The sequence below is a fragment of the Nannobrachium achirus genome, assembly GCF_963921795.1.
Source record: "Nannobrachium achirus genome assembly, chromosome: 3".
Taxonomy (NCBI): domain Eukaryota; kingdom Metazoa; phylum Chordata; class Actinopteri; order Myctophiformes; family Myctophidae; genus Nannobrachium; species Nannobrachium achirus.
The window spans coordinates 58,340,286-58,409,170 of record NC_137812.1 but is presented as its reverse complement, the minus strand read 5'-3'; the positions used below and the strand labels follow the sequence as shown (position 1 = coordinate 58,409,170).

Below are 68,885 nucleotides of genomic sequence, written 5' to 3'. Positions count from 1 at the left end.
CTCTATATTATGACAGTTCACATTGCTATATTTGTCTGACTGTTCAGTAACAGGAGTCTCCATGTCTCTCCAGCTTTTAATAAACATAAAATGCATTTTCAGGTAGAAAGTGATGACATAAAGAAATGGCCCTGGGCAGACACAATTGGAACTGAACACTATAAAAATGTAGCTGATAAATGGGTACTTTCTCCTGATTGGCTGAAAGTTTGTCACCTACCTGAAATTGTATTTTCTGTTTATTAAAGAGCTGGAGAGACAGAGAGACCCCTGTTACTGAACAAACACTCCAGAGCAATGATTACTACCAGAATATAGTGCTTTAACCTTTTAACAAAAAACAAAACAAAAAAAAACGTTTTGTTTTAACCAAAAAATATCCCATACCCTACCTTTAACAGTGTGGAATTACTCTTTTTTATGCCTTTTTGTCTTTAGGCTTTTGATTTGCCTTCATGCACAGTACGGAATATTCTTTAAAAGAGCTTCTGTCACTAAGTTTGCCTACCAAGTGTGTCAATGAGATACTTCTGTCCAACCAACTTCATATATTCGTCTATGGCTTTGGTTGCAAGTGTGTTCTCTCTGAAGATCAGAGCCTCTTTCTCTCCAAGACGCTGAACCTCTGCACTGCCCAAAGCAATGAGGAACTCCTGAAGCACAAAGAACAATAACAAATCTTGTGGGCTCAGTAAAATGATCGTACTACATTTAGGCCTACTATTTTTATTCTGCTAATAATGATAATTAATTGTGTGAGTGGTTCTTAATGAGTGACCAGCAAAAACAATATGTATGCTAGTGGTTCCCAAACCTTTTAGCTCAAGATCCAAAAAAGAAAGTATATGTTTGCCTGGGACCCAAACTAGTGAAAATAGCAGATCTACAAGCTCACAACCCGATGCAACGCATATTTCTTCATGAGATCGCTCAACTATTTATTTACTCACCTTGGCTTTCCCAATGCTTTGCAGCACATGGACCAGTGCCCCTGCCAGCTCTTCTTTCTCTTTAACGTTGAGCAGTGGCTCCAGGTTCTTGCACATTTCCTCATAGTCTACAGTCACATATTCTGCAAACTCTTTGTACTTCTCGATGGGCAGGACCTGCAGATTCTGGAAGCGAGCCTTGATGCGGAGCGAAGCCTGTGGCCCCATCAATTCCTTGGTCCCCCCACTGCCTAAGGCCTTGTATGGAACGATGGGATGCCATCTCTCCTGATAGGCTCTCCCACGGATGTCGGCTAACGGTATGGTCACGCTGCCCAGCGGGTGCAGACTGGATTCATCCCGGGAAATACGCTTCTTCTTCGGATCTTCGTCGCGAAAAAGGTGCAGGGTTATTTGGGAGACGGAGGGAAGGTTGTCTAGTTCAAAGAATTCACCCCAGAATAACTGGCAGCCTCCGACCACTCCACCGCTGCCTCCCTGGCCTCCTGTGGCCCCGGTAGAGCCTTCCCCTGCCAAGCTAGGATGGTTGGGAGGTTTGCCGACATCTCGACTGCTCGTTCGGGCGAACAGGGTCCCGTCCAGGTGGAGCTCAAAGTAGTAGCGTCGCTTGGGGAGCAGGTCCTTGGCTTCATTCACCCACAGACTGAGGGAGTTTTCTGTGCGCTCAATGTTATCCTATAGGAATAAGGGGACAGAGTGATTCCATTGCACTGAGATTTTAATTAAAAACCACACCTAGTGAGCGGTGCCTTTGATGAGTTAATTTCATTGAGCTATATGAATTAGAGGAACACTGTTAAATCCCTGTCCATTCACTTCAAGGCTACTCAACAGCGCCACTTGAAGGTTTAATACCTTGAATCCTTGAATACCTAGCGGTATTGCAGCTGTTGAGGCCATGCTCATGCTCATACTCATACGGACACATGGACATACAGACATACACACTCTGTCACTTTTTTGAGTGGCCATCTGGCCTTCCTCAGTCTTTATACTGTGTGAAAGGGTAAAGGTGTAGTGTTTTACAGTATGTGTTCATTATAATTTTGCGTTGTGTGTAGTGTAGTCTTTCCTTGTGGAAGTTTAACTCACTTTATTGGGCTGGGCAGCCCGCCTCAAGTCCTCAATCCACCGGTCACGCTCAGCGGCCGAAGTACAGCCAAAGCAATGGTTATTTTCAGAGTTTATCACCTATAGGGAAGTTGAATGGAGTCAAAGTACATTATTTTAAAGTTAGCGAGATTCCAAATTTGTTTCTGAGACTATGAAGGTACAGTATGCCAATATTAAAGATCAGGTCTACCTCAAAGCAGTATTTCTCCCCTAGAATAGAACTGTGGACCGGCCTGATGACAGTGCTGGTGTCTGCACTTAGATCCAGATTCCCTGCTGCGTTCACTGGAATGGACACTGACTCCCGGGAACCATAGATTCTAAGGTAGAATTATTCCATTAATAATGCTTGTGCACTGCTAATACTGTACGCCATATCAGTACACACTCTATCCATGCAGTATTGTACCTGCTGCCTTTGTTCAGTCCAATGGTGTTTAATTGGGTGGTGCTGTTCCTCTTTGTTCGACCTTCGAGTCGTCTCTTGATCAGAGCCTTTGGGTATAGAAGAGACATAGAAAAGAAGTTTGAGTAAAGATTGTGGAAGCAGAAAACAGTTTAATAATGTGTTTTTTGTGGCCCCCAGCTGTGGGCACTGGGGGGCGTGTTCCTCCACCCGCGTCATCAGCACCCACACCCTAGGTGGGGTTGGCGATAGGGCCTTTCTGTGGTGAGTTTGCATGTTCTCCCCGTGTCTCCTTGGGCATAGGCCCTCACACAAAAACATGCAGTAGTCCTGGTTTCTATACTACCTCCCCCTAGCCAGCCGGGTGCTCCCCAATGTCCCCTGGCGCGGCAGGGGGAGAGCGGTAACCAGGACTACAGGTTAGGTAGTCACCGGGTGATAAAAATGGGTTGCAAAAACCGTGGGATAAAAAATATATATAAAAGAAGAATAATGTGTTTTTTATTGTTGATAGATTGTCGTGGCATGACAGCATGCGAAGCTTAGTTCTGTACAAATCTTCACAAAGCATTTAAAAGATACTGTAACTAACAGCAGGATTGAAATTAAGCTGAATTAAAAGCTTCTTAAAATGAAGAGAGACTAGCCATCTAAAATGTGAATGTAACTGATAAAAGAAAATAACACTTACAGGAAGTGGCATGTAGTGTTTCATGTTTCTGCTGTGTACTGATAATACTCACTCTCACTCCTCCATCTTGATTTTTTAATCGAGGCCCACCTGCCGTTCCCACGTGGTCCGGGCTACATTCTAAAAGTCGGAAGAGAAATGACAAAGAAGCATGTGACATATATTGTAGGTATAACTATTCTGCTGGACTTAACATTCATTTAAGTTCTAAATGTGGAGGTAGACCAGAAATGTGTTCAGTTGGTGTTGTTATCAGTGTCATCTCTACTCCATCTAGTTCATATGTTTTCCTGTTTACATCACAACCACCGAGGGAGGTTACATGAAACATCAGAGGAAATGAAGTCACTCCTCCACCACCACCCTCCCTCCAGCCAACGGTTTATGTTGCTTTTTGTTTTCCCTCGATGAAAGACAGTTACTTCACAAATGAACATGGCTGTGATATTACTGATGGTAATAGTCCATTCTTTCTGGCAGGGATGGACAGTATTTATATACTTAAATTAGGAGACAACCCTGTTACTAAGAAGAGACTGTGTATAACTGTTGTTAAAAAAAGAATTAATAATATGTGAGGAAACATTTATGTGTTATATCTTCTTCTCTATGTTTACAATAGAGCAGGGGAGACTTAAAATATTAAAATATGTAGTTCTCGAACTTCTCATAAATTTCCTTGGGCTGTGGTATTTAATTATTTGTATACATTTATATTTTATTTTACATTTTATATCAGTAATTACATTTGATTTACTTTTAGACACCCATGCTCTCAATTTCCGGAGAATCATGCAGCGATATTTTTCACTGAGATTACTAGTGGAATGAGTCAATGAGTATGCCGCCTGAATATTTATCAAATCACAGGATGTGGGTTTTAGCTGGTAGCCTAATCTTTTGTAAACAAGTCTTCTTTGTACAGAAATGTTGCTTGTATGCCATACACTTCTGAGCAGAGCAGGTCAGTGAGATCTGGACCAAAAAGACCCACGTAAAAAATATTTTTAAAATAATTATTACTGCAATTTAATTTCAGTGGTGTATCACATGGGTGGATTGTATTGCACCAATGTCAATAAGTAGTTTTCCTATGCTGAAATTACTTTAAAATACACTATTATAGTGTGGAACAAATGCTCCTTTCAAGAAAGGTAAAACAATTGGCACGAATTATTAGTTGGATGACCCCCAGATGTTGACCTTGAAATAGTACTAACAATACAGTTGGTCTGATTGGATTCTTTGTTATATTCTTAGGTATAGTGGAAGATAACATAATATTCAGACTAAAAGTAACACACAAAATAAGTTTCCATAATTTATAAATGTATAATTATAAGTTTCCCTCTTACCCAGAGTGCCACCACATACAATCCAGCGCCTAAAGCCCATCATTTAGTGTAGAGGTCTGTAGAAACCGTCGTTCAAATCAAACTTTTTAGCATGGCCGTGTGTGTCTTGCTAATGAACTGGGGATGCCCCCCACCAACCAAAGCCAATGTAGAACCAACTCCAACTTCAGTGATTTGTCCTTCCAGTGCTGTAGCTACTATGACTGTGGTGCACACACGTCAGTCTCTTAACACCACCCGGACACGATGCTATCTCCCACAGAATTTAGAGGAAGCAATTTAACAGCCACCAGCACACATAAACAGTCCGGGGATGTCGACAATCATACTTACAGTACAAGTATTCCTTGACACTGTCAGTAGTAATAACACTGCTTATTCATCCTCAATATTTGGATCTCATTAAGATATGTCTCTCTCTCTCTCTCTCTCTCTCTCTCTCTCTCTCTCTCTCTTTCTCTCTCTCTCTCTCTGTGTGTGTGTGTGTGTGTGTGTGTGTGTGTGTGTGTGTGTGTGTGTGTGTGTGTGTGTGTGTGTGTGTGCGCGTGTGGTGCGTGCGTGCGTGCGTGCGTGCGTGCGTGCGTGCGTGCGTGCGTGCGTGCGTGCGACGTGCGTGTGTGTGTGTGTGTCTACTGACCCTCATGCAGGTTCTGCATGCTGAGGCTGGACAAGCAGCTGTTGCGTTTCCACATCACTGGCTGAAAGAGACACGTTCTGTAATTCTGTTCTTCTATCAAATCATTACAGCTGTCAGCATATTCAATCATGCATATTGTTTTCAGTTTTTGTATTCAATCATTATTGATAGGGAGAACTGGATTTGTACTGTTAAGGTGGTCAAAGGTGATATTTTTGTAAAAGAAGAAAAACAATCACACCCAATGTGAAGTGAGCGGTGGTCGCGCTAGATTTGAGTCTAGGATGTACAGGGTATGCTACACACACGTTTTGCTATGGCAAAAAGCTGAGGAAAAAGGCTACAGACATACGACATATGACATCACTAGACAAACATGATGCTACGTACACACATTTCTACTATGGCAAAACGCTGAGGAAAAAGGCTACAGACACACGCACAACCACTCTTAGGAGCGGTTTACCACCGCTCAAAAGGTTTTTAAGTGTTCCTGTTCCAATTTGAGCAAATGTTCTTGTTTCATCACTTTCACTTGTTTATCCTTTATCCTGTTAGTTCTCTCTCCTCCCAACAAGCACATCAGCGTCTAAAATTGGTCTAACACAGGTCTAGATTTACACGTTTTTTAGACGTCTAAACTTAAACTAGACGTTGATTAGACGTATAATAGAAGTTTAAACATCTATTAGATGTCTAATCAACGTCTAGTCTAAGTTTAGACGTCTAAAAAAACGTGCAAATCTAGACCTGTGTTAGACCAATTTTAGACGCTGTGCTCGTTAAAACCATCAAAAAATATCAATGCCTTGGAAGAGGAAGGTTTATATCTGTACCTCCTCCTCTGGGGCGATGATGATCTGTCCATCTTCCAGGATACAGTTACTGATGTCCCACAGGGGAACTTCTTGGGGCACCCAAGCCCATTGCAGCCTGGGTAGTTCAGTAGCTGCAGGTGTTGCATTTTCACCTGATGAGGAAAGTACAAATGCGCGCGAGTGTGTGTGCAGTGCACACATGCACACACACACACACACACACACACACACACACACACACACACACACACACACACACACACACACACATTGGTTTTGGAAACATTTGTGGACATTTACATTGACTTACTTTCATTAATAATGGAATAAATCTCTGACCTCACGATTCCTTCCTTCCAAATTATTTCGGGAATTATTCAGTAGATCATGAAATCTCTTATTTCACCATGATTCAATTCAGTTACTTTTTTTTCTCCAATTCCTCCATTTGAATACAGATTCTTCTCTTGACATGAGAAACTGATTTACTAGTCTGTATTGGACAATAGTCGTGGAATATAGAATATAGCACATTTATTTGTAAGTGCCATATTTCATTATATTTTATTCTGACCCATAAAAATTATCATTCAAAATCAATGCTGTTGAATTGCCACCTTGCAATATGGTTCATCAATGCATTTTCCACCCCTATTCCATACACATTTGATTCCATAACCCCTTACCCTAACCATACCTCCTTCCCTGTAAATACGTAGCTACATAAACTGTAACTATTCAAGGAATCAGACTCTTTTACTTAACTTAACCTTAACATAACCAGTCTAACCTGAACTGGAATAACAATCAAATCAATCTGGGGACACCAAAAACACATCTCATACACAATGCAATGTTATAACTTCCTCTTATCTCTACCCAATTTCCCAAGCTATGTTCCTCACACCATGACAAAGGATGTTAGAAGTATTTACTCTGCAAAACACACACCAAATAGATTTTAGTATATTTTTTTTGTATATTTTAGTAAATAAATGATGGGTTTACACAACTTTACAGGAAGGCAATTACAGTATGTGCGCATGCTGGCCCATGTTTGTTTTTCATTTCTCGTAATGATGGCACTTATCTTTGGCCACTCCCATTTTTAAGCTTTTCTGATGTTTATCTTCCTCTTTTCCCCTCATAACGTACCAGAATGAGCTGCACACGCTGCAGTGTCTCTATCGTTTTATAAGGATGCTATTATCAGTTGGTCTCTATGTCTGATTGTCAGCCCATCATTTTGGTCCCAAAAAAACATCATTCTAAGCCTATTCTGTAGCTGAATTATCATGGACTTATAGCTTTGTATCTTCATGGTGCCCTCAGGATGACCCCCTTTTTATTGGTGCCCCAATGTTTTTTCCTGGAGTGCTCAAGGTGTGCAGCAAGGATGAACCCTAATGATTTTGGTGACCCCATTGTAGGGTGGCCTTTCCTCTAGCTAGAGTCACACTTTGACTAAGCTTTCCATTTTATTATTTCATGATCTAATTGCCATCAGATTGATCAGATTGCCATGAAACCTGCTGGGAGCATTCATGTCCTGTGAAGGAAGAACAACAACTATTTGAGTGACACCATGGCCCATCCTCTAGATTAGAATGGCCTAGAGCTCCTCAGGGCAAAATGTAAAGTTTTCACACAAACTATCTCATAATCTAAAAGGCAGACGAACTGATGAACCCTACCGATTTTTGGTGATCCCATGATATAGACTTTCCTCTAGCATCAGTCAATATTAATTGCTATATATTAACACTGTTTTATTTCCCCCATACAGTATGTGTGCAATTTAGTTTTAACATGGCCCCTGGTGTGGCTATTCTGAAGGCAGATGCCAGTGTTTGTGCCAAGTTTGGAACGGATTGGACCCATCGAGCGCCTTGCAAGTCTGCATGTTACTTTTGTAACGTCCACCGCCGGCCTGCCCACCCACTAGGCAATTTTGATGAAGGATTATTCTTGTTTAGTTTTTTTTATTTACACTTTCATCAGCATTATATTGCATTTACACGTTTGACATTTTTGGTCTTTAAATGTCAGACACAATTTGGACTTTTTCTCTTCTACTGTATCCGCCCATTACACGTACTGCAATACTAATGGTCCCTCACAAAAACACCACATGAGGACACCATTTTACTGACTGAAAACATGTGGTAATGTGTACAACTAGTAACTACATGCTTTTCATAAATGGCTGTGCATTTCAGTCATCACTCAGTATTACTTTAGGTTTTTTATGTGTATTGTACTGATTAAATTTCACTTTCAATTAAATTAATGATGATTTTACAGTTAACATTTTGAACTAACTATTATATTACTGTACAAATAACAAACTATCAAATTATGCATCATCACACTTTCTGCTGCCATACATGAAGATAAACCACCATTAATTTTTCAGCAGGTAAATTACACTAAGTAAAGTTGAAGGTTAACGAATGTAGTCTGCTAGACTTGGCAGACAATGTGACATTCTGGCGCCTCACCTGACAGCAGCATGGAGCTACTGTTTTGACTCTGCAACTTGGGCCTCTTGAACTTCTGGGACACGGTCCTCAGATACTTCCTAAAGAGCGCCCCGCCACCAGCTCTATGTGGAACATCTGTAGGGGAGACTTCCAAAGCATCCGCTGAGGATTGAGTCGAGTTCACCAAGTTGGTAGAGGGGGACCGGGTGGTGAAAAATGATCCAGGAGGCTCAGAATGGGTTCTTCTGAATGGTTTTTTTCTTGTAGCTTGCTTTGCCGCATCTCCACCTTTTCCAATGGATGAAGACTTGTCTCCGTTATCCTCACTTAGGGCCTTGCGCCAGCTTTGCATCTTGCTCCATTTCATGGTGGAGCTCTTCTCTGCCTTCTCCATCGTTGATGTTGTTATTTCTTCCTCTCCATCTCCTTTCACTTCATCAGTGGTTCCCTTGGATCCAGTGTGCCACTTGTATGTGTTCAGGGGGTCCGTGTTTTCAGAAATTGGGCCCAGCTCTGCTGGCGGTACATTTTCCTTTTCTGTTGGCTCCATTTCCTTCGCTGGTTGTTGAGATGTGAGCTCTGAATCTTTCTCCTCGGTTCCCATTAAGAATGTCACTCAGAAGAATGTCAAAGATGTTCAGTATCAAACAATATTTGTATTTATTAATTTGTGGAAACACAGTACCTTCATAGAAGAACTCAGTTAGTATTCACCTCCTGTTTTTGTCTGTCAATAAAACCCTCGGTGTGTCAATTGGTGAAAATAATGTCTGTGTCCTTTGTGGGTTGTATCTTGATTCTCTCTTGCTTCCTGTCTTGCAAAATGCGGTGCAGCATAAGGCTGACTGCTCTGTATTTGGTTTGCTGCGTTGTTGTAGCACTCATGCAGCACTACCATCTCTCACTGTTTGAATGCTTCCTCAAACTGTAACCCATATACGTTGCACTTCATCCTCCTTTTGATCTCTCTTTCTGTTTTAACCTACAACTTCTCCTCACTTCTGTTTCCTCCTTTCTTTTTTAAATCACATTTCATTCCTCTCACTGTTCTGTGTCCTTGTCTTAGTGATAAAAGTATTATCCAGTAAACCCTGTTTCTTTGGCTATGGTGTTGTATACCTCTGTCAAGATATCAGCCACGTGGAGATTTTTTTCTCTGCTGTCTTTTAACAGGTGCAAACAGTCTTTGAAAATAGCAGATCTACTAACTCACAACGTGTCACAACCCATCTTGTTGTGACCATGCAGATCTGCTATTTTCGGGGAAGATACTTGATGTATAAGGAAGTCTTCAATGATTCATATAGGACAAACAGAAGATTAATATAAAAAGAGTTTATTGAGTATCTTCAACACTTTTCAGGAATTACTGAAGAAGATCCACGAATGTTATGAATATATTTGATGTAGTCATGTCGAGCGAAAACAGGAGGGAACCTAGTTTAGAGAGCCCTGGGGGACTCCGGTCAACCAAGTATGGTTTAAGTGGTTAACTTTGTCAGCCCTGTTCAAGTTGGAGCCTTAAACCTCTATCAGAGTCCAGGGTGAAGAGCTATTCACTCCACCGCGTTGTAGTTTCCTAGCTATCACCTCGGCTTTGTTATGTATTTTTAGGTGATAGCTAGAAAACTACACCGCGGTGAAGTGAATAGCTCTTCACCCTGGACTCTGATAGAGGCTTTACAACCTTATTAAACATGTCCACAACAGGACCCACTTCATTCATGTAAGGCTTGTAAGTAATATACTTCACTGAATATTTTGTTTCCACCTAACAGAACATAATTCCACTCATCTAATATGATCAACTATGGGTGTATGTACTTTGTAACGCTTCAGTTTCCTGTCAGATACAGTACACTTCCTGTTGGGCCAGGTTTTCTGAATTTATGAAACCGCTTCCTGTACTGATGTTGTTCACTGCTTCAACACACCTGCTGTGTAGGCTATAGACGTTTGTCTGCCTAGAAACGTAGAACTACTGCCGCAACTTGCATCCTCAATGGCAAATAGTTTCTTGGACAACATTCATATTTTAACAGACTAATCAATATTAGGTGACAATTTGGATGTAGGTTGTTGGATTCTTTTCAATTCTTTTGGTTCTTGGATCCTGACTAGATGACAGTTAGCCCCTTGTGTTACAACTTTTATTATTATAGGTGACCGAGCACAGCTAAGGGCTTTTCATTTTCATTTTTTCATTTCATTTGAAAGCTGGGAATCATAGCTACAAAATGATATATTGGTTGTGGAGATTGACCCAACGGTTTTGAAGATATGGCTTATACTATAGAATGATGCCATGCAGAAATTCTACTTCTGAGATGTTTAGCTTTTAAGATCATATTTGACATGGGATAATACTAATATTATTAGTAATATCCCATGTCAAAGATGATCTTAACCACTTGAACCCTATTTGATACTCTGTTGTACAATAGTGTTGTTACATGTAGTTTAAATTTCAAGCGACTTTAAGCGGTATATAAATCTGAGCTGTTATAATTAGGAATTAGTCACATGTGCTCAACAAATAAGTTAGAAGGCATTAGCTCAGATGGTATTAGAATTTAACCATTATGATCTCTCTCTATAGTCAAAATATTGTTCTTTATTTTGTCTCTGTGTAGACCTACAGGTGGGAAAGACACAATTCTGACAGTGGTTCACTACAGAAATTGGAACCAGGAAAAATACAGTTAAATTGACTCTCGCATGATGGTTTCAGTTGGCATCAAATCATTGTAAAATGCCTTGATTGATTGATTGAATATTTTATTAGACAAAAATGAAATACAGTCAAAACAAACAAACACAAAATGTACAGCACAAGTAGTCAATTACAGTCAAACACCCTGCCTAAAAGGGACCCCAAAAAAGCCATGTTACGGTTTCTGTTGGTTCTCCCTTTCAATTCATCGACATATAAAATAGCAACAAAACGCTATGGTAAATGCACCATTTACCATTTATTTTTGGATGTGCATACGTTAGCATAATTAGCACTATATAGGCCTATATTATAACACATTTCATTTTCTATACAGTGTTCTATTCGTCTGTCATTCAATGTTATGTAGGCTATACTTTAATGGTTTCCTGTGGAAATAAGCTTAGTCTTTTCTAGGATCTCCTTTTAGTAGACCTTGTACCAGTGAACTGTACCGTCATGAAACTGTACCTTTTCCTATGCAAACTTCTAATAAAGTCTTCAATCAATCAATCAATCAATTATGTCGTTTTGATTTGCTGCCTAGTAGGTTGTTGTAATGACAACTATTACCCAATAGAAGGCGCCATAGACATTTTAAATGTAAAGGGACCATTATAGCATTGTGCAAAACTATGATCTTGCAAAGTGGTATGAAATATCAGATCAATGTGCTTTTAAAATGTTTGTTAAAATAACTCAGAAAATGTAATATCCTTCAAGGTAATTGTGTGGATGATCCACTTGCTGTAATTTAAAATGTACCCTAACGTTCTTTTAGTAATAATATGAGTGCCTGGGCCTGGTGTACAAGATACACTACACCACTATGATACCCAAGTACCTTTCAAAATACTTTATAAACATTAAGGATGTCCATAATTACAACACCAGAGGCAGCGCCACAGATCACTTTCAACCCAGAGTCAAAACCAACAAAGGGTCAAACTCTTTTTTCTGCTATACCACCAACATGTGGAAAGCTTTACCGAAGGCCATAAAGGAGTGTGGATCACTAGCATCCTTTAAAATTGCCCTGAAAAACCACTTACAGGCAGCAGCCGTTCGCAACTGGTAAAAAATGAACCTAGCCCAACCCTACCCTCCCCTGCCCCTTCTCTGTACTGTTTGTTTTAGACTTACTGTCTTTTTTTGTTTTTCTTTACATATCTACTGCATAGTACTGTGTTCTATTTGTCTGTCATTCAATGTTATATGAGATACTTCAATGGTTTGCAGTGGAAATAAGCTTAGTCTTTTCATGGATCTCCTTTTAGTAGACCTTGTACCAGTGAACTGTACCGTCATGAAACTGTACCTTTTCCTATGCAAACTTCTAATAAAGTCTTCAATCAATCAATCAATCAGTGCCTTAAAGTAAGTAAGTGTGTGTCACAGTGTGTGTGTGTGTGTGTGTGTGTGTGTGTGTGTGTGTGTGTGTGTGTGTGTGTGTGTGTTGAGGGGGGAGCATTCAATAGCATGTTGATCTGTAATCATTTTGACTTGTGTTTTGTAATATAATAATCATAATCATAATAGTAATACTAACTAGAAATTGCAAGTGTGGTTGCCGACGTGACTGCAGCAGGCTAACTGTCATGAAGCTCGACCAATAATGATTCCCTCCCATTGATTCCCTATACCATTGATTCCCATTCCCATTGATTCCCTATTGATTCCCTATTCAAGGTAAAACCCCATTCAAGAAAGTTGCCAGGACCGCAGTGTGTTGCCCTGTCGGGCAACCACACTAATACAATAAAACAAATCTGTTTCTGAAATATGATATTATTGGTACTTTCAGTACATTTTTATATTTTGTACTTTTACTTGAGTAAAGAATGTGAGTACTTTTTCCACCACTGAAAAGGAATGGAATGGGGGCGGAGCAAAGTTATGATCATCATCGCGGCATGAGAGACCTGACTGAGCCTGCCTGAGTTATGATTCGGTACGAATCAATATCACATCCACACATCCAGACAGGCTCCAGCGTGTTTGAAAATTCAGCCGTGTGGAGCTTTAGGTGCTCTGAAGACATCTCGTCAGATGGCTTGTGATGGTGACACACTATAGTTTAGCATAACAAAGCTACACTCGGTCCCTCCCCTGGTGGCGGTGCATGGCTGCTCACCGCCCGGTGAACTAGAAAGCCTCGGCTGCGCTGCTGGGGGACTTGGTTTCGGGGAGCATTTTCACAAGAACCGAAGAAGACGAATCGGTGTAAACTAAAGATTTGGGGTTGCCGTCAAGTTGCTGGTGGTAAGTGTTTGTCCTTTAATGTGACTGAGTTTCATTTCATTCGTCACTGAATTTAGACAGCAGAGGGGCTCTGATACTAATATTACATTGGAAGATTGATGTTAATATGTCCCCATTCTTGGTGACAGATGACAAAAAGCACTATTTATGCAGTCAGTCAGTGTCAGTCAATGAAATCGAGGCATCGTTGTTCAACTTGATTGGATAGCTATGTTGTTTCTTGAACACAAGCTTTGCATGTTTCTCCTTTTGTTTGATCTGTTTGTGAAGTTGCTCACAGAACAAGAAACATGACGGTAAATATACATTTACGTTGCAGAGAGAAACACTACTGACTGTACTGAGAGATTCGTGTTTGTGTTCCTTTGGTGTTAGTTTGTTTATTATGGTCTAGTCCTCCTGCTTAGTGCTTACCCCATTCCCTAGTGAAATAATGCTGCTGTAGCGTTAAGTTAACACACCTACATTAGAGCATCATCCCTCCTGTAGCTGCTGGAGTTATATAAATCATAAAGTCAAGTCAGCAAACTGTAAAACAGCTTGTCCTGATCATCGTACCTTTTTATTTTAGCTTGGCTCACATTTTGGCGCTGTACATAAACCTGGGATGATAGCCATGCCCACTTTTAAGCAGCAGCATCCCATTCACACGTTGACAAACTACGGTAGAAAAACAACCCCCTATCCCAGGGGTGGGCAACTTTGATGATGGCGAGGGCCACTATATTTCCACCTTCACTCCAGAGGGCCACATTGCATATTGCTACGCCCAACTTTGTCATTCTAGTATCTCATACAAAAGAAGCAAAAATAGCCAATCTACAAGCTCAAAACGCATCGCGCTGTGAGGAATAATTTTTAGCAATTTCTTTAATTGGAATCCTGAAATGTAAAACTTTTATTTAATTTCAAACGCATTTAGTTATAATATACTCATGTTAACTTTATGAACCTAAATACAAATACATTGTACATAAAAGAAATACATTTTAATACTACTATACTAATTATTAAGCTACTATAGACAAAATTAAAGCAGGTCATGTTTGGAATTGTAACTGCTGAAATCAATAATATATCAGTATTCCGGTATTAACCTGTGGGCCGCATTAAGTGAAGGTGAGGTCCGCATGTGGCCCCCGGGCCGCCAGTTGCCCACGTATGCCCTATCCTATCAATTTAAAAAAGATCTAGAACGCTCTCACTGTTGTACACACACATGCCACACTGTTCACTCATTCAGAACCCGTCCTGTTTTCTAGCTTATGTTATGTCTGAGGCGAGCAAGTGGAATGCACTGCTACAATGAATTGAAACATGGTCATTCTGAAATCTGAATGACTCATTCAGTCATTAATTTAACATCTGTATTCCATTCATTCAATTTCAACACTGCAATTTATCTACTGACCAGTTATTATCACCATCGCATACAGTATATGTTTTTCCTAATTGCTTTGACTTCACAAATAGGCTACTGGACTTTGTACATTGATAGGGTCTCCCTTAATTGAGCTTGTCCCACATAATACGACTTCTCCATTAAGAACTGATAGTTTGCCTTCGACTAGTTCAACCCTGTTTTCTGGCAGTGAAATTCCATTGCAGTGGTCCCTGTGAGTTGTCTGTGATGAATGGGGCGCTGCATCCATTGATCAATGGGGCATGGATCCAAGGCCATGGCTCAGGACAGCTCCCGACAGTAGTATATTAGCACATAGACAGCTTCGTAGTGCTAGTGTTACAGGCTTCTGACACACAAACATGCACGCACGCACGCACGCACACACACACACACACACACACACACACACACACACACACACACACACACACACACACACACACACTTTCAAACAGACATCCCAATCACACCTTTACCTAATTACGTGTCAAGTACACAGAGGGAGACTATGCGTTCAGACCCAGTGATGTTGCTGTTATTTTAGCACTCAGGCACCCAGTCACATACATCCCTATACCTCCATCGACTGTCTCTTCCCCACCAACACCTATGATTAAAATTGCACGTTGCACAAGTCAAAAGCTGTTTGTTTTTCCTCTCTCTCACTGTTCTTTGTTTAACTCTAGGTTGTTGGTGCCAACGTAATCCCCACCATGGTGCAGAAGTACCAGTCACCTGTGCGGGTCTACAAGCATCCATTTGAGCTGGTGATGGTGGTAAGTGTGCGTGTGCGTGTGTGTGTGTGTGTGTGTGTGTGTAGGGCTGTCACAATTATTACATAATCGTGATTATTTGACATTATTGCAATTATTTTGTCATAATCGTGAATGTTGAAAAATGTCCAAAATAGTGGAAATAGCAGATCTACAAGCTCACAACGCGTCGCATCGCGACGCGTTGTGAGCTTGTAGATCGGCTATTTCCACTATCAAAGTTATTTTTTAAGTAGTAAGTTGTCAAATATGTCAGTAATTTCTTTTATATTTAGGTTATGTGTCATATCTACTACCAGGTACAACTTCAAAGCCTAAAAGCCAAACAGAAATGTAATTATCAACGACAAAAACACAATTAAATCGTTAATCGCCAATTATTTGAGTGACAATTAATCGTCATGTAAAATGTCATATCGTGACAGCCCTGTGTGTGTGTGTGTGTGTGTGTGTGTGTGTGTGTGTGTGTGTGTGTGTGTGTGTGTGTGTTTACCCGTCCTCCAGTATGAAATGAATATTACATGCACACATGGGAAGTTATGTAATCATGATGCGTGGGTGCTTCGGAGACCACCTTCAGAAAGAATTGATTGAGCATTGTGCGATTTTGTCTGACAGAGGAAAGTGCCACTGCTGTGGACAGGACAGACCCACGTCTACTGCAGGCATTTCTGTGTGGTAGTGTCGACTTAACATCCCCCTACAAATAGAACTAATTGGACCCTTCCATGTCCATTTGATTCCCCCTCTGAGAGTGTACAAATGTGGGACATTGCGTACTGGCTTGATCTGGCCAGCTTGCTGGTCGTGGAGCTCATTGGTGTTTTTGTCATCATAGCCAAGATGTATAGCATTGATGTTAGGCTACATCACTGACCTTTGACATATGGGAGGTGAAAGTTCAACAGTTAAAAGCCTCTTTCACATATGAACTCTGGAAAATGTCCGGGGAACTGGGTCGGGAAAACCTGGTGTGCTATTGTTCATTCATATGAATAAGAGGACGTCTGACAACCGGTTTTCCCGAGTTTTTTGCAATGTAAACATGGAAGCTGACGGTGTGCGTGCTTGGATGAGGGTTAAAGCCTAAAGGGTGGACTGAACTGGCTGTCCTCGGCTCCTTCCTCCTCTGTCGTGTCTAGGACACACAAATGAATTCTGCACCATCTAGCATGCGTCCAGCTGGATCTTAACCCGGCGTCATTATGACAGCCATGAACATTGTTCAGCGAGGTGTGCCCCCTGTGCGCTCAACTCCTGCCTGCATAGAGGCAACCAGGCTCTCATGTTGAACAGCGGCTCCACTGCGTTTGGGCGGCTGTAGTCCATTTGTGGCGTTAAAAAGATTCAGTGCTAGGTCAGGCTGTAGGCGAGCGTTGTTGGCTCAGCTGCTTCTGTTCTCTTTTATCACATCACATTACAGGGGTGACATGGGTGAAATCCTTGATTGTGCAGACCTGTCATTGCAGTTGAAAAATATTGAGAATAAGAGCATAAAGAGAAAGAGCAGAGGGGGGAGAGTAGACACATACTGTGGGACAAGTACCTCTACCTTTCTTTGTTTAAATAGGCTTGTCTTCTTTCTTTTCTTCCATTCTACACATCCTCCATTCACCCATCATTTTCATTCTTTCCTTTCCCTTAGCGTATTCCTTAAACTCTCACCATTTCCCATTGGCTATCTTATCAGTCCTATAGTGTTGGAGGACAGTAGATGGAAAGGATGTCATGGTGAGCTCTGGGCTCAAGCTCCTGGTAAATATTCTTAGAACCAGTTTGTGTGGAAAAACCCCTCTCACCTCGCTACAATGACTTCTTGGTGCTGCTGGTAGTTGGAGCTGAGTGGAGGATGAATGCTTAACACTGTACTTCAATGAGTCGCACTAACATATCAGTGGCATAGTTTGTCACACACGGCTACTAGAAGGCTTCTTTTACACAGTGGTATGAATACAGTTTTGGGCAGCTTAAGAGTTTAGGAGGTGTTACTTGTGTCCGTTTTTTATTAGTGGTAAAAAAAATGCCAATTCTCAAATGAAGTGGTCAGACTGGTCACAGGTTCTAGAATATGGAGACATTGCATGCCGTCATCATGCCCGACGAAGAAGGCCAGTTTGTGGCCAAAACATGTCTGTGTTTTTGATGTTGATGTTTTCTCTGCTGATATCTTTGATATGACAAGAACTCTGGAAAAGCAATAATTATGAATGTTTTGCTGGCCTATCAGTCAGGCCTACGGTGAGTGTGAAAGTTAGCCTGATGAGATGTGATTAAAACAACCTACAAACGACTGAAACATGCAGCTGAATCAATTACTAAGTGATGCGAAGCATTAATCCGATTGCATGATTTTGGTTTGTTTACTTCAGTGTACCTGTATTTGCACTTTCCCACATTTGGATAGAATGGCTCCTGGCTAGATTACTAATCTAATGTATGATGGGTTAGTTGGCAAACATTGAGTACTCAGCGTATTCTTTCCAAACCGCCCACATGAGTTAGTTGAACAAATATTAGATTCTAGACAGGTGCTGCTAACAAGGAAATCTGCTTTGTTCACCTGGACTGATGGAGGAAACGGTTAGGTTATATCCCCTTGCCGTAGGCTAGATTTAGCATATCTATAAATAGGGGGCTCTGGATCATTACACCTGGGGCTATCCTGAGGGTAGAGAACGGCAAGAATAGTATAGCCACCACCCTCACATGGGCTCTAAGCTCACTCACATATTTGTGGATGGAATCCATTTGGGTTGGATGGAATGGGCCCGTCGCTCTGATAAAATAGAACGGGAAATGCAGATGAGGGCACGATTCTCCACAGATATCTGTGGAGATAATGTGTGTTGTTGCACCTGGTCAAAAATAGCATGAAATAACGATTGACTCACAATCTGTTGAGAACCCATAGGCTAATTAGCGAGTGACTAAACGGGGGTGCCTGGTAGAGTTCTCAACGGGCCTGAAAATTAAGGCCCGGCCCTAATTGGGCCCTAACTGGGCAGGCCCGAGGCCCTACCCGGCCCTACTAGTTAGCATACATTTTAGGCCCTACCCGGCCCGAAAACCTTCGGGTCGGGTCGGGTATGGTCGGGTCTATAACAGAGTAATAGTAATAAAATAATAAAAAAATATATATTTTCTTTTTTCATTGAGCCCGAGGCCCTACCCGGCCCTACTAATTAGCATACATTTTAGGCCCTACCCTACCCTAAATGTCGGTCGGGTTCGGGTATGGTCGGGTTCGGGTATGGTCGGGTTCGGGCAGAATTTGAGAACTCTAGTGCCTGTAGCAGATGTTGACAGCCTCACTGGTTCTGTTCTGTCCTGTCTTGTGCTCTCTCTGCTGGGAAAAAAAACTATTTTTGCAGACGCTCCAGAGGAGACTTCATGGTGTGTCGCAACACCTTCTCGTTCTCATTATTGAAACACCAGTGAAATGGTGTGTCACAACACTTGCTCGTTCTCATTATTGAGACTGTAGTGAAATTTCTCCTTTTTACTTCCCCAATTGTGGTCTTACAGGAATAGGATCAATGATGACAACAGTCTGCGGTTTCATGGCGTAACCTTTGCATCCTGTCCGCGAGTTGTTGTTGAGCTGAAATTATTTTAGACCATGTACAGAAACGCATACATAAACTCTACAGTATATAAGATATAAGAGACAGTATATATAATTATTTGTGCAAGAAGGCCTGCAATTTAGTTTTACTTGTCACCTTTGTCTACATTTCCTGTTTAAAGGTTTCCCAGATATTTGCCAGTAATGGCTTCTCTCTTTCTTATGTCGGGGGATTATGTTTGACATTTCAATTTGAGGAATTTGGTGTTCTCCCTCTCTTTACTCTGCTGTTTGGAAAGCAGTCAGTTCTTTGCTCCTGCAGGGGAAAGAACCCATGGACAAGGTGTTACATACCTATTATAGCCTCTGTCTAAACACATTCCTCTTGTCTAGATGAAATACACTCTCCCTTTGAACAGGGCCTCAAGGAGCTGCTCTGTTCACTAACAGACACTAGGGAATTATTTAAATGTATATCTAACATTACTGTCACTGGAATAGAAGAATGTGCAGTTGGATTTTCTGTTCTTTTATGAGCTAGTGTACTCGAGGCTAATATTAGAATTAATCCAATAATTCATGTTCCAGTTTGACTGCTTCTCAGTAGCCGGAAGGCAAATTGCCAGTTGAATTTCTAACCTTATTTGTAGTTATGTAATTTGATTTGGACTGGAGCCACAGCATTTGTTCCCCTGTTAACCAATCTTGCTTCTAAGTTCATCAGTACACATTTTAAGTTGTAGACTTAAGCCTAGTTAGTATGTGGGATCTATTGCACAACCCAAATGAAGGTGCACATGAAAGAAAGATGACCAAAACTAAAGCTAAGCATATGAAATTGAACTTGGCATTTGATGGAAGCATGTGGACACATCGGACAGCATCTCTTTCAAACCAACCTATTGTTGACTGTTGAGGATGAGCCAACCAACACTTGCAAAATTAAACCATAATATTTAGAAATTACTAAAGGTATTGCATAGGCTCTGATGGCGGTGGAGAGAAATGCAACTTCCTCTGTTGACAATGTAAACTGAGTTGACAACACTGCTGTCCTTTAGTGTTTGGATCAAAACAGCAACCAGTGGATTGTTTGAGTTCCAGTAAAATAAATGCATGCATACATGCATGCAAATTACTGTGGTCCTCTTTGATAATCATTTAATCTGTCTAGGAAGTTGACCTTTTTATATATACAGTATATATATTCTTTTTTAAAGAGGGAGCGATCGGAAGGAAGTCCAGCTACAATGTGGTTATCGACAGCCCCTGTCGACCTCACACACCCTCCTCCCACCCCAGTCGCCACTGCCCCTCGACATCACCCGGCGTGTCTCAATAACAGGAAGTGTACTCTATTCTGTTGTTGCTATTACTGCAGTTGTCTGCTTGCATAGCCCATGATCGACTGCTCCTCAGGGAGTAACAGAGGAATGTAAAAAACACAACCAGTCGCTCAAACTATTATCTCGGCTCCCGAGAGAAAAGTGCATTGTGGTGGAATGCATCCACTGACGCAGGGGGACTTCACCATCGGTGGGGGAAAAAAATCAACCCGACGTTGATTATACAGTAGATTAACCGCCACATCAGAGCTGCATTCAGAGAGATGGGAATTAACCTTGATTGCATTTCTTTGGTAACGAGAACAGTGGAATCTCAATGTTAAATTGTCTTTTTTTATTTTATTTTAAATGTGAAAAGAGTAATGAACATTCAACAATACAGGCCTAATATTTCTACAATTACTACACATTTCTACAAAACCTATATGTACGTCCTTCTGTCCTTCTGTAACACCTACACTGTGTTGACGTTGTGACATCACGTGACAACACCTCATCAAATATCAAACCCTGTTTTTTTGCCTATGTTCTTAGCTGCTTCCCCTGCCGTTACTGTACTTGCACAATGTGCAGTTGTATGAAACATTGGTTGTATGATCCAACCAATATGCCCATATCTCCATATATATACATGGATCTCCATATATGGGTATCAGGGATCTCGGGTAACTGGTCCGATATATACTAATAATGAATTCCGTCCTGCGCGACCTCGCCCTTTAGGGCCATGTCGCTTTTCGCCCTTAGGCATCTTACTGGTATATGTATATCTAACATTTGGTCATTAACAAGAAGTTGTTGGTTACATTTAAGTGATTTGATAATGATGTAACGTGCATGTTCAAATCATGTATTCTTTACAGTACATTACTTAATTTATTTTCCAAATTCTTAATGTCCCTTTTTTTGTTGGATCTGGAAGAAATAGCCAATTTGTTATTGAGGTGCCCACCCTTCCTATATGCCTTTAGACTTGAGAGGGTCTTGACTTGAGTGACTGAAAGCCACACCAACGATATGTGCACATTGTAATCCATTGGGGGACAAATAACTAAAGTCACTGTGTATCTAAATGCTAGGACGGAAAGAACAGAGCGTTCTATGCCAGTGTCATACCTGACTGACTCACATCTGGGCATAATATCAACAATAGCGGAAATGTAATTTTTGTCAATGGTGGTGAAGATGCCACCATCACCACCATACATACACTGTGTTGACTAATGTCATGTTGTTGGTAAAGCCCCTTTTATTGCTGAAAAGAGCTTTGGTTAATAATGGTGTTCCAATACTGCACAGATGAGTGGCTCAAGGAATTGAAATTACTATACGGTGAGAGTAAGACGGGGAATAGACTTTAATTGTGTGACACATGGACAAGACGAACAAGCGAACAGGAACGATAATAATTAAGGGCTAAAAGAAAGACAAGAGATTATGTTAGCCACTTATTGGGCTTAGCCCCCCACCCAGCCCCTGTCTCGTTTGCCAACGAGCACTCTAACCTAACGCGGACCAGTTTGTGTAGGCAGATGGGCGGGCGCGCCGAATCTCTCCGCGAGTCTCTGGCCAATAGCATGTGTTCTCCTCCCCCCACCCCCCTCTGCTCCTCTGCTCAGCGTAGAGAACGCTGCAGCGTCATGACGTCAACACATTCGGTGCGATGCTCTCTGCACTCTGATTGGTTAGGGAATCTACACTTCCTCCAACAGTGATCATAACGCGATCGCCCAGGCTTCTTTTTCTTCCTATCGCCAAAAGAAGACTGGGTTTCCGAGGCTAGCCAACGAATGACATCAGTACAGATTTCATAATCTGTCCTCTGTCACTGGGGCCCAGTCTCTCTGAAGAAACACACGAGGTGGTAGGGCTGCGAATCTTTGGGTATCCCACGATTCGATTCAGAATTGATTCTTGGGGGTCACGATTCACGATTATTTTCGATTCTTTCAAACCCATACGATTCGAATTCAGAAACGATTATTTTCCGATTTAAACAATTCTCTATTCAAAACGATTCTCTATTCAAAACGATTCTCTATTCAATTCATATATCAGGATCTACTCCAGTCTGCTGGCATGAAAGCAGAGTACATTTACGTAGCTTTTATAATTGTAAAGGTTTTATCAACTTATTGCAATAATGTAAACACACAAAGGTAAATCCAAGACAACATGTCTGATTTATTCATGCTTGCACACATTCTTTTAACTTTTACAAACTCAACATAATATCTAATACATTATCGTAATAAAAAAATCATAATAAAAAAATCATAAAATAAAAATAATAAAAATCATAATATTTAACTCATTGAGTGCCTATCCCGAATTAGTTCGGGATATATTATCGTATCACAGAGATAAAAAAAAAAAAAAAAAAAAAAAATTTTTTTTTTTTTTTAAATTTTTTTTTGAATTTTTTTTTTTTTTTTTTGGACCCCATCAAATCTGGTGAACATGATTTCAATCGCGATTTTGCATGTTCCACCCCCATACAACCCCATCTAACATACAGGGCAGCCATTTTTGGTTACATTACATGTAAAACATAAGGGCGATTATCTCAAGAATGCCTGAACGGATTTCCAATCGGATTTTTTTGTTTGAAAGCTGTGAACAAACTGCACAAATCCACTCCAATGCAATCCAGGATTGCATTGGATTTTTCAGAGCTCATTCTTCTCTGTTTTTTTCCCATGCATGAGGTGTGCAAGGTTTAATCATGGCTAAGTTGACGAAAATAAGGCTTCTAAAATGCTTGGTAGCCAATAGCTAACTTCAAGCTAACTTCATCCTCTTCCTGTACATGCAGTCATGCACAAAGGAAAGTGTTCAGGCAAGTCATGGCTGCAGGGCTTCTGCATATACCAGCATATCTCTATGGGATTTTCTCTGGCCACTGGGCGCCCTCTAGTGGTGAAAGGGGTGGCACTAAATGAGAAATAATACCTAATAAAAAAATCGATTTTTGGAAAATGAGAATCGATTCTGAATCTTACCATGTTAGAAACACGATTCGAATTCGAATCGTTTTTTTTCCCTGCACCCCTACGAGGTGGTACTGTTGAGATTCTTGTAACAGTATAAGAGCTACTTTCTGATGACTATCAGTACATTTGTACACACAGAGGGGACAACACAGGTGTTGTCCCCTCTTTGTACCAGGTGTTGTCCCCTCTGTATACCAGGTGTTTGTCACTGAAATGGTGCCAGCGTGAGAACAAGGCCTTTGGCCAGCCTGATGAAATAGACACTGGTCACATTGATGCCTGTGAGGTTTGGCAGGGCACCACAGCACTGGGCTGTATTGTGTCTTTTTGCTGGGTTGCATACCTATTTGAGGCACGCCATTATATAGGCCTTATAGGCAAATTATATATTTTTTAAACAGACAAAAATGTTGTGAGCTTACAGATGGGCTCTTTTCGCTGCACAACACAGCCGTAAAACCATTAATGAAAGTGGGCCTATAGTACTATCCTACAACAAGCCCATCAGCTCATGGAAACAGAAGGTAGCGCAAGGCAGTTCTCCATCCATGGCATATTGTTAATGCATGTACATAATAGGGGTGTCTTCTAAAAATCGACGAATCGACGCGTCGTTTTAAGCCCCGGGAATCGACGCCAATTGTTTGAGTCGAAGCGAAAATATATATTTTTTTATATCACCAGTTAGCCTGCCAGTACTGCGGTGCACTGCTGGACTGGTGTGGTGTCATGTAGCCTACTTCCAATGAGAAGTAGCAATTGGCGAACAGTTATTTATTGTCTCGCACCAGCGTCGGGTTGAAAGTGAGACGGAACGGCCAGAACGGTTCAGACCGCCGCTTCGTTAAAACATTCAGAGCCAGGGACAGTGTTCCGTTAAGAGGAGGAAGCACGCTGTCAAAATCCCATACTAAATAACCTGCCACAGCACAAACGCGCGTCCACGAAGTAGTAAACAATCTTCTAAAGTCAAATTAACATACACAAGTGTAGGCTACAAGTTACATTTTCTAATTAAAGTGCTTCTGAATTGTTCCAGTGTTGTAATCCATGATGAATGATTGTGTTTCGCTGTGTTTGCGTCCATGACATGTCCACACTGCTGGCTCAAGCGGGAGCTGTGCCTCCACCTTTTTATGAGCATTTTCTGAAATGAATCCGTTCTCGACACTGACTCATTACTCTGTCAGTGCTCTGTGTCCCGCGACTGCGGACTGGATCCCATCGTTCATTTAAAAGAGCCGTTCAAGAGAGCGGAATCGTTCGCGAATGTCTCATCTCTACTGCACGCTGCAGAGAGACGGGGCAGAGTTGAAACAGCGGAGATGTTTTATTTGTTTTAACGGTGTGTTATAACTCTATGGTTGTACACTGCTATGCAGATAACATTTGTGCTCGCGCACCGATATCACCGAAAACACTGTGTATTCAATTCATCTCTTAATGTATTATTCTATTATGTTGACGTGGTTTAAAGCAACACTTTTCTTTTTTTTTTTTACACAAAGTAGACTATAAAACGATTCGTCGACGCGTCGGATTAACCCCCGCGACTCGAATCGACTTCATAAATCCTGTGTCGAAGACAGCCCTAGTACATAATGTGAATTGTTGTAATATGTCATTGTGTACTGTTTGTTATGTCTGCACTGATATCACCAAGACAAAGTCCTGTATTGGCTGTATTACCTAGGTATAACAAGTAAGATTTGTCGGTTGCTGTTGTAAACCCAACATTCAAAGTCGTCCCCCTTGTCCCCGGCCATCATAGGGCACACCTGCTGCTAAAAGATTGATGCCCAGAGACATTACGAAGAAGCTCAAATAAAACAAAATGGGTGTGTTGACTTAGTTTTTCACAAAACTAGTTCAGGTCCTTAGTACCTCCCATTCCTGTCATGGGTCACACACAGCAGGTTTTGCGAGTGAATCAAAACATTATCATGTATTGTTCCAGAGTCCCACTCTATGGAATGGAATCAGATCTGTCTCAAAACCTTTCTTTACATTACTTTACAGCAGTAAATACATAATATATATATTTATAAATATCAAAATACATTTGTATATATTGATTCTTTTTTAGTCTGATTTGACTCCCTTCAGCACTGGAATTAATAGTTCTGCGGCTGCCAGGCTTACAGTACATGTTAATTGACTCCCCATGTCCTGACCCACTTCTACTCGGGCCTGGTTAAGGCTTGACAGCCCAGTTCTCTTACCCCATTGTTGCTCTTAATCTGCACATAAGCCTCTTGCATCACTCGTACCTCTAAAATACTGGCACATTCTAAGCAATTTGTTTATCCCCCTAGCCTCTGTATTTTCACCTGGATGATGGTTGGTGATCGACTAATGTTATTATTACTCACCCTCTTTAGATTGAGAATTGTTGCTCCGATTTTATGAATGACTCTCTCTCGGGGCACGCCTGCCTGCTATATCAATTCACTTATTGCAGCACACGCTGTCTGTGAAGAAGGAGCCTTTTCAAGAGTAATGGTCTGCCTTGGGAGAAGTACATACTGTATCTTTCTGCATGCTTTCTGAGATGCATTGAACAAACCGACCATTATCTTGCAGCGCTGCAAGATAATGACAGAAATGTTAATTATAATTATGTTCGTCATTATTTTGTCTGATATCAGAATCTCACTTATTAATAATGTTTTCATAGAAGAGCATTTGTTGGCATATTACATTAATTCAGCATATTACATCAACATCTCGATTATTTTCAAAGACACTGGCATGAAATGCAATGATGCTTCGGTACTTTTAAATGGTGTATGAATTGTAGGCAATATAAAACAATTTCAAATTGTTTAAGATTAAGATTAACTACGATGCTTTGGTCCTGCATGGCTTTGGGAAACCGCATAATGATTCTGCAGCTGAATTCATTCTGGTTTAAGGTCTCTCTCTCTGTCTCTCTGTGTCTCTCTCTCTCTCTCTCTCTCTCTCTCTCTCTCTCTCTCTCCCACTGCAAGGTCGAGATGCTGCCACAGTGACATCCCTCCCCCACTCTCCTTGGCTCTGTAGTGACACGCACATACGCACGATGTGTGCACACACGCCTACCCGCTTATACAATGACCAGTAGTGTATGTTTGCATCCGTATTGTAAGGTCTGCCTCAGCTGTGTGTGTGCAGTGACTCATACAGTACAGACATAGGGAATGCACTAGGAGGTGACGTGAATGGAGGAGACTTGACGTATTCCCGTCGGTGCTCCTGCATTCACAGACTTGCTGTTGCAGAGCTCGGATGACCTTATGAACACAAGTCCTCTCCTCTCCTCTCCTCTCCTCTCCTCTCCTCTCCTCTCCTCTCCTCACCATCCTTTGGTTCATTGTTGTCAGCTTCGATGCAACCTTTCCTGGAACAAATTGGTTGCTCAATGATGAGCACCATTACTCATTTCCTTTGTAAGCGAGGATATGATTTATGCAGATTCCCATAACTCAGTGGGCACTACTAGACGCTTCTAGTGAATTGAGCAGCTCTAAAGATCATTGGTTCTTAACCTGTGGGTTAAGAACATGATTTTGGGTGGTCCCCAGAAGACAATTTAACAACTTTTAAGACCTTTTTAATATGATTATTATATTATTTTTGGGTGTCCGATTACTTTGGAGAGTTGCGGCCTGAAAAGGTTGAGCAGAACCACTGTTATAGCGTACTAATCACGTATTTGCTTGGCCTGTTTGATTACAGTGGGCATTTTCTTGGAATCCGAAAACATTGAGCTGAAAAACTACAATTTTATTCAGACTGAACATGTTTAGAGTAACACTGTAACCAGCAGCACTGATTAAACATGGAATATTAATAATAATGCATTATTGGATGGAGTGTTGGCAGTAAAGGTGTCCTCACACAGTCACACCTGAGGTTGGAGGCATTTGGAGTTTTTCAGTTCCTCCTGCCTTTCCTTTTTTTTTCCCCTTCTTCTTAACTGCATTAACCCTGGCATCCCTATTTTTGGCAAATTGTTCAAAAAAAGAAAATTTTCACTACTTTTGTCTTGTACGATGAAGTATCTAGGGCAGGGGTGGGCAACTTTGATGATGGAGAGGGCCAGTGGCCACTACATTTTCAAACTCACTCCAGAGGGCCACAATGCATATACATACAGTAGCAAAAATAGCCGATCTACAAGCTCAAAACGCGTCGCAGGGCGGCGCGCTTTGAGCTTGTAGATCTGCTGTTTTTGCTATTTTTGAATTGGAATCCCGAAAAGAACGTTTTTTTTTTCTTCTTTTGTTTTAAAATGTCAAATGCATTATATGAAATACAATGGACATAAAAAATACAATAACATTTTAATACTAGTCATTTAGCAACTATAGACTAAAGTAATTAAAGCTGGTAATTTTTTCCATGTTTGGGATTGTAAAGGCTGAAATCAGTAATATATCAGTACTCCAATATTAACCTGTGGGCCGCATTAAGTGAAGGTGGGGGCCGCATGTGGCCCTCGGGCCGCCAGTTGCCCATGTACTATGATCTAGGGCTTAAGTAGTTAAAGGATTATGGGCCATAGAACAGTTTGGAGATACACACGGATTAGGGGAGAAACAACAAAGAGCATCCCAGCAGGGGAACATGTGCTTCCTCACTACTGGAGCATTACTGGAGACACTCCTGATGGACTCAGAAGAGCATTTGGTAGTTGGCAGATGGGCTTGCTTTCAGCATCCTGGGTGATGCACGCACACACACACACACACACACACACACACACACACACACACACACACACACACACACACACACACACACACACACACACACACACATCCACTGGTGCATGCATGAACTAGCCCTGCAGTACATCATATGGCATGTTAACTACATTTACAGTACATGTTGTATGAACTTATTGAACTTTATATGAACATGCATTTTATATAACGTGTATGGACATATTTCTCTGTCTTCACTCGGGCCAATCCCCAGCCCCCACATGTTGCTGTGAGGCAATTCTGCCATTACAATGCATTCTGTGGTGAAATCATTGGAAGCAGTAAAGGTGGGTGTTGAGGCATGTGCAGAGACTGAAGGCTGCATTGTTAACGGCATCAAATCAAAAACTTGTCTTTGTCCAATTGTGTATCAAGCCTCCACTCAGATCAGATGGGACTCATAGCAGACCGAAGGACAAATGAAAGAGTCTGCAAGTCGGTCACACCTTGACCAATTTAGTTAGCAGGTTAACAAGGGAAATCAACACAAAAATCCAGAGACACACAAGCAAGTCTGTGTTAACGTTTTGCAGGCAGTTTTTTTGCTGCATCAATATGCAATGATCAGCATTTGCCTATGAAATCTGTATGGCTGGATTTGCACCTGTTTGCATCCTGCCTGCCTATAACTGGTCCCACGATGAGAAATCTCCCATGTAAACGTTTTCTTTTATCACATCTATCTTTGCATATCAGATCACAGTCAGACCATCCTTATAAGCCGTCAATGCCTCAAACAATCAAAATGTAGGCATTTGGCAGAGTAGATGGTAAACACTCTGATCCAGAGTGCCTTGGAAAGAACCGCACCAGTTTCCAAGATACAGTTGTTTTGTTTCATCTCATTCTCTATGATGAACACTCTTATTAATCAGAACTTTTTATTTAATTGTTATTCTATTCTGCTTTATGCTTGCTTTGTGTTCTTCAATGCTGTGATTTTCTTTTATTCTACTCTGATTTCATGGCTACTTTGAGCATTCTGGGAGAGCTTTGGTGCAGCTGAACTAGCTGTACCAATACAATCTTCTATTTGTGTTATTACGCCCTGTGCTGCTCCAGCTCCTTCCTTTAAAACCTTTCCTATCCATTGTGTCCTTGTGTCCCTGTCGGGTTGCGGTCTAAAGCTGTGTAACTGGTTGGCCCGGCTACAGTGAACTGGGAGTTGGAGGCATAAGATGCATTACAGGATACTTTCCCAATGGAAAAGCTTCAATGCTTCATGTACGGTACTTCGGCCCTGGTGAACTGTGCCTTATTCAAATGTTCAGCCAGTGCGCATTATTTGCATTGTAATGTAAAGTGTTTGAAAAAGCCAGGAACAGAGAGACCAGAACCAGATGTCCTTGTACACTACCTGAAATATTTAAAATGTGGCCTTAACGGCCGTTTCTCATTAACTATCGGATAATGAAATGTTTTCTTTATTTCTGTTGTCTAATAGGGATATAACCACATTTAACCACACTGCTGGTAGTGGATTGATGGACTGTAGGAAGCATGTTGATCACAAACTCCCATGTCACATGGAGAATATTATCCTAGCAATTGTACAGTGAAATGTTTTAAAGACACAACAAATTTCTGCCAGTTGTTGTTCTCTCCTCTGCATTAGATAAAGAGTCATTCAGAGGAACCCCAGCCGTCTCCTGCCGTCCTCTCTCTCTCTCTCTCGGTCCCAAACCTCACATGATGACCTAGTTTGGGGTTTATTGCTTTTTTCTCTCAATCTCCGAAATGAAAATCAGAGGAATTCTGTCCCCCTGTGCCATTTTGTTCAGATTCCCTCATTGTCTGTAGCTCTCACCTCAAATCCAGGTCAGACAATAATCAAATTCACCAGTAAGACTACCTAATCGGGAGATAAGCGACCGTCAGGTCGTATACACAAACTTTAGACGTTCAAAGATATGAGCTCTGAAATGATGTGCAGTGTGTGGGTTATGGGGTGTGCACTGTGCACACAGTATATGAGGGATGGAAAGTAACTTTAACTGGTGCTTACATGATGTAGGAGCATCAATGTAAGAAATACCCGTTTCGTTTAATGGCTACAGAGATACTGTGTACCGATCTGCATGATTTTTGGACAACATCTGTAACAGGGCCAGACACCCCCCCCCCCCCCCCCCCCCCCCCCACACACGCACGCACGCACGCACGCACGCACGCACGCACGCACACACACACACACACACACACACACACACACACACACACACACACACACACACACACACACACACACACACACACACACACACACACACACAGCTGGTTAAACAATGTTCAATTGCTTCTTAATAACCACCACAACATGACCATGGTGTATGTAACTGAGATAATGTGTGATCCCAACCCCCTAATGATGTCCCTAATAACAGGTCCATCAATGCCTTTGCTTGGAGCTCTATCTCTGTTGACAATGGGCCTCATTTATCAATATTTAAACGCTTAAAAATACTTAGCTAAATCTTCTAGGCAATACTATATTTGACAAATGAGAATACATAGCCTATACATTTTTCTACCCCAATACTTCTAGAAAAATGGCTACATCGTTTTTTGTAATTCTATATATTAGAATGCTTTGTGAAAATGCTGTTTGTATTGTCAGAATATTGGTCTAAATCATAGGTCTAAATTTGTTTATGTTGGAAAGCAAAAAAGGAAGTGAAACTAAAGGCGTGAATAGAGTGAAGGTGTTTCTTTGCTCTCAAGTCGAATGTTAAAAACGACGATCTGGGTCTTGATTCTGTCAAAAAACATTGCTTATGTAGCCTAACGTTTTGTTTGAAAAGCCTAGGCTTATGTACTTTAATTACTTTTCCTTTCAGAGGGGTTCAACTGTGTTTTGTATTCATGGAAAATCAGCATGACCACTGAATACCAATATCACAGTGCTTTGTTGCTGTATTGTTTTGACATCGCTCAACGAACAAGCTGTTCCGTGTCCTTGTCAAAGATTTTAATCTTGAAATTGCCCTATACCAAAATGTTTCCACTTTCCCAGATGCCAGAAAAACCTGTTGATAAAAATAGCGGTGGCTGACCTCTGGTCAGCTTGTTATACAACCCACTACACTACACTACACTATAAAGAGGCTAAAGACGAGATGTGGCTCGCAGCCAACTTGGAAGTGTTCTGTGGTTGGCGTTGGCTGGATGGCCCCAGACAGGACATTTTGATTTAGTTTCAGTCATAGTCTTTTGCATAAATGTATTTAGCTAAGTCATCTGAAATGTTTCAGTCTAGTTTTAGTCGACTAAATCTACAGTTGATTTTGTGGACTAAAATGTATTTTCATGGTCCAACAATTCAACAAGTTGAATGACAAATGGCGATAACAAAACCCACTGTAGATCTATGTCCAATTTTTTACATTTTGCATTACATAACAGAAGTGCTGCTAGCCAGGCGTCACGTCACATTTCTAGCAGGCCAGATCTTGTATAGCTGCCTCTCAGTAAGAATAGATTAACTCTTTCCCTGTTGTATACAGTACTCCACATACTAACACAGTAGTTGTATCCCTGCATTGCTGCTGAAGTGTTTTTTACCTATACTGTAGCCCAATTCTATCTTTATTCCTCTTATTTTAGTTTATTGCATTACATCCATTTTTGAGCAGTGCTCCTGGAAGGAGCTAAGTGCCAACATCTGGCTTTGTCTGGTCCACAAAAGATCTCCAGCCCCCCAAAATGCCTGGGCTCTGAAGCGTGGTCTACATCTGGCCTAGATATGTGGCCTACATCTGGTCTAGATATGGCCTACATCTGGTCTAGATATGGCCTACATCTGGCCTAGATATGGCCTACATCTGGCCTAGATATGGCCTACATCTGGCCTAGATATGGCCTACATCTGGTCTAGATATGGCCTTCATCTGGTCTAGATATGGCCTAGATCTTTGCACAATCGGCTCAAGGTTTGTTGTACGCCCAGGATCCCATTGGCCATGCTTCGCAGGACGTGCTGTGATTGGCCAGTGGGACGCTTAATGAAACTAGAAATGGGCTCGCTTTACACACACAAAGTATATTGTGTACAGTAGAAAATGTACACATACAAATTCTGCGTCAACATGGACAGGTACAGAAATGACCTTTGTCTGGCATTTGGAACAAACTGTCACTATTGAGGGATGCCATTGTGGGACAGGAAAATATTGTCTTGCCCAATTATTCACACACAGCACAAACTCACTGAAAGTATATTATGTACAGTAGTAATTGAGCTCAAGGAGATTTTATGACGCCAGAATTTGAGATAAATAATAATAATAATAATATATAGCATTATACCATTTATATTAGCATAACATAATATTAGCATCTACACTGGCTGTTCTTTTTTTTTTCAGCATTCTTTTTTTTGTTATGGCTATTTAAAGCATATCCATTAGGATCACAGACTGGGGCAATTACAGCTCATCCCTAATGGTAGTCTGAGTACACAAAATTCAAGAAGACAACGTGCTCTAGTCTAGAATAATGGGCTAATTTCCCCAAAGACTCTTTATAATTAACTAGAAGCTGGGCCGCCCTTCCAGCGTCTAGTCGGCGACCTGGCCAACTCGGGAACGATGTAAATAGGGAATGAATGCCCCGCCCTTTAATGCAAACCCCATTATACCTGTTGTCATAGGACCCGTTTTGACCATCTGTTTGCCTGTGTCCATTTTATGTCCATATATGGAGATCACTGCAGATATAGTTCTGGGTCCATTTTATGCCCATATATGGAGATATCTGTCTATTTGCGTCCATTTTATGCCCATATATGGAGATCTCTGTATCTGTCTGTCTGTGTCCCTTTATGCCCGTATATGGAGATATCTGTTTATCTGCGTCCATTTTATGCCCATATATGAGATCTCTGTCGCTTTTTGTTTGTTTCTTCTTTAAGCAGAATACACAGCCTGCTTAAATCTGCATCATTCAAGTCATCCTCCCAGTCCCACGCTTTGTCGCTTGTCTTATGTTTGTCTTTGTCTCTTTTATTTTCTTTTTTGGAGCGGACCCCATGAATGCCCCACCCTTTAATGCAAACCCCAATATACCTGTTGTCATAGGACCCGTTTTGACCATCTGTTAGCCTTTGTCCCCACCCTTTAATGCAAACCCCAATATACCTGTTGTCATAGGACCCGTTTTGACCATCTGTTTGCCTTTGTCCCCTTATGCCCATATATGGAGATCTCTGCACACACAGTACCGGTTGCGGTAAACTCTGATGTCAGACATCAGCTCCCCATTCGGGGATTCATTTTATGCCCATATCTGGAGAACGCGCGTGCCGGTGGGAAGAACGGTTCTCGAGATTCACATACATACATACACATTCACAGAGATTTTTTGTTGACTCATGTGGCGTACGTGATGTCAGAGCCTTTTATGAAGTGATGTCACAATGAGTCAGCGATTGTGCCGATTTCCTCAGGAACAGCCTGATGTCAACAATCAGCTCCGCCATCTGTTTGCCTGGGTCAATTTATGCCCATATATGGATATATCATACCCATATGGAGATATCTGTATGTCTGCGTCCATTTTATGCCCATATTTGGAGATATCTGTATCTGTCTGTCTGTGTCCCACCCTTTAATGCAAACCCCATTATAACTGTTGTCATAGGACCCGTTTTGACCATCTGTTTGCCTGGGTCCATTTATGCCCATATATGGATTTATCATGCCCATATATGGAGATATCTGTATGTCTGCATCCATTTTATGCCCATATTTGGAGATCTCTGTATCTGTCTGTCTGTGTCCCTTTTATGCCCATATATGGAGATCTCTTACCTTCGGGCGGCCAATCGTCTAGTCGGGGACCGGCCTACTCGGGAACGATGTAAATAGGGAATGAATGCCCCACCCTTTAACGCAAACCCCATTTATTTATTTTATTTAGTTTGTCAGCGTCCATTTTATGCCCATATATGGATATCTCTGTATCTGTCTGTCTTCATCTTGAGCAGTATACACAGCCTCTTTGCTTTGCCACCCGTGGGGAATGATGCCCCTCTACCCATGGTTCGGTTACGTCATACTGATGACATTCAATACGTAACCATGGCATTTTTTGTTGACTCATGTGGCATACGTGATGTTTGCCCATATATGGATATCTCTGTATCTGTCTGTCTTCATCTTGAGCACAATGAGTCAGCGACCATCTGTTTGCCTGTTTGTCTTTGAGTCAGCAGAAGTGATGTCAGAATGCCCATATGCCCATATATGTAGATCTCTGTCATAGGAGTGTGGGGTCATGTGGTGTACGTGATGTCAGAGCCTTTTATGAAGTGATGTCACAATGAGTCAGCGCTTGCGCCGATTTCCTCCGGAACAGCCTGATGTCAACAATCAGCTCTGCATAAGGAGATTCCGAACGTTTTGCGCCGGTTTCGGAAAACCGCACATCGGGTCGGGTCGAGGCCCGGCACTGCACTCCGCGCCACGGCGGGGAATGCGCGTGCCGAATCTGAAGCCGGTGAGACGAACGGTTCTCGAGATACGCGGATTACAAACACACACGCAGAGATTTGTCGCATTTATAGATAGATGTAATCATGTATACTGTGTTCTTCTAACATGTCTTAAGTATATACGAATTTCTAGCACAAAGATTGTTGAAGTAGTAGATTATGTACACTAGGAAATGTACCTCCTTAGACAGACTTTCTATTTAGCTCAAGCCCATGCAATAATATAAATGGTAAGATTTCATTTCCCATAGGGGAAAAAAAAGGTATTATTAGCACAGTTTTGCAGAACATGCCACCAACATTTCGCTGTATGAGTGAGTGACAAATAAACCCTCTTGAGCCCTCTTGAATGCAGAGACATAGTTTTCTGTATGCAGGAAGGGAGTTAAGTAACAGGGGATTGTTTTAATACTTTCTCTCATGCATGTCTGGAAAAACCATAACATCTCCAGACAAATGCAAGGGTCCCCACATCTCAAGATTACTCACATCTTGGCCAGTGGAGGTGTGTTGGAATGTATCCTGTTGCTATAGAAACACACACACACACACACACACACACACACACACACACACACACACACACACACACACACACACACACACACACACACACACACACACACGTCACACACACACACACACACACACACACACACCTGGCTTAGCCTTCTGAGCCATTGGCTTCGCTTAGAACTAGCTATACTGACTTATCTATCAGATAAACCACCAAACAACTCACTCACTCACACACTCACGCTCTAACGCTCTAACGCTCACGCTTATCTACGTTTATCTATTCACTCGCTTCAGCAACTGATCCCAAAGTTCACATGGCCATTAGCATTATACCAACGGTGACGGAGCCCGAATTTCATTTCTCCCAAAGTAAAGCTGTTTATTAGCGTTTTCTTAGCCTGTTGTCATGGTTACGGTCCGTTCCTCCAGGCCATGGGATCTGTAGCCCCACACACACACCCCTCTCTCAGTTAGGAATGTGCATTCTCTCTCTCTCTCTCTCTCTCTCTCTCTCTCTCTCTCTCTCTTGCTTTTACCAGGTGCGTTTGATGTGTGTCTCATCTTCCAACGGGTATGAAAAAACTATGTGGAGCAAGCGCATTCATACTTCTATTCACCTAAATTTGCTGTTAAATTATTTGCATCATAAATATACACTCCTCCATGAGCTGCTCCTTACATTATGATGCTCCCACATATTCTCACGCACGCACCACAGTAACTTTCCCCACAACCCACACTCTGCACATATTTTGGAGCACATATCTTCGAACGGGTAAGGTCTATTCAGTACATAACTTTGTTTTTCATGTAATAAGTATTGAATCAGAGAAAGATCAATATTTGCTGTTGTGAAGTTTGGGTTGCCTGTTTGTTTGGGTTGGTGGATAATTTAAGACCTGGGTGTTGTCTTAAAGCATGTGACTTTAGATTAGATTGGTTACATACAAAAGATTTGATTTAATCACCTGTTGGATATCCATCAGAGGGATTGTTGGTGGATAAGTCATAAGTGCAGGTACAGTATATTGTTGTGGCTTTTAAGTGTGCTCCTCCCATCACAGGTGTTGCTTGTTTAATTAAGCAGAGTAGTCACTACAAGGAACGCTGTGCTTTATTTTAGTTTTATTGTGTGATTAATTTTGGTTTCAAAGCTCAAGCTAAGAATTGGGGCCTGGGTCTGAATTCTAATGGGTCTGAACTCCGACCCTACCAGCTTCACAACATTATCACCTCACCTGATGTACCTGGAGATTTGCAGACTGGTCTGATGAGACTGATCATGTGCTGTGAAGATCAAGAACGGATGCATATCAGTTCTTGTTGTGACTCTTGATTTTTGTAACCCATTTTTTCACCCGGTGTCAATTATCTAAAGTAATCCTGGACGCTACTCTCCCTCTGCCAACCTGGGGAGAGCAACAGACTGACCTCATACTTCCTTCTATGCATGAGGAGTCCAAGCCACTTCTTTTCACCTGACAGGGGAGAGTTTCCCCGGTTGGACGTAGCGTTTGAAAGGAACACGTTATTCCAACCAGTTCCTTTCCCCTCGGGAGGCAGTTTAGAGACCAGGATTACTGCATGTTTTTTGTGAGGATACCTATCCTAGGGGACATGGGGAGAACATGCAAACTCCACACAGCCCTTTTGCCAACTCCACCTAGGGTATGGTCACTCATGACACGGAGGAGAGAACACGCCCACAGCGTCCCCAGCGGGAATCGAACCCAGGACCTTCTAGCTATGATGCGACAGCACTACCGACTGCGCCACCGTGCCCCCTATATTCAGATTTTTAAACAATTTTAATGATCAAGTCATGCTCTATTGTATAACTACGCGATAACGTGACACACTCCCAAAATGAACCTTCGGTAGTGTGTATATTTACACATAGGCTAAGTCATGAGTGGAGAACCTTACTTGAGGCCGGGAACACATTTTAGTGTATGGGAGGGGCTTACAGTACATGTACAGTATGTAGCAACATATTTGTTTTTGTAGTCTAATTTCTGATTTAGGCCTAACTATACTTTATTGTAAGTCGCTTTGGATTAAAAGCGTCTGCTAAATGCCTAAACTGTAAACTAAACTGTAAACTATAGGTTAGGGTTAAATTGTGACTCAAGATCAACCCTCAGACTTTTGAATGTGGGTCAGATCCTGTTGGAGGTGGAGATATTCTGGATAGGTTTTAAGGAATCTCAAGTTTATATGCAAACCCCCCATTTGAGAGTAAGGTTTTGGTTTAGCTGTGAACCTTTTTTTAAATGCATACATACTAGGGGTCGGACGATTCACTTACTTCCCGATACGATCTCAACACCTAGGGTGCCTTTTTATATTGCGATTATTTATTATATAGTGATTTATTGCTAGTAGTTACTTTGCTTTGCCATATTGTGGCATTAGAAATCACAATATTTGAGTGAATTGATGATTTTTGCCCACCCCTAATACATTCTGATTTGCAAGCAGTGTACATAATTTAATTTATGTGGGAATTTGGATGGTCAGTTACATTTTACAGCAACCCACTGGCAAAGCAAAAACAGTCTTTTTTTCTTTCTATTTTTGTGGCTTTAGCCAATGCTAGTGCTGATCTGATTATGGGGATTGGTAAAAGCAATGCTTGAATGATTTTCTCCATTTAAATGGGCTCAGTGCACAGCAATCAGTCGCAGAAATCGAATGCATTAATGCAACAATGTCTGTTATCAAAGCAACCTCATAATCAAAAACATTTTGAATGCCAATCTATGAGACTATAATACTGGACTTCTCTGTATCTATTAACTGAACAAGGCAGCATGCCTCTCCATTTCCCTGTGAAGAATAGCCTGGAAAGGTGACCTTTATTAGGCTTCCTGTTTTTCATCCCATTTAAAAACAGGTTGTTTTCGAAGATGCAACTCAGGCTAATTTTAACATCGTTTTTTTGGGGGAGTTTTTTTTAAATAGCTTATTTGATTCATCATTGATATAATACAATGAATCCTTTCAGACCATCAGCTTTTTTTTTCATAGTTTTACACCAACAACATTCCAAAAATATCTTTTCAGCTTTTTGGCTGCTCGACTTGTTTAAGAGATTCCCATTTTGGGGATGCCATTCGACTTGTATGGTTGACTTGGCTGTTTGCTGTTGATCAAGGGTTGTTTTGATGGACAGCTGATGTTTACGGTCAGCGCTGTAGTGCTGACCGCTGTACAAAGGACGGGCCACTGTGTTCTAGAGTGTCAGGCACTGAACAACAGAGCTCAGCATTCACTCAGCCAGTAGGCAGAGGGGCATGGAGTGAGTGGCTCAATAGCCCTGGCACTGGTATGTCAGAAACTGCTGTACCCTGCTGACTGCCTACTAATGGCACAAAAGTATCCCGCCGCTGATACTGCTCCCATACTAATCAGTCCAAACCCTCTTGTAAATGCTAAGCTTGTCGAGGCTATATTGTTGCCTCGACAAGCGGTTCTCTTATTGTAACGGTTCATATATAGTTTATAACTAAAGCCCTTTGCACACAGGACAGTTGCGTTTTCTTTCGTTTGCGGCATGAATAAAACGCATTGGATTTGGTGTGCAAGGCTGTGCGGAATCGGCGCTGCGGATCCAAAAAGGAGTCATAAAAGGAGTGATGAGTTTTTTACCGCATGCGACAAGACGCACGAATCGAACTGGTTTCGATAGAGAAAAAAACGCACGGCGGCAGCCACTCGTCGCACGGCTAATTCGGAGCCGGTGTGCATGAGGTCATAGAGAATCATTGTTTTCTTTTCAAAAAATAATATTGTCCGTTTTATCCGTGCGGTTAAACGCGCCTGTGTGCAAAGGGCTTAAGAGCTCAACTGAACTCTCCCCCCCCTTGAGAATAGCACTGGTTCTTTCTAAAGCCCGACCGATACCATTTTTTTCGTCCGATACCGATATCCGATGTTGGAGAGTGCTAGAGCATCGATACCGATATCGATACCGATGTTTTGTAAAAATATATATATATATATGTTTTTTTACAAAACATAAAAAAAATGTCCACCAGACATTATAAAGCCTTAGTATATATGGTTCTGTATCCGTATATCAGACAGTTTGAGCAGATTTCATTCCAATTGGTTATATAGTAGGCTTAGTCAGACATCTATATTTCTCTGTGGATTTTCACATAGGTCTACACACCTTCCTTCACCCCAAAATGAAAAATCAGAGTTATACAGCACATGTGGTGAGTGAATGACACACGAGAGGCAGCAACTCCACTATAGTGTTGGCTTGCGTCTTGGACTATTATACTGCACTCTGCTGGATAATTCTGGTATTTCCCACAAATAGGCCTATATAACTCAGGGTTTCATGCTGTCTCCGCAGACACGTTACAGACAATTAATATCGGATAGCGGTGGAATAATTCACAGATATCCGATAGCTCCAAAATGACCGATATATCGAATTGACCCATGTATCGGTCGGGCTCTAGTTCTTTCATCTCTCCCTCTTTTCTCCTCTCACCTCTGAAAGAGAGTTTCAGCCTTCAGTCACACACTGTACAGCATGTTTCAGCCTTCAGTCACACACTGTACAGCATGTTTCAGCCTTCAGTCACACACTGTACAGCATGTTTCCACGCTATGTTCCCTTTGACAAAAGTGGTTGTTTTGCACTTTTTCTCTTTTGTTGTTTCCTTCGGCTTTTTCCTTTGCAATTTTATTTTTCTCTCTCACTCTGTATCCTTCTCAGCATTGGAGTCTCAGATTGCATTGCTCCACACTAGCTGCGTTTACATGACTGCTTCGTTCCAATCTGATCTAAATAAACCCGATTGAAGGTATTGGATCAAGTGTTTACATGGGGTGAGATCAATCCAGATTCTGGTGTTTACATGTGCCCACTTTTAAATCGTGTTGTGACGCAAATGATCCCTGTATCCTTTAATAATAATAGTAATAATAATGGAGCCTAATGCAAATGCACAGCCCCACCAAAGTGAAAAAATAAGCTTCAATGCTCTTTTAATTAGATTATTGGGGATGTGCGTTGTTCTGTATACATGTATTATTCCTATATTATCATTATTATAATCATCACATCACAATCCATATTTTCGCCGACGGCCCATATAGAACATAATATGCTTCATGGACAAGTGCATTCACGATAATAACAAAAAGTCTGTATTGTTAAATACTTTTAAAATAGACTCTTTTTATATCCCCTTACCCCAGTCCCCTTTAAATATTATTTATCTGATGAAGGATATAGGATATTTTGCTGGTGGTTTCTTTGGCTATTTATGATCGCAACTTCGCAAGAAGACAATTAGTTAGTGGCCAGGTCAATCTGACCTGGTCAAAGACGCACAGGACTCGACAGGAGGATAGATGAACGAGGACAGGGTAACGTCCAGTCGTGCTAGAATCTCACTCACTCACATAACACACACACGCACACACACACAGCGCTCACACACCCCACGTACGGGTCCATTTGTGCTTGTGAAGTTTTTGGGTCGGTTTGTTAACCCCCCCCCTCTCTCTCGTGTGTGTGTGTGTGTGTGTGTGTGTGTGTGTGTGTGTGTGTGTGTGTGTGTGTGTGTGTGTGTGTGTGTGTGTGTGTGTGTGTGTGTGTGTGTGTGTGTGTGTGTGTGTGTGTGTGTGTGTGTGTGTGTGTGTGTGTGTGTGTGTGTGTGTGTGTGTGTGTGTGCGCAACAATTATGCTCCCTGAGTTTTATAGCCTAGTTGATCGATCTGTCGTACGGTTCTCAATCGAGACAGGAGTCTTGGGACTGATTAAAAAAATGCGTTTATAAACTAAATAGACTAATGTGGTGAAACATCACAAAAAGTGCCACAATAAATGGCCAGGAACCATGCGCTGAAAGAACATGATCAGACTCTAATCGGGTTAGGTGTATACATGGAAGGATTTTCTTTTTGATCGGGTCGTAAAAAGGTCTAGACCACTCCTCTGCATCTGATCAGAATTTACATCGGTTGGTTTTGATCGGGTTTATTCAAGGAGAATTAGATCGGGTTTATCTAAAATCTTGTTTTTAATACGATTAGAAGTGTCCATATAAACGGGGCTAGTGTTAGTAAAACTATAGAAAAGGCCTCATGATCCTCCGCGGTGCATCCAGGATTGTTGAGTGTCTAGTGTCTACACAATTGGCTTGTGTTTTGGGGAAGGGAAGCCGGTGGGGAGGTTGTTCTGTCACTGCACGTACTTCTACTGGCTGGGCCGGCACCTGTCACCAGGGAGTGTTGAGCGGGAGGAGTAGGACGGAGGCTCTACGTCCTCCCGGTGGGGGCTCCTCACTGGCAGGTGAGCCAGAAGGATACAACAGCAGTAGTGACAACACACAGAAATGTGTGTGGGGAGGAATTAATTGGCGTAAATAATGACAACATTTGGAAGAAAAGGAGCAGGTTGTGTAAGTGTATGCTAATACAATATAGCGAGCACATGTACTTCATTGAGAAATGTAGACCATGGTGTCAGGAAGCACACCTACTGGTTGGTTGAAGTAGCACTGCCTCAGACTCAAAATTGTGCAATATCACTCTTGGTCAAGCAGGGATTCCGTCTTGCAGTGCACTGAGTGCAGTAGCAGTGGTGCAATGGTGATTCAATGTTTGGGGGGTCGCGAACGTTGCTCAACACCTACTATACAGGTCTATGTTTGGCTTCAGGCTTGTTTCTTTGTTAAAACAGTTGTCAAGGTGTGAACTTGCGGGGGTGCTAGACCCCGGCTCAGAAAAGATATGGGTCGTCGGGGGCGCGCGACCCAAGACTACTGCAACACTGTGCAGTAGAGATTGGTTTCTCACACCGTAAGCCCAGGTACAAATCCCAGGGAGGACATGGAAACCTTTGGAGAGAAGCTTTAACTTGGCATGACCCTATTTACCCTCAGCAGACCAGTTCTGTCTGATGTTTAGACTTGCCACACCCGCCTTAAGATATAGTCGTGTGAATCTGATCCAAACAAATGGCCGTCAACACTGCTGCGGTGTTACTGTGTGTGAACCAGCAAAGGCCCCGTTGCGTAACAGCTCGCCTTGGCATCTGCACAATAGCGTGACTCTGTTTTCTGTTTATGAGAACATGGTTGTGCTACACCTGGGAACAGCAACAATTATTTTGTATTGAACCATATTTGTTGTATAGTAGGCGAGCCAACACCACTGGCTGTTCTGGCTCAACTCCTGTGAGAACCTTTGGAACTGCAGAATGCACTTTTGTTTGGTCTTAGATTTTGTTCTACCCATGTATTTTGACATTGTCTTACCCCAATAAATGAAGGATTCCCCTCACCACACTTGCTTATTTGCCGACGCAAATTGTGTTTTAGAGTGAGGCTCATGGATTTTGTAAATTGCGGTAATCTGTATTGCATTGCAAAACTGATTAATACAGCCTAAAAAAGTTTTTGATTTAATTTAAGATTTCAGAGGATGTCAGAGAATACCAATTAAATGACTCTTTCTTATGTTCCTTTCTCAGGCCTATGAGAGGCGCTTCCCGAAATGTCACCTCATCCCCATGTTCGTGGCCAGCGACGTGGTCAGCGAAGAGACCAGTGAGGATGGTTCCACTCACAATGTGGAGCGGCGCTGTGCCCTGGACGTGGACGCCCCGCGCCTCCTCAAAAGGGTGTGTGGTGCACAGATCTGAGATCCTCTGACATCCTGTAAAATATTAGGCAGGGAGCGAGAGGAAATCAGGGCTGGAAGAAGGACAACTTATTTGCACCCTCCACTAGTCTGACAATTGCTGCCTTCAAAATAACGTAATTTTGGGGTGTTATATATTGTAGATATTGGTTATGGTGTTATCTTAGCTGTTTCCTAATTTCTTTCCTTTTTTCTTACTTTTTACGATTTCTTTTAATCAATTCTCAAGTTAATATTGGGGAAAATATCCATATACTGTACCGTACTCTAGAGCAGGGGTATTCAACTAAATTGTTCAGTACAGGGGGCCACATTGTCAGAAACCCAAGGGGCCGGGGGCCCGAAAATGTATAAATTGCTCCAGGGACCACAATGAAGGTCCCGCAGGCTGCAAGTTTAATACCCAATACCAGTTTTAAAATGCTACTTCTTGCATCTACCTCGTCTGTGTGTGGTATACCAATACTTAATTGAGTGAATTCTCCATTCCACATTGTTAATGTAAAGTAGCAGCTCTCTTCACTGCAAGTATGTGTGCGTTGCAGATTGCGGGGGTGGATTACGTGTACTTCATCCAGAGGAACACGCTGAACCGACGGGAGAGGACACTTCACATCGAGTCCCACAATGAGACCTTCTCCAATAGGGTTATCATCCATGAAACCTGCTGCTACTCGGTCAGTAGTGCACAAACACGCACATGCACTTAAACACGCCTTTTAGCATTTGTATTCAGCCACGGCCTAGCCAGCCGTGGACAATGCGCTGATGTTAATGTTCTCGCTTCCCCCTTGTTTCCTTCCTGCCTCCCTTTTGAAAGCTTCTCTAAATAGACAGAGAAAGCTGTGTTCCCACTTGTCACTAGCTATCCCAAGACATCTTTTTGCTGAATAATTTAGCGCCCTCCCACACACACACACACACACACACACAAACACATTCTGCCCGAATGGACAAACACAGATCTGAAGCCAGCACAGTCTGTGCTCACCCCCCAGGCCCGAGCCACCGTTGTGTATTAGTAACCCCAACTCTGACCGTAGGCCTGCTCTGGAGTAAATGGATCCGCTCTGAATGAATGAGGTCAAGCACACTGTATTATCCTCCAAACAATTTTAGGTCCAAGGCTGCACACGGGTAATTATTATCATGTGATTTGGCACGCTACACTAGCAGACATTAACTCTGATAGACTCAATTAGACTGAGCTAATGGACTTGGCCAAAACTTAAATGTTTTGGTAGCGACGGCTAATCAAGCAAGTGTGCTGGCAAGTGTGTTAGCTCATGTACTGTATGCAGCAGACCTAATAGTCGGTAAGCTATTTTCCAAATGGCTTACTGGGCCAGCTAAGTACTACAGGACAGGAGTCTGTTAATTGTTATGAGGCATACACAGAAACACTAGATAAGTCTTGGCATTCTGCCACTAACTCACCATACCGTGACTATTTTCCTCTCATATACTTACTGAATGCCCTTGCTCCCACAGAACTGTCAGCACAGGACACGGTTCTAAGTTGCCAACAACGATGTCAGATTTCAGCATGGCAGTGGTGATGTCATTGGGGAAACGTAGCTAATTGTCGAAGTCCGCTCCCATTAACAAGTCATTTTCTGGGGCCAGAACTGATGTTCTATGTGGGCCTGGGCAGTTGGATTGGTCATGGATTGTCCCGGCATCACACTAGATAAGGAAGCATTAATCTTGTCTGAGGCATTTTCCACAGGTCTCTAGATCCCGCTGACCTTGGTAGCTTGCTCTCCCATTTTGTCCACTGGCGTTGCTGGCATTCACCATCAGACTTCACAAAGAACTTGTCTTCCATGACAACCAAATTCTTCCTTTCACAGGTGCTTTAGGCTAAAGCTTCTGTGGCTCCCGCCAGCCCATCCTTGTTGGGTTCTTTTGCCTGGCTTTTGGAGCTTTTAATATGGAGATATCGTTCCATGCTCTGCCTGTCTAGATCTTGGCACTTGACCGTCTGAGTGACAACAAATCACCCGGTTCTACAAAGCTCACTAGACCTCACAAAGCAACACACTGTGAACTTGTACATCTGCTATTTTATTTTAAAATGTCTTATTTCTTTAATTTTTTTAAATTAATAATTATGCTAGTATGTATGGGCCTATAATGACATGCACAAAATAGAGACTCCAGTTTGAAAGTGGTTAACACTCAAAAGTTTACTGTGTGCACTCAGACACATGCGTGTATGTATTAAATCACCTGCTGCGACTACATACAGAGATGTGCGCGTGTGTCGTGATCACATGGTTGCTTGCTGCTCCCACTCACAGCTCCCACTGTGTAATTTTCTCTCTGTGAGTCAAGCTGTGTGTCTGTGGTTACTATAGTAACATGGTCATTGCTAATTTTGTGTGTGTGTGTGTGTGTGTGTGTGTGTGTGTGTGTGTGTGTGTGTGTGTGTGTGTGTGTGTGTGTGTGTGTGTGTGTGTGTGTGTGTGTGTGTGTGTGTGTGTGTGTGTGTGTGTGTGTGTGTGTGTGTGTGTGTGTGTGTGTGTGTGTGGGTGGTACACAGGTTCACCCTGAAAATGAAGAGTGGACGTGTTTCGAGCAGACTGCCAGCCTGGACATCAAGTCCTTCTTTGGCTTCGAGAGCACTGTGGAGAAGATCGCTATGAAGCAGTATGCTAGTAGCATCAACAAGGTCCGTTTATACAACTACTAATTACCTTCCTTACCTTGTAAAATCATGCAGTGTTAATTTAACTTGTGTGTACAAACAGAACTACCGGTAAATGGACTCTGAGGATGTTACAGTGTGTACAGTACCTTGTAACATTTCAACACTGACAGGCATTCTCGCTTCCTCTGTCTGTCTGTCTGTCTGTCTGTCTGTCTGTCTGTCGCTCTCTCACACACACACACACACACACACACACACACACACACACACACACACACACACACACACACACACACACACACACACACACACACACACACACACACACACACACAGCAGTGCAGCATTGCTATTGCATGGCGTCCCTTATGCTGTGCTGGAGAAGCCTGATCATACAGATGGCATAAAACCAGTTAAAACACAGTTATACTTGGCTGTATGCCAGTGTCATGTGTCAAAAATAGAAGATCTACAAGCTCACAGTGTGTTGTGACACGCTGTGTGCGCTTGTAGCTCTGCTCTTTTCAGCGTGCATCACAGGTGTGTAACTTGGCATAAATCAGGCTTTAGTCTAAGCATGCCCTTTACATATTCATCTAAGGATGCCTTGGAAACCAAATGAGTTGCATAAAACCACCATAAGGATTTCCTTAGATGTAAAGGGGTTTTATACGGGGAAGTATAAAGTCCTAAGTGTTGTTGGCTCATAACTACATGCTAGAAGGACCTTAGAAGATTTTAAGGACCTATACCACCAATCACACAAGCAGCATTTCTAGCATTGGTTTTATCAGTTACTATTTGCCACAGCTTCAGCTTGTGCCTAGTTATTATGGCTGGATTACATTTTATTTTTCATGATTGATTTGTGCTTTCCATTCTTCGATTAGAAAAACCTTCTCATCTTCTGTCCAGTTTGGCTTTATTTATTTATTTTGTTTTCTCTTTGTCTGATAAAGATTCTGTCACTTACTTAAATGTTTATAGATGATATTTTCTTCCTTCTTTTAGCCAATCTCTTGTAACCATAGTATCTGAAGTGTACATGTTCCATCATATAACAGTACATCTACTATGAAAGCTTTAGTCAAAACACTTGGGGAAGGAGACAACCGAAGAGGCTCCATGCAACAGTCCTAAATGAACCCCTTAGCTTTGGGAAGTATTTTGCTGGGACAACCTTTAGTTTGAAACGTGATGTAATTTCTGCAACTGGGCACTGGTGTAAGAGCTTCTTGTTGCATAAGATAATCTGGCCCATGCAGGCGTATAGCTTAAACAAGCTTGTGTAACTGCCTGCTGATCTCATTTGAGCTGGATACTGCTAATACAATTACACTTCCTGTCACGTATTACTTGCTCCAACCACTTGAACGAAGGAGCACACAGGAATTTATTGTCTTGGTGGATGTAGTGAAACTTGATCTTTGTTAAGAAACCTGTGCCCTTGCTTGTCTGACATACTGGTTTACTTTTTGTCCTCCTGCTTATAAATTCTTCTTCCAAATGTTTTCATATCTTTAACATCTCCTTTTCATTCTACGCCACCCCCTCCACTGTTCCATTCCACCACCCCTCTCACCTCAGGGCAAAGAGATCATAGAATACTACCTAAAGGAACTGGACGATGAGGGAATCACCCACGTGCCCCCTTGGACACCGTCCACCCCTCCCCTGCCACTCCCTACCAGCCCCCTTTCCACCAACCCACCTGTCTCGGTGGTCACACCCGACATCGCCACCCCACTGCCTGCCAGTGCCAAGGACGGCGCCACCCAGGACACAGCCAAGGAGGTCAATGCCAGCCAGGCAGACAGCCTGACGGAGAGCCAGGCGGAAGGTTGGTAATCACTGCTGAATGGGCTCTTTTATGTATGGGTAATAACATATGGCATTTATTTTTTTTACTGAATTGAAGAATTTCATTACCTTTTGCTTGCGGTGTTTGACTTCACCTAAGAAGTTTCATGATGTTTGTGTGGTACAGACAAGCTGGATGCAGACTACATTAAACGTTACCTGGGCGACCTAACCCCCCTACAGGAGAGCTGTTTGATCAGACTACGCCAGTGGTTGCAGGAGATGCACAAAGGCAAGGTACACGTGTTTTCAATGACAATAATAACCACAGAAGTTGAGTTTACCTGTATTTTGTAAAAATCGTATTATAGCACACACAAACCTGAACAATGAATTACGATTGATTTAAAGGAGCCACTTAATCTACGTGTCCGTTTGACACCCCTGCTCTACATGACTTCTGTTTGTCTACCTCAGTTTGTACAGTGTATTGTACAGGGTTCCCACGGTCATGAAATTCCTGGAAATAATTTGAAATTAGAAAAATATTTTTCCAGTACTGGAAAAGTTTTTAAATTGATCAAGGGTCCTGGAAGGTCCTGGAAAAAATTAATACCTCTGAAATGCCAAATTAAACATTGGCCAAATTGTCAAATATTAGAGGGAGAAAGTTGTGAGGCGTTGTGAGCATGTAGATCTGCTATTTTCACAATAAAACCGTGTTATACAAAATTCCTCAACTCTTAGTGCTCGTCAGGGTGCCGGGGTTCCCAGTTCAAATATGATTATTTCGGGGGTCACGGCCTGAAAAGGTTGAGAACCACTGGCATAGACTACCTGTCTTTGGGCATTGCGCATAGGACTCTGAATTTTTTGACTCGGAAATTGGGTTAAATATTCTGGAAAAGTTCTGGAAATTAATTGGTAAAAATGTGTGGGAATTCGAATTATTCAACCTCAAAGTATTCGAATAGTCGAATATTCGACAGGACTGGCCAAACTGTCAAATATTAAGTACAAGAGTCGAACATTGTGAAAATAGCCGATCTACATGCTCACAACGCCTCGCGTTGCGAGGCGTTGTGAGCATGTATATCTGCTATTTTCACAATATACTCTGCGGAACCGAGTCACATTAAATGTAATACCTACAATTCCAAGTGCTTGTCAGGGTGGGGGTCCCCAGTTCAAGTATGTTTATTTTGGGGGTCACAGCCTAAAAAGGTTTGAGAACCCCTGGTATAGAGCATTAACAAATCCACATCAACATCATCCACCAGGGGCATTGACAACTCATTTTTATGACTTCCTATCTATCCAAGCTTTATAAACTATATATTTTTTAAAGAGAAAACAATAAAAAATAAAAAATTAGCAAATATTCGACTTCGGTGAACAATGTCGAATAGTGACTTTGATATTCGAATATTTGGTGAATGCCCTACTTCCCCACTATCTTTGTTTGCCAAGATCCCTAAGGACGAACACATCCTGCGCTTCCTGCGGGCCCGGGACTTCAACATGGACAAAGCCAGGGAGTTTCTGTGTCAGTCTCTGACCTGGAGGAAACAGCACCAGGTGGACTACCTGCTAGAGACCTGGACCTCACCGCAGGTCCTCCATGACTATTACACCGGAGGCTGGCACCACCACGACAGAGGTAGGGCAGCAGCTGTCCACATCAGAGGGTGGGATGGGTGTTGCTGTTTGGGTGCACTCAACTGAAATACTTACGACATTATGCATGTAGATAGATAGATAGATAGATAGATAGATACCTTTATTATCCCAAGGGGGAAATTCAGTTGTCCAGTTGTAGCACAGCAGTATACAGTTATTTACAAAGTTACAGAGAAGTAAGAAAAAAGATGGTTAAGAGAAAAGAAAAAAAGACAAGAGCAGTACAGTACCAATAAAGAGAAGGTGCATCAATAGAGGGGGCGAATAATATATAAGTATATATACATAAAGTGTCTTACAAAAAGAGATCGTAACAGTCAATGCTAGTTAGTGCAACAAGTATCTCACTGTCATTGTTAAACAAAGCAAAATACTCAGAAACTACCAACACAACCTAATCAGTGCAAAAAAACAGCTCAGAGAAGAAGAAACTAGGAAGCGTGTCACCACAAGACGCACATGAGCACTCTCCCTGGAAGGTCCTTAGGGGTCAAAGTCAATACAGCAATAGTTCCGTCAGTCTAAGTTAGGAAGGAAGTCCTTTTCGTCCGTTATGTGTCTCGTTGTACAGCTTAAGGGCAGCCGGTACAAAAGATTTTCCTAGTCTCTCACATCCACATATATATATATAGGTCACCTCATAGATGATCATATCTTATGTTGTCACCTGGAGAAGACGTGTAATCTCCAATTACCCTCCAAGGCTCAAGTTACACACACTCAGACTAGCCTAGTTTTTTTGTTGCCTCCAGTGGAGGGGTTGAATTAAGAGGCCTATATATATCGTCTTTGTCGGGTGGAAACCTCGTATCTCCAAGTTTCAAATGTGTACGTTCTTTCACAAAGTAAAGCCCTGCTTCATCATCCAAGGCCGTCGCACAAAAGTAGTGAAAACAGCCGATCTACAAGCACACAACGCCTCGCGGTGCGAGGCGTTGTGTGCTTGTAGATCGGCTGTTTTCACTAGTTTAAATCGTTTTAAAATGATAAATACAAAACGAAAAGGTTTCCACCCGACAACGACGATATATATAACAGCTTACATGTCACACACCCACATGGGTTCTACTGATGACTGTCATGAGGTTATTTAGAAAAAGTTGTGATATGCACAATAAAGAGCTGGGTGTCAGGAAAACAAGATGATATACAGTAGCTACCAACCAACAGTCAACCGGATGTGTGCTAAGGCTTTGGCTCGTGTCAAACAGTGTTAGGTTGAAATCCTCTATATACACTAGTATACTGTAGCCTGATAACTGTGAGTTCTGCCAGATGGCCGTCCAATATACATCCTGAGGCTGGGCCAGATGGACACCAAAGGACTGGTCCGCGCGCTGGGAGAGGAATCTCTGCTTAGACACGTGAGTAACAGGATTTCTGCAACATGCATTCATTCAAATCAATAGGATGCATTAACAGGTATGTGTATGTTAATCCAAATTACACAAACGATCCTGTAAGGCTGTATGAACATCATCTTGTGTTCTCTTGTTTCAGGTCCTGTCCATCAATGAAGAAGGCTTGAGACGGTGTGAGGAAAACACCAAGGTGTTTGGTCGACCCATCAGGTAAACCTGCAGTGTTAACAGTGGCCTGTTAGCTGTTCGTCTATTTAGATTTAGAGTTGTATTACTGTAGCACTTGTGAAGATACTTGACAGTCGCTCAATAGATACAAAATCCAATCCAAACTATTATATTATTTATTTTGAAATCTACAAATAAACAATGTTAACAATAAGTTACATTCATCCTTGGTTCTGGTTGTGTTTTTTCAACAATTTTCCAAACAAATTATTAAAAAAATGTATGAAAAAAGGAATTGAAAAATCATGCCCCTCTCACACATTAGAAGGACAATATCAGTCACCAGAACCAAGGACGTGTGTTTTCAATTAATCCAACATGGATTAAAATGGAGTTGGAAGTTACAATAGGGGTAGGAAGGGGTGTGTCTGATCAAATTCATATCACATATCCAAATACTGAATCAAGGAACTTAATTGTCTGGGGTGCACGCAAAAGCCTGAGAAGACGTTAAAATGAAAGTGAAATATCCCTTTAAGCTGTCTGGGTTCATCACAGGTGCGTGATTTTAACATCTACAATGAGCAAGTCCAGAAGCGTTTGAACGGCTACAAAAATGTTAAGTATGCACTAGTGAGAGAGAGATTAGAGACCTAATGGAGATGGTATCTCTTCGTATCGTACAGTATCTCTTAGCCGACAGCCCTATCAGAATGGAGTGAGTGAGTGAGGTGGCTGGACACAAGCCATGCAGGAATGCATGTGAAGTGAGCTGAGAGGGAAGGGGAGGGGGGGGGGGGGGTTTACAGTGTTAGCCAGAGGCGATGTCAACACTTAAAATTCATGTCTGTTTGACATGTTTACTAAGTGGTTTCGATGGGAGCCGGTTATGACTGTACACTGCGTTCTGTTCCTGATCAAGCGGTTCAACATCCTGAACTAACGGGCTTGAAAACCTGATACTACTGGGGTTAGGGTTAGGGAATAAAAAGGTGTTTTTTTTGTTTTATTTTTGTGACATTGCTCATACAGTGCTTTCAGTTTCATTCATAGGAAAGTATGTGCTCATACAGTACTTTCAGTTTCATTCATAGGTGTGTGTGTGTGTGTGTGTGTGTGTGTGTGTGTGTGTGTGTGTGTGTGTGTGTGTGTGTGTGTGTGTGTGTGTGTGTGTGTGTGTGTGTGTGTGTGTGTGTGTGTGTGTGTGTGTGTGTGTGTGTGTGTGTGTGTGCGCGTGTGTGCGCTGTCACAATTATTACATAATCGTCTAATCGCAATTATTTGACATAATCGCGATAATTTTTCATAATCGTTTCCATGTTGAAAATTATATATATATATTTTTTGTAAAAAATAGTGGAAATAGCAGATCTACAAGCTCACAACGCGTCGCATCGCGACGCGTTGAGAGCTTGTAGATCAGCTATTTCCACTATCAATGTTCTTTTTTAAGTATAAAGTTGTCAAATATGTCAGTAATTTCTTTGTATACGGTATTTAGGTTATGTGTCATATCTGCCATGTGCAACTTCAAAGCCTACAAGCCAAACAGAAATGTAATTGTCAACGACAAAAACACAATTAAATCGTTAATCGCAATTATTTGAGTGACAATTAATCGTCATGTGAAATGTCATAATCGTGACAGCCCTAGTGTGTGTGTCTCTCTAGCTGTTGGACGTGTCTGGTGGATCTGGAGGGTCTGAACATGCGTCACCTATGGAGACCAGGCGTGAAGGCCCTGCTGAGGATCATAGAGGTGGTGGAGGCCAACTACCCCGAGACACTGGGCCGTCTGCTGATACTGAGGGCTCCCAGAGTCTTCCCTGTGCTCTGGACACTGGTGAGACCCAGGAAGGAGATAGGAGATGCATACACTGTACATCACACAATCCTGAGTCTGAGGGTGTGTTTACAGGACACACAGTAATTTGTTATTACATTTTTCTCAGTGCAAAAATGCAAATTCACATTGGGCCGACGTAATTTCATGTATTCGCGCAAGTTGACATTTTACCGTACTACTTAAAGTGCCGCTGACACGCCCCACTATGGGGAGCGGCGCGGAAAAAAGGTGGCAAGCACCCCGCTTTTAGAGCCCCGCTGCCCGGCGAGAGGCAACGGGGCTCTCGGTGAATTTTAGCGATTCCGCCATTTCAAACATATTCTCATGAACAATGGGAATGTAACAACCAGATTTGTGTGGGAATCTAGTTTTTATATGCACAGATTTATATACATTTTCGTGTCTTTAGCTTTAGCTTTAGTGCTATAGCCCAGTAGCCCTGTGCGAGCAGAGGAAGTTGCTTTCTGTGGGCTGCGAGTGCGACCCTGCGGGCGATGGGAAGAGAATGTACATTGTAGGTACAGTACATTATAACTCTATGGTACAGTACGGGCGCGCCGTGATGTCATCAACAATTTTAGCCAGAAATTGCCAAAGATTTTCCTTGTTTTTTTGTGACACGCCCACTTCCAGTAAACAATTTGCATACGTAACGTGAACATATGCAAATGTCAAACTAGCGAAACAAAATCTTTATCGCACAATATCACACCATGAGACTGTAAGAATCTATATTCACGCTAAATTAACAATCATGAGTTTGTAGCATAGCTTCAGTAATCTCATGCCTTACTATAGTTCATTATGCCGTCTGTACACTTGACACACTAATAGGGCTGTCACAATTATTACATAATCGTCTAATCGCGATTATTTGACATAATCGTGATTATTTTTCATGATCGTCATAATCGTTTCCATGTTGGAAAATGTTCATATATATTTCTTTAATAATAGTGGAAAATAGCAGATCTACAAGCTCACAACGCGTCGCGTTGTGAGCTTGTAGATCGGCTATTTCCTCTATCAATGTTCTTTTTTAAGTATAAAGTTGTCAAATATGTCAGTAATTTCTTTGTATATTTAGGTTATGTGTCATATCTACCATGTGCAACTTCAAAGTCTAAAAGCCAAACATAAATGTCATTGTCAACGACAAAGACACAATTAAATCGTTAATCACAATTATTTGAGTGACAAATAATCGCCATGTAAAATTTCATAATCGTGACAGCCCTACACACTAACCCGCATCAGGCGTCCAATAAACACACAGTTGGCTTTTTAGGCATCTGGGCTACATTAACTCATACCCTGCCAAACCCGAGGAACCCGAGAATTTCGCGATGTCCCTCCCTGCCACGCCCGAGGAACCCGAGAATTTCCGCCATTTTGAAAAAAAAAAAAAAAAAAAAAAATCAAAAAAAAATTTTTTTCAAAAAATGTTTTGGGACCCCAAAAACGTTAGTAGGCATGATAGCGATCGCGAAATTGCTTGTTTAACCCCCATACAACCCCCATACAACTCAGGTAGCAGACCTCCAAGCTCACAACAGTGTAAAACATAATGGCTGCTATCTCATGAATGCCTGAACGGATTTCCATTCGGATTTTTTTGTTTGAAAGCTGTGAGCAATGTGGACACACGTGGTGCATTATCTAGGCATGGGTGTGCATGATCCGTGCACTATGAATTACATGGAAGTCTATGGAGACGAATGGCAGTTAAAGAGTACGAAGGTATTGTTAAGTGGCAGCATATGAGTTAACATGAGTAACCGTTGTCCGTCTTCGTGCCAGGTGAGTCCCTTCATCGATGAGAACACCCGCAAGAAGTTTTTGATCTACGCAGGTAATGACTACCAGGGCCCTGGAGGAATGGTGGACTACATTGACCAGGAGATCATTCCGGACTTCCTGGGGGGAGAGTGCATGGTAAGTGTGTGTGTGTGTGTGTGTGTGTGTGTGTGTGTGTGTGTGTGTGTGTGTGTGTGTGTGTGTGTGTGTGTGTGTGTGTGTGTGTGTGTGTGTGTGTGTGTGTGTGTGTGTGTGTGTGTGTGTGTTTAAAGATAATAACCACATTGCTTCTTGATAAAGATACTTTTAGTTTAGCTATTGCATTAGTAATTTCACTACTTGTTCCATGGTCAGAGATGCTGTTATCTTGTCGCAACAGCCACTATGAGATCGATTCATCGCTGCTCAAAAGCTTTAATTGATGAGACAAAAGAGACACAATGGAAAAGAACAAGTACAACAACAACAACCAAAATTACACAAACAACGTAAAGCAGTCCTTCCCTCCCTCACACACCAAAAACTAAACAAGTAGACAATTGGAAAGAAACATCCAATAGAAAGGAAAGTACCGTAACCAATAGAGGGTATGCGCATGCATTAAGTGAATGGCAAATCGAGTCTCAAAGTGAGTTGCAAAGTGAGTTTAACGTAATTTAATGCAATCAGATAGGACTTTTCTTTTTGGATGTATGGGCTGTCAAGGCCAGAAAGTAGTTTTTTGCCACTCAGTAGAAGTTCCCGCATAACTTCCGGTTATGATGATGATGTCACGTGCATGCTCTCTATAGCTACACAGCAGACACAAACAGCAACACTGAAAAAAATGATACTATATATATATTCATATAAATAACAAAACCAAACTGACATTACACCACTGCTCATGTTCTTCTGTAGCACCAGGACCCGTACAGTATTTCAGAGAATTCAACCAGGCTACCACGGTTGGAAACTCAGTCTTTCCACATGTAAAATGCCAACTAGCTCTCTCAGCCCTGAGTCAAACTGTGGCACAGAGTACTGATTTCCACAGCCTCAGAATGCATCTCTTGGCAATGTTCATAGCATACACACATGCTACTGCTGCTGGGCTCCAGTGAATTGTCCAAGCAAAGCAGTGTCTCTGTCAGGGGTTGTTTGTCAAGCACAGAATACAGACACAAGACATGTCCAATATTGGTGGGTTAAAGCAGTGGTTCTCAACCTTTTCAGGCCGCGACCCCCAAAATAATCATATTTTAACAGGGGACCCACCCTGACAAGCACTAAGTGTTGAAGCTTTACATTTTGTATAACACGGTTCTATTGTGAAAACGGCTATTTTCACAATTTCTGTCTCTAATATTTGACAATTTGGCCAATGTTTGATTTGTAATTTTAGAGATATTAAAAAGTATTTAATTGTCACTTTAGAAATGTGCAGATAGCCTCTTTAAACTTAAACTTTATGTTGGTTTGTTTACTGTTGAGTGAGAAAACAATGTTGCACATTAAGTTCATCTGGGGACCCCCCAAAATAATTTGGGGACCCCCCTGGGGGTCCCGACCCACAGGTTGAGAACCACTGGGTTAAAGTACAGGTCAGACTCACACTTAACATCTGCTGCACATTGTGAATCTGCAATTCTAACTCTGCGCTAGATTTTGTAAAAATGATTTGCCGTTGAGGGAGAAGCAATCAGTACAGGGTAGAATACCAACCACCTTAGAGTGTCTTTTACTGACGTACATGCGTGTGTGTGTGTGTGTGTGTGTGTGTGTGTGTGTGTGTGTGTGTGTGTGTGTGTGTGTGTGCGTGTGCGTGCGTGCGTGCTTGCAGTGTGAGGTCCCAGAGGGTGGCCTGGTTCCCAAGTCATTGTACCGTACAGCTGAGGAGCTGGAGAACGAGGACGTCCGTCTGTGGACAGAGACCATCTACCAAACTGCCAGCATCTTCAAGGGAGCTCCACACGAGGTCAGGCCCAACATAGAACACCTCCTCTTAGCACACAGGGACATGAACACGGTCTCAAGCTGTGCATCACAAGGGAGGGGAGGAAGCAATGTCACAAGAGCCCGGTCTCAAGCTGTGCATCACAAGGGAGGGGAGGAAGCAATGTCACAAGAGCCAACATTGTGTGTGGAGGATTCATGGCAATAATGGCCACTGGTTTGTCCAGTGCTTCAGTTCAGTTCAATTCTGAAGTCTATTACTGCCCCCTGGTGGATTTTGCATGTAACCCTTAGTGGATTTAGCACATAATGTTCTTACCCTGCTCTTACGAGAAATGGGACCTTGCATTCAGCCTTTAACCTGGTGCAGACTCCTTACACAACCAATTAATAAAAGCATAACTTCGTTGTCGGGTGAAAACCTTGTATGTCCAAACCGTTCATTTTAAAAATGATCTACAAGCACACAACGCCTCGCACCGCGAGGCATTGTGTGCTTGTAGATCTGCTGTTTTCACTACTTTTGTGCGACAGCCTGGTACAATGAAGCAGGGCTTTACTTTGCAAAAGAACGTACAAATTTGAAACTTTGAGATACGAGGTTTCCACCCGACAACGACGATAAGTGGGCCGCACACAAAACACTAGGCTTCTTCTTGTCTTTATTTTAGAGACAGTCATGGATAGATTAACATTGACCACGGTTCCTGGGCACAAACTCGCCACAGCCCCCCTCCTTCGCAGACTGCCCTCGGTGATGTATAGGATTAGGTAGCGTTATGCAATCCATAACGGTCCGTGCTACGGCAGCATATGGGTTCACTCGCCTGGAAATCTGTTTTATTTCAGGTTAATGAGCTTGTGACCTCTCCAAACAGATGTTCCCATTTCTCTGTCCTGTTCTCAATTTGTCTTCCACATCAGCTCTCCCACTCTCGCTCTCTCTCTCTTGTATCACTCCATGCCTCTCTCTCCCACTCTCTCTCTCTCTCTCTCTTGTATCACTCCATGCCTCTCTCTCCCACTCGCTCTCTCTCTCTCTTGTATCACTCCATGCCTCTCTCTCCCACTCTCTCTCTCTCTCTTGTATCACTCCATGCCTCTCTCTCCCACTCTCTCTCTTTCTCTTGTATCACTCCATGCCTCTCTCTCCCACTCTCTCTCTCTCTTGTATCACTCCATGCCTCTCTCTCCCACTCTCTCTCTTTCTCTTGTATCACTCCATGCCTCTCTCTCCCACTCTCTCTCTCTTGTATCACTCCATACCTCTCTCTTCCACTCTCTCTCTCTTGTATCACTCCATGCCTCTCTCTTCCACTCTCTCTCTTTCTCTTGTATCACTCCATGCCTCTCTCTCCCACTCTCTCTCTCTCTCTCTCTTGTATCACTCCATGCCTCTCTCTTCCACTCTCTCTCTTTCTCTTGTATCACTCCATGCCTCTCTCTCCCACTCTCTCTCTCTCTCTTGTATCACTCCATGCCTCTCTCTTCCACTCTCTCTCTCTCTCTTGTATCACTCCATACCTCTCTCTCCCACTCTCTCTCTCTCTCTCTCTCTCTCTCTCTCTCTCTCTTGTATCACTCCATGCCTCTCTCTCCCACTCTCTCTCTCTCTCTTGTATCACTCCATGCCTCTCTCTCTCTCTTGTATCACCCCATGCCTCTCTCTCCCACTCTCTCTCTTTCTCTTGTATCACTCCATGCCTCTCTCTCCCACTCTCTCTCTCTCTCTTGTATCACTCCATGCCTCTCTCTCCCACTCTCTCTCTCTCTTGTATCACTCCATGCCTCTCTCTCCCACTCTCTCTCTTTCTCTTGTATCACTCCATGCCTCTCTCTCCCACTCTCTCTCTTTCTCTTGTATCACTCCATGCCTCTCTCTCCCACTCTCTCTCTTTCTCTTGTATCACTCCATGCCTCTCTCTCCCACTCTCTCTCTCTCTCTTGTATCACTCCATGCCTCTCTCTCCCACTCTCTCTCTTTCTCTTGTATCACTCCATGCCTCTCTCTCCCACTCTCTCTCTCTCTCTTGTATCACTCCATGCCTCTCTCTCCCACTCTCTCTCTCTCTCTTGTATCACTCCATGCCTCTCTCTCCCACTCTCTCTCTTTCTCTTGTATCACTCCATGCCTCTCTCTCCCACTCTCTCTCTCTCTCTTGTATCACTCCATGCCTCTCTCTATCCCACGCTCTCTCTCTCTTGTATCACTCCATGCCTCTCTCTCCCACTCTCTCTCTCTCTCTTGTATCACTCCATGCCTCTCTCTCCCACTCTCTCTCTTTCTCTTGTATCACTCCATGCCTCTCTCTCCCACTCTCTCTCTCTCTTGTATCACTCCATGCCTCTCTCTCTCTCACTCTGACTTCACGTCTCTCATGACTTATTGTGGCATTAATTGGTTGTTAATCTTTCCTTTCATTTTGTACAAAAATGTACCACTCCCATCGCTCACATTTCATATCTCTCCGTACCCTCTTTCATCCTTCTCTCCACTCTCCAGCTGCTGATAGAGATCATCGATGCCTCCTCAGTGATCACCTGGGACTTTGACGTGTGTAAAGGGGATGTGGTGTTCAATATCTACCACTCCAAGCGGTCCCCGCAGCCGCTGCGCAAGGACCCCCTAGGGGTCAGCTCCCCGGGAGGCAACAATGTCCAGCTCATTGAGAAGTCCTGGACCCTGGGCCAGGACTACAGCATGGTGGAGTCCCCACTCAGCTGCAAGGAGGGAGAGAGTGTTCAGGTAAGAATCATGACATGTGTGTGCATGTGAGTGCGTTGTATGAATATCAACCTGAGCTTGAGATGGCTTACAGATGGGACTTAATGACATAAAATGCTTTTAAGCGGGATTTATATCATTGGGTAGGGGCAGACCCAGAGAGAGAGTGGTTTGTTCCATGCAGCGGCAGTAGCAAAAGCATGAACTCTCTAATGCTTTAACTGAGACTGTGGAGCAAAAAATATGTTCTTAGCTCACAAAAAAACAGTTCAGGGGCTCAGGGGCGCCCACTGGCCTAGTGGTCAAGGCGCATACCACATACTAGGCTATGATGCCTGCTGGCGTCGCCGGTTCGATTCCCGATCCGGACGACCTTTGCCACATGTCATTCCCCATCTCTCTCCCCATTTCCTGTCAGTCTACTTAGTGGGAGAAATATGTAACAAAAAAAGGCAAATGTGTTCACTTCCGGCAGAAAGCGTGAAAATTTGCACCTAGGGGTATTTTTGTGCGCTGAATTCAAAAATTGACGGTCCCAAGCACTTTTCCCATGGGATCTGGTGGCTCTCATTCACTTACCATACTAGGGAAAAAAGACCCCCCAAAAAATCTTCTTCAAGTAGCATTTGAGGGGTCAAACTAGGTGTTTTTCGGGATTCTGAATCCATTGCAAGCATTTGTTTTGCACGAAAAACATTCCTTTCCGAGAAAGGAAGTGATGACTCATCACTAAACCATAGTTTGTGAGGTCCATTTCTTCCCCAAGGAATGTTTTTTGTGCAAAACAAATGCTTGAAATGGTTTCAGAATCATGAAAGACCCCTCACATGCTACTTAACACATTGGCCGCCATTTTAACATTGACTGTTTGGCTCTCCTGCCATTTTGTTTAATGAAAAATGTTATAATTTTTTTTTATATTGACATTTTTCCTAAATTCTGTATTCTTTTGACAATGTCCTACAGTACCTGAAATGAAACAAGACAACCTCTAGTCTCACCAAAAAATAAAATAAATAAATAAAAAGCTTTTTTTTCTATAGTTGCAGCCATCTCAAAATAGCCATTTTTGACCAAAATCCAGCTATAATTGAAAAAACTGGAGATATTTACCTTTTTGTGATCGATCGCTTTTCAAGTGGATAATTCAGTTGATATTTGAATTTATGGCGTCAGGCACTTATCAGATAAGTGTACTAGTGTAATAAGTGTAATTGTGTAATAGGGCAATAACTGGAATAGTGTAATAGGGCTGTAATAGGTCACCTCTTGCCCTTAGGACGTCATACTGACTTCACAGAAATAGAAATAAGCTTTTTACCTTTTATTCAACATTCAAGTGTTTTATTTTGCACAGATCACATTTTGACACACACACACACGCACGCACGCACGCACGCACGCACGCACGCACGCACGACACACACACACACACACACACACACACACACACACACACACACACACACACACACTTATAACTTATAACTTTATATAAGGCAAGGCCTATGTGTATAACTGTAAATATGTTCCCCATATTCAATTGTTTTTATTTATTTGTGGCACTTGCTTTGGCGATGTAAACGTAGCCTATGTTTTCTCATGCCAATAACGTTCCTTTGAATTGAATCGCTCTCATGCTCTGTTGATTGATGTGCGCAAACTGCTGGCTGCATGGCCTCAGTGGCCTGTAGAGAACTGATTGGGACAATTTGCCCTGCTTGTTGCTGATCCGTTCTGGGTCTATACCAGATGCGGAAACGTGTCTTGCATGTATCTGAGTGTTACATAACCGGATACAGTAGGCGGGCTTTAGAACAGAGCACACTCATTATAGTCTATGAGCACACTGCTGCGATGTGCGATCACGCTAGATGGTTCCAGGAGCGCTGCACGTTTAGACGTTCTCTTCTCAGGCTGCGCGCTCGTGCACGGCGCGCCTCAAATGCACATGCCTGCATGCGCGCGTGCATCGCGCGTGCACAGCAGGGAAAACCTAGCGAAGCTAAACAGTAGGCCTACTTTGGAAACAGAGCTGCCAAATGATGATCGTCGCGTTTGCTTTTTCTTACTCGTTGAAACGATTATCGTGCTTGTGATGCGGCTGATGCGACGAGGCGTTGTGTGCTTGTAGATCTGCTATTTTCAGTACTTTTGTTACATGGAGTTATATGGACCTTGGACGCGACCCTTTCATCAGACTGGAATATTATCCACCAAAACAACAGTACGTTTAGGATGGAAACAGAGCTGCCAAATGATGATCGTCGCGTTTACTTTTCTTACTCGTTGGAGGACACTCGTGAAACGATCATCGCGCTTGGGATGAGGCGTTGTGTGCTTGTAAATCTGCTATTTTCACTACTTTTGTTGGAGTTATATGGGCGCGACGCGTCGCTTTTCTTCAGACCAGAAAAGCCTGACCGAGGACTTCGCCGGGGGGTATTTTCTCCTCTCCTCTCCCGCGAGCAGGGCTTGAAGATCGGATTGGTAGTCGAATGGACCGGCGCTGCATCAGGTGATTCTATGTGTTTGTACTGTAGTGGGTTGTTTGGCTCAGAGGCTGAGGATCTGTTCAAATGCTTCATTATTTTATACTTTTGCTATTGAAAAATAGCAGATCTACAAGCTTGCAGCGCGACACTCGTTGCCATGCTGTGAGCTTGTATATATCTATTTTTGAAATCCCCCTATGAAGACAATTCGCCGCAGTGAATCCTTGTACCCACTGGGTACAAGGATTCACTGCGGGCCCCCCATGAATTTTCTTCATAGGGGGATTTCAAAAATAGATGTATACAAGCTCACAGCATGGCACCGAGTGTCGCGCTGCAAGCTTGTAGATCTGCTATTTTTCAATAGCAAAAGTATAAAATAATGAAGCCCCTTCCACCTTGGGCCCTAGTAAATCAGACTCAGTCCCACTTTTCCCTTGTGACGCTCCTGCTGATCTGATCTTCTGATCTTCGTTGTTGTGTGGCTGCCTGGGACATAATATTTTGTTGTCGAGACTTTGGGGGTTATGATGAAGCTGTGTGTTGTTGGCCAATGAGGCAGGTCATGGCTTTCCAAGTGAACATTTTACTGGATTTTGTTTGATTTGTGCAAAATGGTCTCAGATCCAGCTGCTCCGTTGTCGCTTCTGCCAGCCCCTTCACCAGGCATGTACACACATAGACATCAAAGGGGGCTTGAGCCCCTGCCCCTGAGGGCTGCATTCAATAGAATTGTCCACCAAAAGGCCCCTTTAGAAATGTCAGCCCCTGCCTCTCTAAATATTCTCTGCACATCCCTGCCCCACATCCTTCTACATGCGTGTGCCCAGTGTGTCGCTGATTGCACTCTGCGGGCTGCGCTCTGCCACGCTAAATGCATTCACTGTGGTTTATTGGGAGTTTTATTCATTTCTATTGAGATTTATACGTTATTACACTCTTGTTTTCAAACACACTTACTTTGATGAGTGATATCTTTGGTTCCTTATATGACAGAAAGCTCAAAATTTTTCACGGGCTGCAGAAGAATGTAATTAAACATTACATTATATAAAAGCAAATTCTCGGGACTATCGGGCCTGGCGGGGAGCGACATTGGAATTTTCTCGGGACTATCGGGGGAGGCGGTCAATGTGTTAAAGAAGATTTTTGGGGGGTCTTTTTTTCCTAACCCTAACCCTATGGTAAGTGAATGAGAGAATTGTGAATTTGAGAAAAGTGCTTGGGACCGTAAATTTTTGAATTCGGCGCACAAAAATACCCCTAGGTGCAAATTTTCACGCTTTCTGCCGGAAGTGAACACCTTTTTCACATATTTATCCCACTAACTATCCTATCAAATAAAGGCATAAAAAGCCCAAAAACAAATCTTTAAAAAAAAGAAAAAAAAGTCATAAGCTCACTTAAACAGTGACTAAAAGGGTAAGTAATTGTAAAATAAAAAATCAAACCTCGGTTCGAAGTGAAGCGGTGATTTCCGACAGACGTAATGATGAACCCTCTCCCCCATGCTGTCCCCAGGGCTCCCACATTACACGGTGGCCAGGTTTCTACATCCTACAGTGGAAGTTCCATAACATGGCAGCCTGCGCTACCACCAACCTCCCCCGCGTGGACGACGTGTTGGCCACGCTGCAGGTCTCCTCGCACAAGTGTAAAGTCATGTACTACACAGAGGTGCTTGGCTCCGAAGACTTCAGGTTGGTAACTGGTTGGTGGTTGCTTGTGTGTGACAAAGAGGAAAGATGTGTGTATTAAACGTTGGTAATATATTTATGCATATTTGTTCACTATGATGTTGTAGAGGTGTTTTTATTGTGTTGTTATTATTGACATTATGACACTGGCTTCTTTGACTCTTAATTTTTCACTTGTGTCTTGTTTCAGTATCCCCCCTCTACAATCGACAACATAGTACCGTTATGGAATTTTATATTTTGATTAATGAAATCTGCAAAATGACTTTACAAACTCACGAACGTCATGAATTGCACATAAGCCCTGACCTATGAAATGGGACCCTTCCCTCCCTGTAAGACTTATTTTAATTTAGCTCCAGCCTTTTCTTTTCAATGCTCTTCTATTCTTTCACTCACCAACCCCTCCTTCTCTCTGCCTCTTCTGTGAAGAACGGCTTGCTGTGATGTGCAGAGTTTGTAAGTGGCCCAGTGTTTGCCCCATTTTGTTCCCGTTAGCTTTAGCTTAGCACCATTGTTGCTTTTTTTGGCTGCTAATTTCATTGGCCCACCTCTAGCAGTTAAAGGAAAGGAGATGCTTGTTTGCATCCCCGTTGCAAAGGGCTCATTAGCGTCAGCTGAGAGCCTGCCATAGCTTTTCTCAATGCTTTCTCAATGCAACTTGTTTGCATTGGAGAAAAGGACCTCGCACTGAGGCTATGGTCTTACTATCCACTTGCTAGCCTAAGCCAAATTGCTTGCATGACTAACAATACAAGTGTACGTGATGGTTTGAGTCAATTATGTGTGTCCACCCACATACACTTATAGCAACTGCATTAGTTTTTTTTCACCCTCTAATTTGTACTACCAACCTAACAAACCCCCCCTTAGCTTTTTAGGAACTATTACAGACAGTGAGTGCCATGTAACTCGTTCATGACAGGATATTTTGACAAATAACAGGGTAACGTTTATAAATTAATTCAATCAGAACCCTCTATTTGAATAGAGGTTGTCTGATATATCAGATTGAGCGATATATCTGGCAGATATTTGCATTTTCTACCATATCAGGATCAGTGGCTAAGGGTGGGACCCTAACGTTAAAAGTTAGTAAGAGTGCTTTAAATGTACAATGCGATAAATGATGCCTGCCTATAAGATGCCTTTTCATTTAGGGTATGGAGTTTGATATCTTTGAGAGAGTTAAAAAAATAAATGGGTTGATATCGGCCTTCCGTCTTCTGTTTTCAAAAGAATTAGGCTTATAATATTATATTAAAAGATTTACGGTCTTGAAAAGTCCACATCGGACGACCAGATTTGTGATCAGATTTTCACACCCTCTACAATAGAATAAGATTCAGGTAATAATAATAATAATTAAAAAAAAAAGTTATCTGCGAAGTCACCCTTTAATCAACTTTACCTCATTATATAACAAATATCCCTGAACGTTGAATGTCTGCCAGAGTTCTCTTCTGTTTCAACTTGGCTGCATGGTTCTCAGTCTGCACCATGATCACTGGGTTGGATAGAGCAGTGGCTCTCAACCTGTGGGTCCCCGCATGATTTCGGGGGCCCCAGATTACAGTGAAGTGACAACTTCACTTTTAAGAAATTTTGAATACCTAAAAAGAAAGAAAAGCAGAAAAAATACCATCATTGGCCAAATCGTCAAATAATTGTGAGCTTGTAGCTACTTTCACAATGCATCGATGGAACCGACTCAAACTGAATGTAATGCCTACAATTCCAAGTGCTTGTCAGGGTTGGAGGGTCCCCAGTTCAAAAAGGTTGAGAACCACTGGGATAGAGCACAGGCCGTGCACAGAACAAATGCACACAGTTGGTTCACTGGCAGACTTGGTTGCTCGGGTTTTGGAGACATTTGAAATGTAAACAAGCTAAAGCAGGGGTCTTCAACAGGGGTTCTGGGACACCTAGGGGTTCCTCAGAGTTACTACAGGGGGTCCTCCAAATCATCCAATTTTTTTATATTAACAACTTGAACCCTAGTGTCCTTATTCTGAGAACTGTAGCCAAAAATAGCAGATCTACAAGCTCACAACACGTCGCCTCGCGTTGTGAGCTTGTAGATCGGCTATTTTCGGCAAAGAGGTTTGGTGTAGAGGGAAAAAAAAGAGTACAGAGTAAAGGTCAAGTTTATTAGGTAATGACGGCTCAATGGTTAAATATCTGAAAACACAAATTGACAGGAATCCAAAATACACTGATGATTGTGCTGTCAAACGATGAAACTACTTCATCTCTCTCTCTCAACTAAGGGGTCCTTGGCCTGAAAACGTTGAAGACCCCTGAGCTAAAGGGTAACATGCCAACTAACAGCACTCTTTCTGGTGGTTCCTTCTCGCCCCCATCCTCTCCATCTGTCCTCAGGGGCTCAATGACCAGCCTGGAGTCCAGCCACAGCGGTTTCTCTCAGCTCAGCGCCACCTCCTCCAGCCAGTCGCAGTCTAGTTCCCTGATCTCCAGATAGACAATGCAAGCAGAGCTACTACACCTCTGGACTGCGATACCTACAAACCCCATTCTCCTTTTTGTTTCTAGTTCACCCTCAAGCCAACTACTCTCCGTCCCTACCCTCCTTCTTATGACTCTGTATCAGTCACGATGTGGAACTGAAGCATGCTTGCACAAACGGAGGAGAAAGAGAACAAATCCAGAGCAAAAAGTAAAAACGCACACTGTGTACCATTTTTAAAAGGGCTGTTTTTTTTGTTGGCACAAAGGTCATGTATTTTTCTCGCCTGGCATCTCTTTCAGGATACAGGTAGAATCTGAACATAATCGGGACAGGTTTGCTTTGTGTCTCTTGCCGAGAGAAAGGCTAACAATTAGACGATAGTCTGGTGCCTTCAGGGCACTGGAAGAAGCAATAATATGTTCTTCTGCTGAAACAGTGGGACCCGTTGAAGAAACAAGAGGCACTGTTACATATCTGAACTTAAACACACACACACACACACACACACACACACACACACACACACACACACACACACACACACACACACACACAATCCACAGTCTTTGCCATATCACCAGTGGGGTGTGTTTAACCTGGTTTGGGTGGTTGGTATACACTCTTGGGCTAAATGGAACGTGTTACTACTTTTTTAGCATTTGTTTTAACCTACATAGTACACCGGATTGGAGGAATTTACCTCAACAAATGAATACAGTTAAGTAAGTTGTCAGAAATGATAAGAAATCAATACTTCCTTGTGACAGTTTAAGCCTGGCATATATAGGTACATTCCCTCAACCAGTAGGCTAAAAACAACCATGAAATGCTTTTTCTAATGCTGTTTGACCCAGGAATGGTTCTTGACGAGGTAATATGCCAGAAGCAATAACATGAGTTTGAATTTGTACTTTGTAAAATATTTCTATTTATCTTGAAAATGTACTGTATGTGTGGTCTAGAGAGGCTTGTTCACTTGGGTGCTTAGAACAGAGACCTTCCAATGATGTGGTCATCACAGGCAGGCTGATGGGAGAGAGGTAGGCCAGCTAATGTGGTAAATGGATTAGGGATGGGACGATATGAACATTTCATATCACGATTATTGTGACAAAAGAAATCGCGATTTACGATACTATCGCGATAATCACAATCCATTATCCTTGGGTGGAACATTTGCCAAAAAATAGCCAATCTACATGCTCACTTGTAGATCGGCTATTCTTTGGCAAAGACATTTGATAGAAAGTGAAAAAAAAAAAGACTATCAAGTACGTATCGTATATTATAAGTACCTTTTACCAATTATAGAGGGTTTAAGTGGTACCGGATATGCAGCTCGGCAAATAAAAGGTAAATTAATCCCAGAGCATGAGGGAGGACGATATCACGATAGATTAAATCTCCACAATACGATTATCGTCAGTGTTTTTTATCACGATAAACGATATCGCTTATCGTCCCATCCCTAAAATGGATACATTATGTGATGTAGATGACACAAATTTGCTATCATGCGGTTTCCATTTGAATCCGATCTGAATGGGAAATGATATAACTATTTATTAATAAAATATATATTTTTAAACCAGATTAACGGCATGGCCACTGTTTCGTTTCTAGGATTGAGAAGCACTTGTACAGAGGAGGCCAAGGAGAGACAGCCTTGTCATTGATTTATGATTGTGCTACTGACTGGTTATCCAACCAATGAACTGCCTAACTTAGGAGGGTCATGACTTGATCAAAACTGCCATATACAGTATATACACTGTATATCTAGTGGTGTAGATTGAGCATGCATAAACGAATGTTATTTTTAGATGGAGCTTATCATTTGCTACTGCGCCTTTAGAAATGTATAGATACTATACTGTATGTAGTAGTATTTTATTACGTTTGTTACTGTTTTGGGACTTTGATGCAGTGTTACTGTATGCACATACGATAATGGGGTTTAACATAAATACTAGGTCAATGTGTTTAAGTCAAAGAAGACTAAAGTTAAGCACATCGTATCACACTGGGTAAACACATTACAACAATAGAACTGATAATGGGGTTTTGAAGGCAATGCAGATGTGTACTCCTTACAATGGTCAACAAATTGGTTCATACATTTTGCTGATTTTTACACATTTACATGTTATTGGAAGCATTTCTCTTATGTGTTGCCTTAACTAACAGCAACTTTGGCACTCGGATTTTCCCATATAGGGGACTCATATCCAGAAATCACCCCCTCTGCTTGTTTTTAACTCCTACAGGAACACTGCTGTTTTCAAACCATGTAATGAAAAGGTCAGTGGTTGATGATGATTCTGTGATGTCATTCTGTCATTACTCGCAATAACATGAAATGTCTGGTATTCTACATGGAATTCTTTTTTCCAAGGGGCAGGTTAAAAATATGTCTCTGGACACAATTGGTTAGACCAGAACAATACTGGGCCCTGATTGGTCACCCAACTCTTCGGGCGAGGAAATGGACTCACAATTGAGCGGGGCCAGACCCAAATCCGCCAAGGCCAAAAATATTTTGCACTGGCGGATTGGTCTGATTCCAGGCTAGGCTTCAAGTAGTGTGAGTAAATGCTCTGGAAAAGTTGGCTTGCAAAAGTGTAGCATTGAAGCCATAGCCAAACCCTCATGCGTTACCTGTCCCTCATGGCTAATTACAGTATCTCTGCCACGCCAAAGGTAATGGGGAGATTATTATTTTGTCCCTGTTTGTCTGGACAAGGCTAATCTTGCAAACTGCTGGACTGCTCGGCAACAGCTTTTCTTGAACGAGTGGGCCAAAATTGTATGTTGTAGTGACATATTCATTCATTATTCCACTACTACAGTATTGATTGATTTTATAATGAAATTCAATGTTTGTTGGATCCGGCTGAAACCTTGCCCAAATATGGAGTCATATTGCACAATGCACATGGAGCATACATATCTCAAATACATTAAGGGAACACTTTGATCCCTTTATCTTTTGAGCATTTTCGTGTAATAAAGAATACAAAATAAAGTCATGTGACGACAAAGGCATATTGTTTGTTTTTGTCAGGTGACAGTCATATGCCAAAATAAGGCCTAATTTATACTTGCTCGCACACCAGTATAACAGTAGCAGACATTCATAGCATTGCTAGCTTGAGGATTTGTCATTTCCTGCAAGAGACGTGGATGCGACTTGTACATTGCATTTCCGATATCTTTACTGTCCAACTTAACTGTTTTTCATTTTCTGCTTCCTTTCTCACATTCATTGTATCTTCATCTTTTGACGTACAATAATTAGCTATGTAAAATAGCGCCTTTAA

The 68,885-nt window shown here is 42.2% G+C and overlaps 2 protein-coding genes across 2 annotated transcripts in view; one reads left to right on the top strand and one right to left on the bottom strand.

Moving 5' to 3' along the window:
- Positions 1–4,558, bottom strand: part of rasal3 (RAS protein activator like 3) — a gene marked incomplete at its 5' end in the record, with an annotated part of 10,473 nt that extends 5,915 nt beyond the window's left edge. The window contains 7 exons of the mRNA XM_080721030.1: positions 509–653; positions 951–1,625; positions 2,043–2,141; positions 2,254–2,383; positions 2,473–2,558; positions 3,213–3,280; positions 4,516–4,558. Coding sequence (XP_080577156.1) covers positions 509–653; positions 951–1,625; positions 2,043–2,141; positions 2,254–2,383; positions 2,473–2,558; positions 3,213–3,280; positions 4,516–4,558 — 1,246 coding nt within the window. The remainder of the gene's footprint in view (positions 1–508; positions 654–950; positions 1,626–2,042; positions 2,142–2,253; positions 2,384–2,472; positions 2,559–3,212; positions 3,281–4,515) is intronic.
- An 8,792-nt stretch (positions 4,559–13,350) lies between these two features.
- On the top strand, positions 13,351–66,212 carry LOC308281413 (SEC14-like protein 1). Its single transcript, XM_080721585.1, has 16 exons — positions 13,351–13,428; positions 15,520–15,609; positions 42,769–42,918; positions 43,484–43,615; positions 45,484–45,612; positions 47,179–47,431; positions 47,579–47,688; positions 48,862–49,051; positions 50,347–50,435; positions 50,572–50,642; positions 52,272–52,443; positions 54,247–54,381; positions 56,066–56,200; positions 58,682–58,924; positions 62,920–63,098; positions 65,478–66,212. The coding sequence occupies exons 2-16, from the start codon at positions 15,547–15,549 to the stop codon at positions 65,575–65,577; spliced, it is 2,151 nt and encodes a 716-aa protein (XP_080577711.1). The 5' UTR covers positions 13,351–13,428; positions 15,520–15,546; the 3' UTR covers positions 65,578–66,212.
- The last annotated feature ends 2,673 nt before the right edge of the window (positions 66,213–68,885 follow it).

Excerpts from the sequence above, each read along its gene's own strand:
- LOC308281413 (XM_080721585.1), top strand. The coding sequence starts at position 15,547 with ATGGTGCAGAAGTACCAGTCACCTGTGCGGGTCTACAAGCATCCATTT. Across the intron at positions 52,444-54,246 it reads TCCCTGTGCTCTGGACACTG|GTGAGTCCCTTCATCGATGA; the intron begins GTGAGACCCAGG and ends TCTTCGTGCCAG. Across the intron at positions 54,382-56,065 it reads TCCTGGGGGGAGAGTGCATG|TGTGAGGTCCCAGAGGGTGG; the intron begins GTAAGTGTGTGT and ends GCGTGCTTGCAG.